Raw genomic sequence first — 71487 nt, forward strand, 5'->3', positions numbered from 1 at the left:
CAAACGAAACCCTGAAATGTCTAATCTCTATCACTTGCCTTCAACTCTTTAAGGCCTGTAGTCCACCATTGAGACTAGGGAAACTGCAACATTGGAACAACTTATAGTGGGGTCCATAGCCCCAGAAAATTCAAAATGCTTAAGAGCCCTTGAAATCAAGGGGAGAAGTTTAGTCACTGCTAAATTAAGCCTCCTTATGCTCTCCATAATTCTCTTTCTTTCCCTTTTTAAAAAAATAAAAATGGCGACTGTGGCATTGGTGCTTTCCACCATTCACAGCCACCAGCTGAAGGTCAATCGTTTAGATGGAAAATATTAGGAAATCAGTAGCATCTATGTTTAATTTCCAACAGGACAAATGCTGAAGATAGAGACAAACCATTGACCCCTCTAATGTAGAATTAAGAACATAAGAAGACCTCTCTGTCTCTTTCTGTTCCAGAGGTATCGTAAGAAGTACTGGAAGGCACATAGACACCTGCAGATCCCTGTCCTAAGGCATCGACTTGGTCTTTGCAGAAATCATGATGCTAGATCAATCTTTGATCTGATCTAGTAGGGATCTTCTGAGGTTCTTATGTGCTTTAAGTCCAGTGCTTTTAGGTCCCTCTCAAATAATATTTAAAGGGGTTGTTGTGGAAAAGAAGATGAGCACGTCCCAAATATGAAAGCAGCAGCAATGATAGTAAGAAGAAGCTGTAGCCATTTTCATGGTGAGTGTGTCCCAGATACAAAGGCAGCAATAAGAATACAAGCGTCCAATTTAATTGTGAGCACTGCATGGAAAGTGCAATGGATAGTGGCACAACTCATTTGGAAAACTAAGAGAATTTTTTTGGCCAAAAAAAAAGGAAGTAGCACAACTCAAGGGACACCCCTCTCCTTGACACTAAAGCTGACATATACAGTAAGGCTACCAGTGGTTGCTAGCCACGAGGGCTCCACTGACGGAGGCAATAGGCCTCTGAAAACCACAGGAGGAGAGAGTACAGTGGTACCTCAGGTTATAGATGCTTCAGGTTACAGACTCCGCTAAGCCAGAAATAGTACCTTGGGTTAAGAACATTGCTTCAGGATGAGAACAGAAATCGGGCGGTGGTGGCGTGGCAACAGCGGGAGGCCCCATTAGCTAAAGTGGTACCTTAGGTTAAGAACAGTTTCAGGTTAAGAATGGACCCCCAGAACGAATTAAGTTCTTAACCCGAGGTACCACTGTATACCTGAAAGAGCATCTTCACCCCCATTGTTTTGCCTGGACACTGAGGTCCAGTGCCAAGGGCCTTCTGGCAGTTCCCTCCCTGTGAGAAGTGAGGTTACAGGGAACCAGGCAGAGGGCTTTCTTGGTAGTGGTGCCTGCCCTGTGGAACACCCTCCCATCAGACGCCAAGGAAATAAACAACTACCTGGCTTTTAGAAGACATCTGAAGGCAGCACTGTTTAGAGAAGTTTTTAATGTTTGATGTTCTATCGTGTTTTTAATATTCTGTTGGGAGCCGCCCAGAGTGACTGGGGAAACCCAGTCAGATGGGCCGGGTATAAGTATTTAGTTAGTTAGTTAGTTAGTTAGTTAGTTAGTTAGTTAGTTAGCTAGCTAGCTAGCTAGCTAGTTAGTTAGTTAGTTAGTTAGTTAGTTAGTGCCATTGAGCTCATGTCCTTCTTGTGAACATCCCACAGGCATCTAGCTGGCCACTGTGAGAACAGAATACTGGACAAGATGGGCCTTTGGCCTGTTCTTGTGCTCTGGGAGGAAGCACATTACAACAACCATTTCAGTCAGCCTCTTCTAGATTTCCAGCGTTTCGACTGACAGCGGATCCTCAGACGGAACCCCTTCGACAGAAACCTTTCTGAAAGTGCAGAATTCTAACCACACAGCCTAAGCTGTCGACAAGTCACCTGCTTTGCAGTGCTCCACCTGGAAAGCTAGACAACGCAGAAGACAATGTCGCAATGCGTCTCAGCGGCAAACAAAGAAGATTGGGCAAGCCAAAGAGGGTGGGGTTGTACAGTAGATGCTTTGGGTGGATTTAGAAGAGCCAACTTCCCTATGTCCTGTGGTTTTAGAGAGTGAAAGGAAAGATGGGATGGGGACAAAGCGAAATGACATCAGTGGAAATGTCAACAACGAGGAGGAGGGGAGGAAAGACATGCCTTTAATGTTTCCTCGTAATCATTTTGGAGTTGTGACATTTGACCATCCAGAGCCATTCACATACAAAAAGCAGGCGAATGCCATAAAGTGAGTCACCTGGATTTTTACAACAAGCCACACTGGTCAGGCATATATAAGCTTGCCCATTTGGGCTCCAAAATGTGATACAGCAAAGGCTTCTTTTGGTGCAGGCAACCTTTCAGCAACCTCCACTATGAGGCGTGTGGTGCTCCTGTGGGCTGTGATGCTGCTGCCTTGCAGCTCCACCTTTCCAGTTCAGAATCCGGCATTGAAAATCAAGGATCTGAAATTCATTGAGGTATGTAGCTATTGCAGCATTAACAGATAATGCCATAGAACGATAGAGCAAGGGCCCTGCTGCTGTTATGTGGAGTAGGGAGATGAGCAAATCTGTCAATTCAGGTTTCTCATTTTTCCAATCTTAAATCTAGTTCTCCACATTTCCACATAAGTTTGCAAATTTTCAAGTCTTCACGGAGATTCATCAGCATGTTATTGCTTATTTCTCCTAATGTATACATTAAAAATAATAATACAGTGGTACCTCGGGTTACATACGCTTCAGGTTACAGACGCTTCAGGTTACAGACTCCGCTAACCCAGAAATAGTACCTCGGGTTAAGAACTTTGCTTCAGGATGAGAACAGAAATCGTGCTCCGGCGGTGCGACGGCAGCGGGAGGCCCCATTAGCTAAAGTGGTGCTCCAAGTTAAGAGCAGTTTCAGGTTAAGAACGGACCTTTGGAATGAATTAAGTACTTAACCCGAGGTACCACTGTAATAGTATTGCATACTAGACATGAATTTGTAAAGAATTTTTTCCTAATATTATGTCTTTTTGCATAGCCTTTTTACTAATATATACATTTTTGTATTTGACTGAAGAACTGCATTGCAAATTTCAGAGAATATCAAATTGTATCTTCTCTCTCCCCCCCCCCCAATCTAATCTATAACATTTATATCCCACCTTTTTCTCCAAAGAGCTCAAAGTGGCATACATTGTTCTCCCCCTCCTCATTTACCCCCCACAACAACCCTGTGAGGTAGGTGAGGCTGAGAGGCAGCAACTAGCCCAAGGTCACCCAGTTATCTACATGGCCGAGATTTGAACCCTAGCCTCCCATATCTTAGTCCACCCTTTCTAACCACTACACCACACTGGCTCTCATAGTTGGGTTTTGGGTCGCATATTGTTTGGGAAACTGTGAATTAGGTAGGTTCACCTTTAAATGCAAAGTGAATTGAATTTCTCCTCCATCCCTAATTTTGAGGAACGTTTTCATTACTGGACTTCTTTCCATGGCTTCTGTACACAGAATGCAACGAATGGTTTCTCTCTGTTCTGTGCTTTTTTCGAAAATCACTGCAGCTGCTGTATTCTTTTTTTAAGCAATAGATGGAGGAGGGTGATTGGAATGTAGATTAGACTTAAAAATAAATGCCAGCGAGAGAACTGGCATGTTCAGAGGATAAACAATGAGCAAGCAATGAGCCAGAATGGGAAGAAGTTGAGAAAATGCTGTTTCCCTGCTTACCATAGGCATCTAGCTGGCCACTGTGAGACCAGGCTCTTCACATGTTCTTAAAGATCCAAACTAAATGGTCCCTTTTTTATTCCAGGCTTACCTGAACAGGTTTTTCCCAGCTGTGAAAAAAGTATTGAAGCATACCCTGGAAGAACAAATCAGACAAATGCAGGAATTCTTTCACTTGAAGGTAACAGGAAAGATTGACACAGAGACTGTGCAGGTAATGGATCAGCCCAGATGTGGCGTGCCAGATGTCTTGGAGTATCGTACTTTCGGAACTGAGAGATGGAATAAAAACTTACTGACTTACAGGTTAGCTGAGCTTCACCTTTCTGAAAAATGCAAAAAATAAATAAATTGGCTAAGTACTAATATCGTATTTTCCTCCACTGCTCAAAGGATTAATAACTACACCCCCGATATGACTCGAAGCAAGGTAGACGCGGCCATAGCAAAGGCATTTAAGGTGTGGAGCGATGTGACCCCCCTGCAGTTCAGGAAAACAACAGGACCTGCTGATATTGAAATTTCTTTTGCATATAATGGTAAGGCTGCCTTGGCTGATGTGTTTTGTTCATGTCTATGTCTCATACCTCTTCAGAGAACCTGATATTTATTTATTTTACAGGGGGAAATGCAATTTAAAAAATATCCCCAACCGTTAAAAACTTGCTCAAGCCTTTGAAACTGTGTGTGTGTGTGTGTGTGTGTGTGTGTATGTATTGGGGAAATACCTGAAATTTGGTATGAAGGACCTTCAGAGGAAGGTGTTTCGTAGCTAAGTAGCCGCCGTCAGCTTTGCCTTTATATACGTTCACACTATTTATCTTTCATTTAATTTCATGTCACTTTTAGTTCATATAACACCTTTCTGCATTACTATACACAAGGCACTAGATTCAGGTAGGTAGCCGTGTTGGTCTGACACAGTCAAAATATATTTTAAAAATTTAAAAAATTGTGCAGTAGCATCTTAGAGACCAACTAAGTTTGTTCTTGGTATAAGCTTTCGTGTGTATGCACACTTCTTCAGTGTATAGCACTGTGTATAGCACTGCCAAGAAGCCTCTGCAGATTGCAGTGACCATGATGGATAGGAGGCAATGCCTTGTTTATGCAGTGTTCACCTTTTAAAGCCTTTTATGGGACAAAGAATCATGCCCTAAAGGAGCATGGTGTCAGTCTCCAAACAATCTCCAAGGACAGCCCCATCCTGGGATCGTTGCAGGAATCTGTCCTCAAGATGGTTGAAGCCACTCCCCCATGATGCAATCCTACAGCGCTGGGGCGGGGGTGCATGAACAAAGAAGAGCCACATGGGCAGGGTCAATTGTATAGCCATTCACACCTGTTTGATGCCCTATAGCTACACTACCAGTGCCGGATTTACATATAAGCTAAACAAGCTATAGCTTAGGGCCCCATTCTCTTGGGGGCCCCAAAAAAAATTAAAGGGGAAAAACTGGATGTACATTTCCAAAATACAGTGGTACCTCTGGTTGCAGATGGGATCCATTCCGGAGGTCCGGTCAGATCCCGAGGTTTCTGCAACCTGAGGACCACTTCTGCGCATGCACAGTAGGGCGGTTCATTAAAAACTTGGGGGGGGATGCCTGCTCCAAAGGTCTTGTCTTACTACAATCGGGATTGTATAGCTATATCTGAAAATTTCATGCATACCTTGACCCTGCTCCACTGAATTGAAATTTCAGCCTTCCCGATATAGGAAAACGGCCAAGTAAACAGCTATTTTCATGGAGCAGGGTCAAGATATTAACCGATATGCATGAAATTTCAGATATAGCTATATAATTCCTAGATAAGACCTTTGGAGCAGGCATTTTCCCAACAAAAGTTTTTTATGAACCGCCCTAATGTGCAGACTGCTTCTGCACAAGCGGTAAAATACTTCCAGGCTTGCCGCACGCGCATCCCGAAGTTTATATAACCAGAGGGTTACGTAAATGGAGGTTTGACTGTATAAGATAAAAAACAAATAAAATAAAACCTACATACAGCAACAGTGTTTTGTGTTGTGTAGGCTCCTGTGATGTACATACTTTGTTATGTGCAAATGGCTTTAGAAAAGGTAAAGGTAAAGGTACCCCTGCCCATACGGGCCAGTCTTGCCAGACTCTAGGGTTGTGCACTCATCTCACTCTATAGGCCGGGAGCCAGCGCTGTCCGCAGGCACTTCCGGGTCACGTGGCCAGCGCGACAAGCTGCATCTGGCGAGCCAGCGCAGCACACGGAACGCCGTTTACCTTCCCGCTGGTAAGCGGTACCTATTTATCTACTTGCACTTTGACGTGCTTTCGAACTGCTAGGTTGGCAGGCGCTGGGACCGAATGACGGGAGCGCACCCCGCCGCAGGAATTCGAACTGCCAACCATGCGATCGGCAAGTCCTAGGCGCTGAGGTTTTACCCACAGCGCCACCCGCGTCCCATAGATACCTATTAGGTCCATACATTACCATATAGCATATATTCAACACAAAAAAAACCAGCGACGATTTGCTGTTGACAAAATATAAGCTGGACTTATAAAGCTTCAGCAGCTTAGTGCCTCATCAAACCTAAATCCGGCCCTGTACACTACCATTCACCTGTGCTACCTAACTAGCAGATCCTGGGGCACTCCAAAGCTTGTTGCATCTAAACTCCACCCGTGACAACTGCCCCCAAACGCTGGACCTGCCAGCCACAATTCTTCTCTGTACTGAGTTGCACCAGACTCATTCATACCAATTTCCCGACTGCAGGATGAGGTCGTATGTTACCATCTGCTGACATTCACAGTGGAAGCAGCCATGTGATTCTTTCTCCCCACACTTCTCCTCTGTCAACACTACTGGAGTGACATAGGACAAGGGCATGGGGAAGTGGCTGCCGTGATGTTGATACAGCATGACTAAGCTTTCTAAATTATCTGAGAGTGTCAACAAGCTTGTGGATAGGGATGATCCAGTAGACACCGTGTACTTGGACTTTCGAAAAGCTTTTGCCGAAACCTCCGACAAGCATAGCAGTCGTGGAATAAAAGGGCACATCCTCTTCTAAATCAGTAATTGGTGCAGGGGCAGGAAGTAGAGGCTAAGACTAAATGGACAGTGGTTGGATGTATAAAAAAAATGGATCCCAGGATCTGGACAGGACAGGTGTTTTCAAACTTGTTCATAAATGACTTAGAGGTAGGGTTAAGCTATAAGGCAGCCAGGGTTACTGATGTATCCAAATTATACAGGGTGATATTAAGAACAAAAATGGAGTACAAAGAACTGCAGGGTTATGGCAGGTGGCCATTTTGGAAAACGGCTTCTATAGATTTATGCCAATCTTCACATGATGTCTACCCTTCCCTTCCCCCCATTATATATGATCCAAGTTTAAATTGCCATCAGTAACAACTTTTCTATGGAAATCTATTAGAAAGGCAAGTCTATAGTAGGAGCTAGCTGATTTTACCCATGCTTAGTTGCTTAATGGGCATGATAAACTGTGACTATGTGGACTATTGTTCCATTTCATTTAAAAAATAATAATAATCCTGTAAATTCCAACTGGACGAGCTGTGCTTTTAACATCTATAACTCCACAAGCAAATAAGCCACACACAGCAATTCCAAAAACCAAAAGACTTTTTTGAGATTGGGTGTAGTAAGTCTAAGTTGTTGTTGCTGCTGCTGCTGCTGCTGTTGCTGTTGTTCTTTTTACTGTTTCTTAACTGCAATTTAATGTAATGGCTCTGAGCAGCATACCTAAGCATTATTAAAATACAGTATAAATAATAATAATAATACAATTACATTATAAAACTCATCATGGCAGGGCAACTGAACATAAATAGCGCAGACAGATCTTGAAGTTACAACAAACTCGGAAGTTGCCATAGTTGAATGAGTCTGAGCTAAGGAATAAGGCTGAGAATTCAGAGCCAGGAAGAGTTTGTTGGGGGAGGCTGTCCTTGCAACCTGTGTACTTCAAGACTAATGGATGAGACTGAACTGCTGGTAATACATCGTTTTCCCTTTCCAACTCAGAGCATGGTGACAACATCCCTTTCGATGGGAGGAGCGGAGTTCTGGCTCACGCTTTTGCCCCTGGGCCAGGCCTTGGTGGAGATGCCCACTTCGATGAGGCCGAACGCTGGTCAGAAACCAACAGAGGTAAATATATATATATATTCAAAATGTGTGAGCCTGGTCCCGTTGGGGCATCAATGTGTTGTGCGCAAATACGACCCCTCAAAAACAACAACTCTGCAAAGTTTTATATACAATTCATGCATAGAATTCGCTGTCACGCGCAGGTAACAGCACCTATAGGTAAATGGGCCCTTAACCATTAGGTCCAGTCATGACCGACTCTGGGGTTGCGGCATTCATCTCACTTTATTGGCAGAGAGAGCCGGTGTACAGCTTTCAGGTCATGTGGCCAGCACCACTAAGCCGCTTCTGGCGAACCAGAGCAGCGTACAGAAACGCCGTTTACCTTCCTGCCAGAGCGATACCTATTTATCTACTTGCACTTTGACGTGCTTTTGAACTGCTAGGTTGGCAGGAGCAGGGACCGAGCAACGGGAGCTCACCCCATCGCGGGGATTTGAACCGCCGACCTTCTGATCAGCAAGTCCTAGGCTCTGTGGTTTAACCCATAGCGCCACCCGCATCCCTAGAACAGCACCTAATATAGACAGCTAAAGGAGAACTGGGCAAATTCATGGAGGATCAGTCTATCAATGGCTTCTAGACATGATTCAGAAATCACTGGATAGCAGTTGGTAGGGAGCAACAGGAAAAGGGGGTTTTATTGACTACACTCCCTATCTGTATGCTTTCCAGAAGCACTTGCTAGCAACTGTAGGGAGCAGGATGAGCCCAGGGGTCATCTAGTCCCACCCCCGCAATGCAGGAATCACATCTAAAGAATCCCTGACAGCAACTTTTACACACGTGGGTCTCCTTCAGTAGCACTGTGCTTATAAAATGCTCTGTGGAATGTCACCAGCTCCCTACATGCCATACATTTAAAGTACATCCCTTCCCCATTCCCCAAAACTCCTGAGAATTGCAGTAGGTTCAGAGTGCTGGGAATTGTAGCTCTGTGAAGGGTAAACTACAGCTTCCAAGATTCTTTTGTGGGGAGGCTGCTTTAAATGTATGGTGTGTGCACAGCCTTAGTCCGGGGGAATGCTGCCTCTCCCAGCATAAGATGCCCAAGGCAGTTGCCTCACTTTGACTAATGATAGGACCGGCCCTGCTAATACGCACTGCTCATCTGAGTTGTTTTCTGTGTTTTAGAAGTCAACCTGTTCCTTGTGGCTGCACATGAATTTGGCCATTCTTTGGGGCTGGCTCATTCGAATGTCCGTGGCGCTTTGATGTATCCTACCTATTCCTATGTGAACCCAATTAACTTCCGTCTCTCAGAGGACGACAGGGACGGAATCCAGAGTTTATACGGTAAATTCACTGTCTAAAGTTCCTTCCCTATGTTAAATTAGTTATAACGAAGTCTGCAATTAGTGTGGTTTCATACAGAAATTGAAGCCTGATATATATAGATATATATATGAATTAATTATGTGACATTTTAAAAATGCAACTATTGATGAGCACAGGAACTGCTCAAGAAATGGAAGGATCGGACAGGAAGAAGTCAAAGCTCAAGTTGCGCAAAGGTATATGTGATGAAGAAATTTTATTTGGTTGTTATAAAGGAAAAAAGAAAGAAATTAATAAATATTATATTTAAAAAGAAAGAAATGGAAGGATCACAAACACACGTGTTGAATGTATGCTAAAAGCAGCTATTTCAGGAACAGGCTTTGCTTAGGAAGTTCATGACTTGTTCTTACTCACTCTAGCAGTAAAATGAATTAAGAACCTGGGACGGGGAAAAAACCAATCTCCCCGAGTTCAGAAATACTCAAACGAAATCTACGTTTTGTGAAATGATACCTGGAGGGCTCAAAATTCATTTATAGCCAGTTTTTCCAGCTGAACACACTGGTGATTAGGCTTGGATTTTATTTCATTCAAATGTGGGTCTGTGCAGCAATCGGAGGTGCTACCAAAATGATAAAGGAACAATAACATCGACATAACAATCGATATCCATGCAAATTGCACATGTGAACAGCAGCACAGGAACCCTTCCTGCAAATTTCAAATTACATAAAACGCATAGCAGTTCATTTGACTAATGGCTTGGTGGAACAAAAACCTTCCAGGAGAAATGGACTTGGAACCTAGTAAAGAAGACCAAACACTGGTCAGTAACGGATTGTATGGTGGGGCAGCTGTGCTCGCCTGACCTCCCGACGGGTTAGTCACTGCTGCTTACCAGGAAGGAGGGAGCTGGGCAAGGCGGTAGGCAGGTCAGCGCAGCGCAAACACACCAGCAATGCTCTTGCACTGCACCAAACTTTCTGCAACCTTTCCCTTTCTTTCCCAATAAGCCGTAGCAACTCAGCTGTTGGGAGGTCAGGTCAGTGACACCACCCCAATATGCTGTCCACTGTGTTTATATCGCCCATTCCCAGTTAGCAATCTCACAGGTCTGTCCTGGACTAACTGAAATTTCTGGACGGCTTTTAAAGGCAGCCTGCACCCTATACAGGCTTCTTGGAGGAGAAGGACAGGATATAAATTCTATTGTTATTGTTTGTTTGTTTGTCTGTTTGTTTGTTTGTCCAAAGTTGCTCTAAGAAAGTCCTGCTGCAAGAGGGCTAGGACTGGGGGAGAAATGCTCTTGCAAAAGAAGTAAGGGTCTGCAATCTTATACCCACTCAGCTGAGAGCAAGCCCCACTGAACTCACTGAGATTTCCTTTTGTTTTTTTTTTTTTAAATAATATTTATTGAAGTTTCCAAAATACAGAAAGAGAAGAAAAGAAATTATGAAGATACATTCAGAACCTTATTTTCAAACATCCACTTTCTGGGACTCCCCCCTTCCCCCACCCCTACCGTATTCCCCTTTCATATTGTTGTTTCCACAAGTTCTGTTTCTGATTTAAAGCACAATTTATATACCCCATTGTTCAAATTTAAATTTATACAAACCTTATGCAACACCCTTGATAAAAAAAAGCAAAAGATCTCTCCCCATAGCCCGCCCCCTTTTCTTTCCACAATGTCCCCCTTTTTTCCCATTAAAGTAAAAGCACACAGAATAAAAGTATAAAAAAAATAAGAAATATATTAGAAAAAAGAAAACCAATCTCAGAAACCTCATCAGGAGGGCTTTAAACTGACTAATGTGGGGGAGGGAGACAGTGCTCCTGAAGGTAGGAGTCTATCAATTGATGAAGATGATCATCCAAATGTCATAGACCGAATGGAGCAAACAGCACGCAGACCTAGTGGTGGGAGGAAAAAATCCTTAAATAAGAGACACGGGGGAATGATTAATGGACTTCAATGTCTGTACACTAATGCGCAAAGTATGGGAAATAAACAAGATGAGCTTGAGCTCTTGGTACAGCAAACTAAATATGACATAATAGGAATCACTGAAACCTGGTGGGATAAGTCCCACGATTGGAATGTAATAATGGAGGGATACAATCTATTTCAGAGAAACAGACCAGACAAGAAAGGAGGAGGAGTGGCGTTATATGTCAGGGATGTGTATACCTGTGAAGAGATCCAAGATTTAGAACCTCAAAGCCAAAGTGAGAGCATTTGGGTCAAAATTAAGGGAGAGAAGAATAACAGTGACCTCATTGTGGGAGTTTACTATAGATCCCCAAGCCAAACGGAGGACATAGATGATGCCTTCCTGGAACAGATGGCCAAGCATGCAAAAGGAAGGGAGATAGTAGTAATGGGGGACTTCAATTACCCGGATATTTGTTGGATGTCAAACTCAGCCAAGAGCATAAGGTCAAACAGATTCCTCACTGGCCTTGCAGACAACTTCATTGTCCAGAAAGTGGGAGAAGCAACAAGAGGAACAGCCATTTTAGATCTGGTCCTAACCAATGTTGATGACCTGGTTAGTGGGGTAGAAGTGGAAGGATCATTAGGCGCGAGTGATCATGCTCTTCTGAAGTTTACTATACAGCGGAAAGGAGCAGCCAAGCATACTAGGACTCAATTTCTCGACTTTAAGAAAGCCGACTTCATAAAACTTAGGGAAGTGCTTGGTGAGATACCATGGACAGTAATACTAAAAGGAAAGGGAGTTCATGATGGCTGGGAGTTTGTTAAGAGGGAGATAGTAAAAGCACAACTTCAGGCAATACCAATGAGACGGAAACATGGAAGGTGCCTAAAGAAGCCAGGGTGGCTATCTAAAGAACTTTTAACTGAGTTAAGATTAAAAAAGGATGTGTACAAAAAATGGAAAAGGGGGGAAACCACCAAAGAGGAATTCAAACAAATAGCCAGCACGTGTAGACACAAAGTCAGAAAAGCTAAAGCACAGAATGAACTCAGGCTTGCTAGAGAGGTTAAAAGCAACAAAAAAGGCTTTTATGGGTATGTTCGTAGCAAAAGGAAGAACAAAGAAACAGTGGGGTCACTCAGAGGAGAAGATGGTGAAATGCAAACAGGGGACACAGAAAGGGCTGAACTCCTCAATGCCTTCTTTGCCTCAGTCTTCTCCGATAAAGAAAACAATGCCCGACCTGAAGAATTTGGAGCAAATGATTCAGCAGAGGAAACACAGCCCAGAATAACTAAGGAGATAGTACAAGAATACTTGGCTAGTCTAGATGTATTCAAGTCTCCAGGGCCAGATGAACTGCATCCAAGAGTATTAAAAGAACTGGCAGATGTGATTTCAGAACCACTGGCAGTCATCTTTGAGAATTCCTGGAGAACAGGCGAAGTCCCGGCAGACTGGAGGAGGGCAAATGTTGTCCCTATTTTCAAAAAGGGGAAAAGAGAGGACCCAAATAATTACCGCCCAGTCAGTCTGACATCAATACCAGGGAAGATTCTGGAGCAGATCATTAAGCAAACAGTCTGTGAGCACCTAGAAAGGAATGCTGTGATCACCAATAGTCAGCATGGATTTCTGAAAAATAAGTCATGTCAGACTAACCTGATCTCGTTTTTTGACAGAATTACAAGCCTGGTAGATGAAGGGAACGCAGTGGATGTAGCCTACCTTGATTTCAGCAAGGCATTTGACAAGGTGCCCCATGATATTCTTGTAAAGAAGCTGGTAGAATGCGGTCTTGACTATGCTACCACTCAGTGGATTTGTAACTGGCTGACTGACCGAACCCAAAGGGTGCTCATCAATGGTTCCTCTTCATCCTGGAGAAGAGTGACTAGTGGGGTGCCACAGGGTTCTGTCTTGGGCCCGGTCTTATTCAACATCTTTATCAACGACTTGGATGATGGACTCAAGGGCATCCTGATCAAATTTGCAGATGACACCAAACTGGGAGGGGTGGCTAACACCCCAGAGGACAGGATCACACTTCAAAACGACCTTAACAGATTAGAGAACTGGGCCAAAACAAACAAGATGAATTTTAACAGGGAGAAATGTAAAGTATTGCACTTGGGCAAAAAAAATGAGAGGCACAAATACAAGATGGGTGACACCTGGCTTGAGAGCACTACATGTGAAAAGGATCTAGGAGTCTTGGTTGACCACAAACTTGACATGAGCCAACAGTGTGACGCGGCAGCTAAAAAAGCCAATGCAATTCTGGGCTGCATCAATAGGAGTATAGCATCTAGATCAAGGGAAGTAATAGTGCCACTGTATTCTGCTCTGGTCAGACCTCACCTGGAGTACTGTGTCCAGTTCTGGGCACCACAGTTCAAGAAGGACATTGACAAACTGGAACATGTCCAGAGGAGGGCAACCAAAATGGTCAAAGGCCTGGAAACGATGCCTTATGAGGAACGGCTAAGGGAGCTGGGCATGTTTAGCCTGGAGAAGAGGAGGTTAAGGGGTGATATGATAGCCATGTTCAAATATATAAAAGGATGTCACATAGAGGAGGGAGAAAGGTTGTTTTCTGCTGCTCCAGAGAAGCGGACACGGAGCAATGGATCCAAACTACAAGAAAGAAGATTCCACCTAAACATTAGGAAGAACTTCCTGACAGTAAGAGCTGTTCGACAGTGGAATTTGCTGCCAAGGAGTGTGGTGGAGTCTCCTTCTTTGGAGGTCTTTAAGCAGAGGCTTGACAACCATATGTCAGGAATGCTCTGATGGTGTTTCCTGCTTGGCAGGGGGTTGGACTCGATGGCCCTTGTGGTCTCTTCCAACTCTATGATTCTATGATTCTATGATTCTAATTCAGAAAATAGTTGCAAGCCTTTGGATTCTAATTCTCCCTCCCCTTCCCCGGTTTAATTTCCCTTATCCTCCAATCTATGTTTCCAGCCTGGAAGTCTTAAGTCCATCAATCCCATTTTTCCCCCAACTCCTTGCAGAATTATTTCCCATTTTTAGGATTACTTTTTAAAAATTAATTCCTAAATCTTTAAAAATGTCAAATTATAAAATTCCCCCCATTGTTCTTTCAAGGTTATAGTCCAGCTTCCTCTTGTTCCGCTGCTAAAACTTTCTTATTCAGAAGTTTAGTAACTCTACATGGGTTGTTGTTATTCAGGAACAAAAACTTGCGTTCAGTCCCTTCCTTCTTCAGTAAAGTATTCTGTTGTCTCCTTTTAGTCTAAACACCCTGTAGACGAGATTCAGTTTCAGTTTTGCAGCTTTCCCAGGAGATAACCAGTTCTGTGAAATTCCGAAGTGTTGTATTTTTCCCGGCTTACGCCCATCTTTGTAATGTCCCGAAGCTCCTCTAGGGGGGTTGTTGTAACTTTGTTTCCAAAAATCCGATTGTTCTCCGTATTTTCGCCATTTTGTATTCAAGTCTTAACAAATTATATCAAGTTGTAACAAATTTGACCAGCAAGGTCCTTGTAATAAAATCCTCTTTAAAATTCCGACTTTGACAGCTACTTTGACAGCTGTCAAAATCACCGGCTCTTTTCACCAGGCTCACTCCTCAATCGCCCCGGTTCCCAGGGAGGGGGGTGCATTTTCCTTCTCCTTCAATTCTTCCTCCAGCACAATTCTTGTACTTTCCCATCATGGAATTCTTGATTTTAGCAAAGATACCGTTCTTTTTGGGCCTTGGCTTCCCAATCCTTGTTTTAAAATGTCTACAATAGGGAGGGGGACTGACTTCCTTTTTAGATCCCCCCCCGCTCGTCTCAAATCCAAAAAATTTTTCTTCTTTTAAACCCGATTTCCAATTTACTCACGGGTTGTTGTTAAAAGTCCAAATTCTCAATGGAAGAAGTCAGCGCTCTCCGCCGGATGGCATGCGGCTTCGCTCGGCAGGGGTGGCAGAGGACTCAAAGCACCACGCTTCTCCCCGGCACCCGATCCGTAGCCTTTAAAAAGGCTCCTTCACGAGTCGGGAGGGCGCTAGCGGTGCTAGCCGAGTCTCCAAGTCCACGGCCCCCGTGGCCGTGGTTTCTAAGGGTCCCCGCATCGCCGGTGCGGTAAAACCCAGCCCCTGCCGAGCCGGCTCCCTCCGGAGCTCGGAGGGAGTCCGCCATTCGGCGATGGCGCCAACCCGGAAGTCGAGATTTCCTTTTGAACACTGAGTAAGATTACATCAATCGTCTTACATTTGAGATTACCTTTTTTTATTCTATAATCTTTATTGAAAAATACCGTAAAAAGCGCAAAATTGCAAGTGCACAGCGTAAGATAAGACACAGAAAAGAAGAAACAAGAAATAGTACCCATGTAGAAAACATAACAGGGGGGAAAAGATATTGTGTATTTTTATGAATACCCTATTAGGTAAAAGTCTGGTTAACTACAATACCAATTTCCTCCCTTTTTTGTAATGTACACAATGTATGCATTTGAGAGTATCTTGTCCATTGTGATCTATATGGATTTTTAAAAATACCTCTTTCTAAATTTCTATTTAATTTCGTTTATATTGCTTCCACACAGGGAAAAGAAAATGAATCCCCTGACAACAAGTTCCAGAAGAAACAAAATGTCCATATTTTGCTCTTACGTTTCTTTTTTTAAATTGTTATTTTAATGAAGCAAAACTGCAGAATGGGGAAGTGTGAAATCTTTTTTTTTTAATCACTTAAGCTTTGTAAGTTAAGTATGTAAATTGCTTACAGCAGACAGAATATATATGCAAATTTGCAGACCTTTTTCTACCCTAATTTGAAGGATAAGTTCTAAGGGAATTGGTTCCTGCCTCTGATTACCCTAAAAGGCCAATGACTTCTGCTAGACTTAATCCAACCGATTAACTAAATTGTACTCAGAGTAGACTTGTTGACATGAATGTGCCTAAGTTACTCACGCCCGACAATTTCAGTAGGTCTGCGTTGAGTAGACAACTATAGAGAACTTCATATTTACAGTGTCTTGTGATTCTGGCATCGACATCCTTGCTCTTTTAATAAATTAAGGAAATTGGTGGAAATGATGCAAATGTGAATGTTATATGATCCTTTCAACAAATTTAATCTCTAGTAACTCTAAAAAGAGAATGCGCAAGTGAAATTTTGCTGTTATGTTTCAAAGGAGTGGCTAAGGAACTGTCGGTTAATGTATTACACTTTTGGGATCGGAAAAAAAAAGCTTCAAATAAAGCAGTTTAATTTATAAAAAATGTCTGTAAGCATTTTTAAGGGTTAGTTTGTTATCTGGCACAGGAGCTGGATGTTTGGGGAACAGGAAACTGCCTTATACTGAGGTAGACCATTAGTCTACCTAGGTCAGTATTGTCTACACTGAATGCCAGCAGCTCTCCAGGATTTCAGCCTGACCCAAAAATGCTAGGAATTGAACCTGAGATCTTCTGCATGCAAAACAGGTGCACTGCCACTGAACTACAGTCCTTCCTTCATACATAGGTAAAGGTAAAGGGACCCCTGACCATTAGATCCAGTCGTGACCGACTCTGGGGTTGCGGCGCTCATCTCGCTTTATTGGCCGATGGAGCCAGCGTACAGCTTCCGGGTCATGTGGCCAGCAGGACTAAGCCGCTTCTGGTGAACCAGAGCAGCCCACGAAAATGCCGTTAACCTTCCCGCTGGAGCAGTACCTATTTATCTATTTGTACTGGCGTGCTTTCAAACTGTTAGGTTGGCAGGAGCAGGGACCGAGCAATGGGATCCCCCCATCACGGGGATTCGAACCTCCGACCTTCTGATCGGCAAGTCCTAGGCTCTGTGGTTTAACCCACAGCGCTACCCGCGTCCCTTTCCTTCATACATACACACAGTCCAAACTAGGACATGCCTACTGCCAGGAGCGAGCCAGCAATAAATCACACTGTGTAAGTCAAGTTAACTCTTTATTAGAAGACACAAAGACAGCTCAGGATTGCCAGGCCTAAAGAGCACAGCAACTCTTCTCGGTGGGTCTTGCCGCATAAGGCTGTTGTAGAGACTGAAGGTCCCCGACTTCCCACAGCTAAGTGGCCTCCTCTCCCTCCCATGCAATCTGAGACTATGCCAGTGCAACTGTCTTTGGTCTTCTCGCTTCATGCCTCTCCTGGCCCTGGGAGAAAGGGGGAAGAGGAGCTTGTCGCAGCAGGAGGGGAAGGTTCCCTGGCTTCTTCACCAGCCTGGCTCATCTCTGCCTCGTGGTCTCCCTCCTCAGCTGCTTCCACTTCAGGCTCCCCTTGCTCACTAAGCTGTGTTACCTCTTTAGCTCCTGAGACCTCCTCCTCCCAGCCTGCTCCCTCTAACCACTCACAGTTGTCCCACCACCAATCCCAGGCTCTGAGCCTTCTTCCCTGAGGGATCCTTTGCATACAGCTGGTCCCTGCAGCAGAAGGTATTAGAATGCTGAACAAAACGGAGGAGGAGGAGGAGGAGGCATTTGGATTTGATATCCCGCTTTATCACTACCCTAAGGAGTCTCAAAGAGGCTAACATTCTCCTTTCCCTTCCTCCTCTCACAACAAACACTCTGTGAGGTGAGTGGGGCTGAGAGACTTCAAGGAAGTGTGACTGGCCCAAGGTCACCCAGCAGCTGCATGTGGAGGAGCGGGGAAGCGAACCCGGTTCACCAGACTACGAGACTACCACTCTTAACCACTACACCACACTGGCTCTCAATGAGTGCATTCAATTCTGTAATAAACTATAGTTCCCAAGATTTTTCTGGGTAAGTCATGACTTTGGGAGTTTGTTTTGTTTTTATGATACAATGCACATATATACACATGCATGTATTGCTATATATATACTTGCAGACCTTCAGATGACAAGCAACTAACAGGTCTGAATAACAACAGCAGCAGCATCAACAGAAAATGCCCAGCAAATTTCCCCATTGTTCCCACATCCTGCCTCGTACATCCCCAGCTTCCACTACAAATGTCTCAGTCATCTGGAAGGACTGGTGTGATGCCTTCCAGTACTGACAAACAGAAAATACCAGGAAATTAGTAGATCCACATAGAGCTTTAGGATTTAAGCATTTGGCAGCAGGTCTCTCCCTCTATTTGTCAAGCTGCTGCACTGTACTGCTTTGTGCAGGATGGGAAACTGTTACATAAGGCGTACTATCTTATAGGACAATGCATGTCTGTGCATCGTGGGATTTCACAGGCCAGTACTGTGATGCAATGGAGGAGTTCAGATAACCGCAGGCTAGATGGCCCTGCTTCTCTTTATGTCTGCTTTCTGTCTTACCGGGAACCAGGAACAATACAATTCTAGGTAGGAGCCATGCTTTATGTTTTCAAAAATGGAAACCAGCCATTAGGGATGAGTGAATCTGTCCATTTCAGTTTCCTTCAGTTTCTCATTTTTCAACTCTTACAGTTCTGCTATATTTCAACATCAGTTTGTGATTTATTTTCATTAATATATGCACTTTTATGCATGCTTTACTTTGGTATATACATTTTATGCACACCTTACTTGGCTGAATTGCAAAACCTGGAGAAGTGCAAATTTCAGAGGCGTGAATTTCCCATCAGCTGTGTTTCGATTCACGTATTATTTCAGAAGGTATGAATTAGATAGAGCTTCCTTTAAATGAGAACTAGATCAATGACCCTCGGAATCCCTTCCAGCTCTATAATTCTATGAAATGTTTCCCACATCCCTATCATTATTCTTCCACCGCAGAATCCCAGATGCAACCTGCCACCTGCCACCTGCATTGTCTCCCAGTACATTTCTGGGCACAATTCAAAGTGTTGGTGCTGACCTTTAAAGCCCTAAATGGCCTGGGCCCAGTATACCTGAAGGAGTGTCTCCACCCCCATCATTCTGCCTGGATGCTGAGGTCCAGCTCCGAGGGCCTTCTGGCAGTTCCCTCATTACGAGAAGCCAAGTTACAGGGAACCAGGCAGAGGGCCTTCTCGGTAGTGGCACCCGCCCTGTGGAACGCCCTCCCGTCAGATGTCAAGGAAATAAACAACTATCTGACATTTAGAAGACATCTGAAGGCAGCCCTGTTTAGGGAAGTTTTTAATGTTTGATGTTTTATCATGTTTTTAATATTCTGTTGGGACCCGCCCAGAGTGACTGGGGAAACACAGCCAGATGGGAGGGGTATGAATATATTATTATTATTATTATTATTATTATTATTATTATTATTAGTCTGAGTATGAGTCTGTAATTTTCATCTTCAGACTGAGTCTAAACGCAAATCTCACGCCTTCAAAATGCAGCCTTATTTATTTTTACCCCCGTCCTCCTCCCACCCCCTAAACTCTTCCTTCCTGAAACACCTTGCCTGATGAAGCATTCTGGAGGACTCGAAAGCTTGCATGCTCAATTTTGGTCCTGAGAAAGGTACTGCTCACTTTGTAAAGATTTGTATAATGGCATTATATTCTCAGTTTTATTTTCAAGTCCTTTCCTAATGATCCTAAGGATGGAATTTGCATTTGTCATTGCTGCTGCACACTCAGTCAACATCTTCATTGAGCTATCTACTATAACCCCCAGCTCCACTTCCTTTACCTGCCTGAGAACTGTAGTTTATTAGGGTGTTTAACAATCAATTGCTTTTCCCAGGGAACTCTGGGAAACTGTAGCTCTCCGAGGGGAATAGCGATCTCCTAACAACTCCCAGCACCCTTAACAAACCGCAGTTCCCAGGATACTTTGGGGAAAGTGATATGATACTGCTTTAAGTGTACAGTGCGGATGGAGCCTTAAATAGTTGTCCAGAACTGCAAGCCATAGGGGGGAAAACTGCCCTCCTGGATATAGAAAAACAGCAATCTACTATGTTTTGCCTAGATAGAGATTTCTTAGTCTCAGTCTGCCATCTGATGGACAACGCAGTCCTTGTCTCATAAGCATTTTACCTAGATTCTCAAGCTTTTGTTTTCTTCAATGACAGCCTGAAAATTGCGAACCATGTATTAGACCTTTTTGGTTCTACAAACCAAAGTGCATAATTCATATTTTAATTCCTGACATCTTCCATTTTTAATGTAATGAATCTCCCTGCTTTGGGTGAGCAAAGTTCTGCAAAATTTGTTGTCCGAATCAATCAACCAAATGCAGATATACTCAGCTGCTCCACAACCTTTCTATGGACCACCTAAGTGGGCTTTTTCTCACCAAATACAACAGTGGCCCACATCTGTTAAGAATTTCTGAGACACCAGACATAACTACTTTAAGGACCTCCTTTTCTGCCAGAACATTATCCCTCATTTCTTGTATTAAGACCGTTATGTTCATAAATAGTATGTGTTGTCTGTTAAACCTTGACTATTGGATTCAGCCTTCACACAGATGATGATAACAAAACTGACTCATTTTCAAGGTCATATACAGCTCAGTGGCCTTGTTCTAAAACACAGCCCTGAAGCAGGGACCTTCTAATTCAAAGAACAAACAAACAAGGAAGAATCTGGAGTTCAGCTGAACTTAGGGGTTGGGAAGAAATTTAACTCACTTTGCATTTAAAGGTAAACTTATTTAATTTACACTTTCTAAAACTATATTCTTGTTGTATGTTCCCCCCCCCCCCACTAATATATGCATTTATATGCACACTTTTCTCCAGTATATCATTTTTGTACACATTACATGGAGGGAGAATTGCACCGTAAAAACTGTCTGTCTGTTCCACAAGAACCAAGTGGGATGGAATGTTATGCTTGGAATCTATCCCTAGAATGAAAAAAGATAAAAACGCTATTGCACTAGGTGGCAGCAAAGCTGGCGTTTACATCAAATCCGATTACTTACATGACTAAAACATTTCGTTTACCCGAAGGCCATTTCATACAAATCAGCAGAATTCATGGGCAAAGGTTCTCCCTGGATGAACAAGTTCAGAATTCGGGTTGGGGGTTCTCTGCTTTTAATTGTGTTGTTGTATATCTTCTTATGAAGACAGGAGTGCCTGGCGTGCTCTGGTCCATGGGGTCACGAAGAGTCGGACACGACTAAATGACTAAACGACAACAACACAATATCTTCTTATTGTGATACTTTAAACATCCTGGGATAAATACTATGAAGGAAGGTATATAAATGCCACAGATAAGTAAATCAAGGCACATTTTCCTTGCACCACTGCCTCAGGGGGAAAAACCTGAGAATACTATCTGTGCAAAGAAACTTGGTGTACCAAAATGAAATTAGGCTTGTCACTTCAGACACACACACACTGCACTTAAGTAACAGGAAATACAGAAGACATACAACAAAAGCAAAGAGGACATCTAGACATTCAGTCCTTGAGCCTGAGGTTCCCCACCACTGCCCTACAGGGGCGATAGCTGTAAAATGGGTGTGTGTGATTAAAAAATGAAAAGTGAGCCTTCTGTTGCAGGTGGTAGTGGTCTGCTTGAGTTTATTAATCACATCTTACATTCAGCCTCTGCCTGAGGTGGGGAGGGGGTGGCACTGTGAGAGGGCCAGCAGCAACAACAACAACAACTTTGCGATGAGTCCCCACCACCTTTTTTCCAGAAAAAAAAAGCATTGTGAGAATCATTGTATTTTCTCAGGTCTTTCAGTCTTTAAAAAATGCCGTATTATTATTATTACTATTGAATTACCTTCTGTACCACTATCTCAAGCTGATTTGCACGAGATAATTAAAAACAGCTAAAACACAAAAACACAAAAACAGCAAACCCATATAAAACAAGACTAATACCCTAATATATGGAACCTTCTTGTAAAGACCTAGTTTCCAGGGGGGGAAGCCTGCCAGAACAAAAATGTCTTCAGTTGTTTCCAGAAAGTGATGCCTGTTGCATCTTGACAGGTATTCCAGAGATCAGGGACAGCCACACGAAAAGCCCTGCTCCAAGTTACTGTGGAGAGGACCCCCTGAAGATCTTTGGAACTTACAGGAAAAACTGTAACACAGCTTGCAGCAATCTACTGGGTGTAGGAGACAAAACAGTCTTTCAAGTAACCTGGTCCTTAGCTCTATAGGGCTGTATATGTTAGTACAAACACCTTGGGCTTGGCCCAGGAACAGGTTGGCAGCCAGGGCAAACCCCACAGGGTGTTACGTTCTGAAAGTAGTTCCCCCTCCCCACAAGCAAGCTAGCAGCCACATTCGGCACCAACCCTCTGCCCTTGCCGGTTTTACTTCGCTTTTGCGGCTGTGTTTATAGTTCTAGATTTTTAACGTTCTGCTTGCAACCTTTTATGGTTCTGCAATTGACTGTAAACCACCCGGCGAACTTTTTGTCCTTGGGCAGTGCACAAATATTGTCAGTAAATCAATAGCTGCTCAGCCCCGCTCCCTCCCTTCAGAGGACCTGCCAACTCCCAGAAAAAGCAAGACTGCTTCCATCACGGGCTGCGTGAGGTCCAGCTGCTCAGCTCCAAGATTTTGGCAGGGGCAGGGATGAAACTTAGCAAAGCAGATGCTCAGCACACAAAAAGGTCCTGGTTCAATACCTAGTGATTCCAGGTAATGGCAGAAGAGACCCATGCTGGAAACAGTGGAGAGCAGGCGCCGGTCAGGGTTAAAAATAGTAAGCTAGATAGACCAATGGACTGGCTCAGTCTAAGGCAGCTTCCTACATTCCTATAGGATGCTGTCTGGCATGAGAACTTGAAGTATCTTGCAGATGAAGATGATGGAGTTTATGGAGCTGGCTGATCTCACCGGAAGAATCCGCAACCAGAAAGAAGAGGAACATCAAGAAGACTGGAAGAAATTTAAAGACTATTTGAATATTGTAATATTAAAGATATGGAACCACTTGAAAGAAACAATTAGGCCTAGGATTAAACTGGAATTAAATTTATAAATAAGAAAATGTATGATAAGGAAAGTTATGTAATATGATTAGGACTGTGATATGGTCTTTTGAAACACTGATATTGGAAACTGCTACATATAATTACTAAGAAATTCGGATGGAAGAGATTCGAGGAAGTCAAATACTATGTTTATGAAGATGTATGGTACTTAATTTTAATTAATTAAGTGGTAATATGCTGTATGTATCTTTTTTCTTTTTCTCTTTCTCTTTTATTCTTTGTTTGTTTTTATTATTGTTAATCTTTTTTTTTTTACTATGTTTATCTACTGAAAATAATAAATATTATTTGGGGGGGAGAGAACTTGAAGTATCTTGGCTCTCTATTCACACCACGCAATGCAATTTCTGCCCATTTTACATTGTGCGTGCGATTTTCAAGACTCTTTGAAAACTGCTTTGGCAGCCCCTTAGGACTACAAAGTGAAACACAAGTATTTTAAATGCTCCTATGTTGAACTCCTTGCCCCAAAGTTTTAGGTATCATCCCCTCTATTTGTGTCTTGCTGGCATTTGGAGACATTTCAACTTTTTTAAAAAAAATATTTTATTAATGCATAAAACACATACATATACATTTACACAATACACGTGCACAACACACTACCTTATCTTCATAACATAAAACATACCTACATTACTCTATATAATACCTACCTATACTATACATATCAACATACTTGCACACCTACCCCACACAAACACGGGAAAATATCTGTCGTTGCTGAACTTCATGAACTGATTAGTAATAGTACTACTCTATTCTGCCTTGGTAAGACCACACCTGGAATATGGTGTCCAGTTCTGGGTGCCACAATTTAAGAAGGATTTTGACGAACTGGAATGTGTGCAGAGGAGGAAAAAAGGAAGATATACATTTTTGTAACACAGAAATCAATAAATGTGAAGGGAGAAGAAACGCCATGGTGCATCTGCAGCAGCAAAACTGGGCGCCTTCATCTGCCCCAGTTGCAATAAAATATGTCTCTCCCGTATTGGTCTCTACAGCCACAGCAGGCGCTGTAACTTCACCCCAAAGGAGCACTCCTCCACTGTCTCCTGAGACAGACAAATGCCAATGAATGAGTGCACATGTGGGCATTAGGCTACTCTGGGCAAGTGTGGCTGAGGCCAGGACCTACTGAGCCCTCAACTTACTTCTAGGGTGCCCCCCCTGGCCTTTATATACAGAGGGCAGTGCTCTATTGAAAGAAATGTCTGAGGTCAACAACACCTCGGAGCACAATCATGGGAGGGGTTTTCCCTGCTCTCTCCACCGCTGCTTTTGGAAGCCTTGCGAGTTGCTGCAGGAGAGGGACTGGGAGCAACATCATGAGTGGGGTGTTTCCAGGGTTCGAAATTAGCAGGGCGCCAGACGCATTTTGCGCCTCGAGATTCTCCATTTGCAAGCACCTCAAAAAGCCTGGCGCCGTTTTTTGCGCCTGGCTGACACTCAAGGATTACTGAAACGTATGTGCTTTGAAGCCTCAGGGTATAAGCTAAGGATAGACAATATGTGAAAGAGTTTAACAATAAAGAGTGCTTTGAAAACCCAAGTATGGTGCCAATATTTTTACTGCAAACACCAAATTAAACATGTATCAACAATTTCTGCTAAAAGTGTGATATTAACAATGAAGCTCAGCATCAAAAAAACTGGTCCCATCTGGTCCCATCATGGCAACTGGTCCCATCACCTCCTGGGAAATAGAAGGGGAAGAAATGGAGGCAGTGAGAGATTTTACTTTCTTGGGCTCCATGATCACTGCAGATGGTGACAGCAGCCACAAAATTAAAAGACGCCTGCTTCTTGGGAGAAAAGCAATGACAAACCTAGACAGTATCTTATAAACCAGAGACATCACCTTGCCAACAAAGGTCCGTATAGTAAAAGCTATGATTTTCCCAGTACTGATGTATGGAAGTGAAAGCTGGACCATAAAGAAGGCTGATCGCCGAAGAATTGATGCTTTTGAATTATGGTGCTGGAGGAGACTCTTGAGAGTCCCATGGACTGCAAGAAGATCAAACCTATCCATTCTTAAGGAAATCAGCCCTGAGTGCTCACTGGAAGGACAGATCATGAAGCTGAGGCTCCAATACTTTGGCCACCTCATGAGAAGAGAAGACTCCCTGGAAAAGACCCTGATGTTCAGAAAGGTGGAGGGCACAAGGAGAAGGGGACGACAGAGGACGAGATGGCTGGACAGTGTTCTCGAAGCTACTGACATGAGTTTGACCAAACTGTGGTCAAAGCTACTAAGATGAGTTTGACCAAACTGTGGGAGGCAGTGAAAGACAGGAGGGCCTGGTGTGCTCTGGTCCATGGGGTCACGAAGAGTCGGACACAACTAAACAACAACAAAAAACAATGTTTCGCTTCTGTGAATTGTGTATTAATTCATGCTCATCAAAATAATAAATCAAAGGTGTTGCCGACCACCCCACCGCAGTGGCAACTAGACATTCTGTTTTGGCACCCATAACTCATTTGGCTCCTAGCTTTTCTATCCCAGTTTCTAACACTGGCTGTTTCTAGGACCAAGGTGATACCGTCCAGCTGTTTTGCTGTTACCAGGAGGTGCAATGTTGTGAGTGTAATCTTGCTGTATTTATAGTACCGAAATGTTTTCTTGCATGTTGCTATTTTCCACTATCAAGTTCCTGTTTTATTATGTTATTACGAAACTCCTCTTGTAACCGTTGGTTTTGAGGCGTATTCCTTTTTTCCTTTGCTGTAAACGGCTTAGAGCATGTTCCTTTTTGTGGACTGGTGACATGCAAATACTATAATCATGACGTTGATGATGTCGGCCCTCTCATTTCATGGGCCTTCAGCAGATGCGATGGTACCCACTGCTAGGCCTGGCCGAAGGTGTATTGCAATAGCACTACCACCAAACAGATACAGGGGTCAAAAAAAAAAAAACAAGAACAAGAAATGAGTCCCCAAACCCTTGTTTGGGTTAAAGATGGGCCTGAAAAGTATAATGACTATGGGTCTATTTCAAGTAGTCCACATCCAGTTTAAAGATTTTATTTTCAAGAAACTGTAGAGAGGCCATCTTTGTTGCAAGTCCATGCAATGTCTTTCGTTTTGTAGCTGTGTGATTTGTGCTCATCCTGTATTGTGATGGCCATTGGCTATAAACAATAAAATTGATGGATTGATGGACTGATACAAGACCTGCTCCCTGCCTTGCTAGCCTGTTTCCACCAGGCCTGGGAGGGCCCTGACTGACTCCAGCTACAAAAATGCTGCAGAAGCGAGCGGTCATCCTTGTTGTGAGGCCTGCAGGATTTGCTACAGAGGATGCTTACAGACTCTTGGGGGTGGGATGTTGTTTAAGGGTTTAAAGTTTGGGGTCAATGTTTAATTTTCAAGGAGCTTACTTTCTGCTGCTCTTGGTATTAAATTTTTGCAAAAAAAAATATTTAGTGCCAGGCTTTTTTTTATGTTGGGCTTGTTTCATTTTATCGTATACTTCTTGATACGCTTTTCTCTATTGCTTAGGACCACTTGTGATATTTCTGTAATGATGAGAAAAGGTGGGTTAGCAGCTTATACAATGGCATGGAGAAAGTGGAAAGAGAGTGCCTGGGGAAACCCAGCCAGATGGGTGGGGCGCTGTGGGTTAAAACACAGACCCTAGGACTTGCTGATCAGAAGGTTGGCGGTTCGAATCCCCACAATGGGGTGAGCTCCCGTTGCTCAATCCCTGCTCCTGCCAACCTAGCAGTTCGAAAGCACGTCAAAGTGCAAGTAGATAAATAGGTACCACTCCAGCGGGAAGGTAAACAGCGTTTCCGTGCGCTGCTCTGTTTCACCAGAAGTGGCTTAGTCATGCTGGCCCCATAACCCGGAAGCTGTACGCTTGGCCAGTAAAGCGAGATGAGCGCCGCAACCCCAGAGTCGGCCACGACTTGCCAAACGGCCAGGGGCCCCTTTACCTTTTATATTATTATTATTATTCTCCCTCCCTCATAATGCTAGAACTCATGGGCAGGCAACGAAGCCGAATGATGGAAGATTTAGGACACCCAGCCATTATTTTATTATTATTCCACCACCACCGGTCACAGGGATTCATAGTTTTCCTCCCACACTTTTGACCCTGTTGCTCTTCATCAACAATAGCCGCTGTTCCTTAATGCACAACTTTTGCAACCACCGCCTCCTTCCTTCCTGCCTTCCCTCAGCCCGCAGAGCGCGAGAATCTTCGCAGAACTGCAGAGTTGGAAGGGACCCCAAGGGTCATCCAGCCCAACCCGCTGCGACGCTGGAAACTCAGCTAAAGCATCCGTGGCAGATGGCCACCCAACCTCTGCTTTAAAAACCTCCAAGGAAGGAGAGTCCACAACCTCCCGAGGGTTGCGCGTTCGATCCCCACGTCGGACGAAAGATGCCTGCATCGCGGGGTGAGGGGGGCTGGACTAGATGACCCTCGAGGCCCCGCCCAAATGCTACGATTCCCTCCCGCTTGCTCGCGCTGGGCGCTGCAAGTGGCCAGGCTCTCCCTTTCCAGGCGGGGCGCGCCGGAGACAAAAGGCCAATGGCGCGCCACTCCGGGCTCCCCGCCCAGGCCCGCATCCGCCGCCCAGCCTCCTTCTAGCCCGTCACGTGGGAAGAGAGCCCCGCGGCTCCTCGCAGCAACAGGGGCAGGAGCAGAGCCGCGTGGGGTCGGAGAGCAGCGCCTGCGATCGCCTCCTGCTCGTCGACCTTGTGCTCCTCGCTCTCCCTTCCCTCTCCACGAGGCCGCCATGAAGAAGCTGCTGGTGGCCGCGCTGCTGCTCGTCTGCTTTGCTGCCCTGTCGGGTAAGTCGCCTTTTTTCTTCTTCTGCGAGGGCGGGGAAGACCCCCCGCCGCGAGCGAGAGAAAAAGGGAAAGTTGTCTTTGCTCCTCTCCACGGATCAGGTCCCCTCCCACGCCCTCTGCTTTTCGGAAAGGGATGCGTCCGAAGGAGGTTTGCTCATTTCCCTCTCTGTTGCAAGCGGGAACTTGCACGGATTTTTGTAATGTTTCCCCCCCGCCCCTCCCGCCGCAGAGTCGGCTCAGCTCAAGAAGTGGGGTCGCCAGTTTTTAAAAGCCCCGCTTCCTTAAAGTTATTTGGAGACCTCGGGGTATCTCTCGTGTGTGTGTTTGTGTGTTGTGCGCGCCGTCGAGGTTGCACGGCCGGCCGCAGAAAAGGAAGTGCACGTGGTTTATTTTATTTTTTGCACGGAGAAGGTCCCCGGTTCAGTTCCAGCGCAGTTCCAAACCAAATCTCAGCTTAAAAAACAAAACAAAAACGGAGGGAATAGCAGGTCTGGACGGTCCCCAAATCCCTGGCTGTCATAATAGACAGTGCCAGAACAGACGGAGCAATGGGTCTTAGACGCTGTTTCATGTTTTCAGAGCAGATAGAACTGGGACGCCTTTCTTCCATCCCGGTCCGACATCCTTTATTGCACGGCAAAGGGACCTTCGTGTAAACGCAGCCAGAAATTGACCTACCACCATGCAAGCAGTTTGCTTCTTGTTGGAAAATAGGTTTAGGGAGGATTGAGGTCACTGACGTTTGTGTCCGTCTGTGTGGCTTTATTGCAATTCCCTGAGTGACAAACAGCGTGGTCTTGTTGCTACCAAAAAAAAGAGGGTCGTTTCATTTCTAGTCCTTTAGAGGCTCTTGGGGGATGAAGTGTAAACTGCAAGCACTTCCCAATCTGTGCGAAATCATAGCAAAGGCCAGAACATGTAAACAAAAGACTGACATGCTGAGGCAAAACATTGGCTTGGAAGTAAACCCTTCCAAGTAAGGCTGCAGATATTAAGACGGGTTTGCTAAGATAAGAATCTCACCAATCAAAACTCTGTTCTCTCATTTATTTGCCAACAAAGGGCAAGTGTTGCTTTCTAGAGCATCTTTTGCCCACCTGGTCCCCTCCAGATGTTTTTAACTACAACTTCCATCAGGCTCCTCTAGCACAGCCTGGCTGATGAAAGCTGTGATTGAAAACATCTGGACTGAAGGGCACCAGGTTGCCGAAGGCTAGAATAGCTTGACCTACTAAATCTTAATGACAAGGTCTACTTTTAGGGGCAATAATTAATATTAGCATTATTTATGTAGAAAGCTCTACTTTTGCTTTTAGTCAACCATGGCTTCCTGCTTCATCCATGATTAACACCAGCCATGATTAGTTTAAAGCAGGCATAGGCAAACTCGGCCCTCCAGATGTTTTGGGACTACAACTCCCATCATCCCTGACCACTGGTCCTGTTAGCTAGGGATGATGGGAGTTGTAGTCCGAAAACATCTGGAGGGCCGCGTTTGCCTATGCCTGGTTTAAAGAATCCAGCTTCATAAGCTATGATTTAAAATGGTCTTGTTTTGAAACCGACTGCTGTTAATTGTTAAACCAACTTTAAACCATAGATTGCACAGCTTGCTTTCTTTAATGAGCCATAGGTATTGTTAACCATGGCTCCTGGTTTGGGCAAAACCAAAAGTTAATTTTTCCAAGTCCTTCTCCCAGATGCAGAAGAGGGTGGAGGGGGGTACCACACCTTGAGTTTGCTGCAGATCATGCATGTTGCAGTGTACCATGGTTTAAATTTAGCGTGACATGCTATGGATCTGTGTTGCACTCTCACTTGCATTGGAGGAAGAAGGCAAAGGTCCACTGCCTTCGTGTCTTTAGGGGAACTTGGAGGAACAGCAGTTGGTGCTCAGCACCCCAGTCGGTGACCCCACACAGTCAGGGGGCATGTGCACCACTCCTGTAAAACCTGTCAGACTGGTGGTGCTAACAAGTCTGAGTATCCACAAGGATACTGGATCATTTGGTCCCCAGATTAGTGCCTGGAGTGTAGAAGGGCCCCAGAGAAAATAGAAGTTTGTTGATGTATAAAAAACCGTTTAGCGGCTGCTCCTCATATATCTGGCCGGTATACAAGAGAGATTGTTGGCATCCATCTGTCGAGAGAGAGAGAGAGAGAGAGAGAGAGAGAGAGAGAGTGGAATGCGCCTCTGGAGGTGAAGTCAAACCGCTGCATTAGCAGCACCAAAGTGACTTTTCTGGAGCACAAGCCTGGGCAGTGTGCATGGAGTTTCTGGGCTGCCCAGATGGCAAGACCCCCTCTTGGCCTCACTGATGTGGTCCAAAGGAAAGCAGAGCAATACCTTCGGTACCCGCTTGGCTGGAGGAGTTGCCGGAAGGAGGCATACAAGGCACCCGCCAACCATCTTAGGGACTCTACTCCAGATTTGCGTAGGGTTTACTCCTTGGCCTTTTCTTCTCCCGAAGATACCTCGCAAGGCAGCAGAGCTTGAGGATCAGAGTTTCCCTTCTCCTAGATGGGCTACCTTCCCAGGTTGATGAGCCCCATCTGCCCCTCACTTCCCTCTACAGCAAGTGCATAAACCACCTTCTTGGGGCCACTATTGGTCTTGTCAGCTCAATTCGCCAGAGCCTGTCTTTGCATGCAGGAGAAGTCCCTCACCGAGGGTTTGAGAGCAGTCGGCTACCCCTCACCTGGTTTAGCCCGCCAGTCAAAGCCGTTCCCGGGGTGTGTCCACTGTCTCATGCTGACAGCTTCTGTGAGCCACAGGTGAGAGCTGAATGCAGGGTAGGGGACCAAGGGTGGGCAAGCTACTCCAGAAGGAGCATGACATGCCCCCCACCACAGGTACTCCTCCTCCCCTAAAACCCTTCAAAAGAGATACAATTAAACCATTAGAAGCAATGCAGGATATGCATAAATATGGCTGGCTCCTCTTGAAAGTTTAAGCCATGGGTAGGCAAACTAAGGGCCGGGGGCTGGATCCGGCCCAATCGCCTTCTAAATCCGGCCCGCAATCCAGGAATCAGCATGTTTTCACATGAGTAGAATGTGTGCTATTATTTAAAATGCATCTCTGGGTTATTTGTGGGACATAGGAATTCATTCATTATTATTTTTTCAAAATATGGTCCGGCCCCCCACAAGGTCTGAGGGACAGTGGACCGGCCCCCTCCTGAAAAAGTTTGCTGACCCCTGGTTTAAGCTGCTGAATTGGCCTGTTGACATAAAAAAAAAGTCTTTAAGAGATGCCTGAAAACCAAAATGTAGGGTACCTGCCAGATGTGTGCTGCAAGAGTGTTCCACAGCATGGGACCAGTGGCACTAAACGCTCAACTTCTGGTTGAAGCCAAATGGATTTCTGAAACACTGGGGGCAACTGACGTAGTTCCTCTGGATGATTTCAGTGAACTTGCTGCTATATAAGACTCAGATGAATCAGCCCCACACAGATAGAGCTGATGGAACAGCTGGCCTGACCTTGGAAAAGACCTAGGTAGAAAACATTGGCTAAGAAGATAGTTCAAGATTACATTATCTCTTTCTGGGTTGTAAATCAGTCTTCCTTGACCCTTGAGAAGCCTGAAGGGAACTGTGCTAAATTTAATGTGCTGTGAAATACCTAGCAGCTGAGGGCCGTAGAGCACAGTTGCTCTGAAATAGATGTAGCATCTCAGGCAGCTTTTGAAATTTGCCAGGCGCATTTTGCATATTGGCCATTTGCAACCAAGTGAAGATAGCTGAGTGTCAGGATAGTGCCTGGCGTCTCTACCATCTGGAGGTACGTGCCTCCTTGAATCTGGAGTAGCAACACATCCTGTAGAATTCTAACAGTGATAGTTTATCTGCACAATCGGAATTAATTACAGGAACCAAAAAGTCCTATTGAAAAATACAACTTCCGAGCCGTCTGGCCCCAAAATGGCAACTAGGCATTCTGTTTTGGCAACAGCAAACCTGGTTGAAGGAGCCATTTGGCGCCTAGTTTTTATATCTGAATTTCTAACACTGACTCAGGATTCATTTGTGAAAGGGGGGGGGGGACTTGCTAGTAATAAACATAACTTGCCTTCCTGTATCTGAAAAGAATTTATGACCCTTTGAGCTCATCTCAAGGCCCAGACTGAAGTGGGCTGTAAACAGCCATTGCAAGCCTAGGTGATGTCTAGTGGAACTCATCTCACTGGGGACAATGTGGCCTGTTGTATCTTCTCCACCCCCAAAATTAGCAGATAATAATGTGAGCCTTATATGCAGGCAAGTGCAGAACATCGTGACACAAGGTAAACGAGGTGAAGTAGACAGAACGAAAAGGATGTGCATCAGCCATTTTATGTGGTTGCATTTCCTGTAACATCTACCAGAAAAGTCAAGTAGCTTTGAAAAGGTTTGGGGATTTGCAGGTTTTTGACAAGAGGTAAACAGACAATTTAAACACAGCTTGCAAGTTTTTGTTAGAACTTTTAAAAACCACAATGATGCATCCAATGTTATGCTTGGCTCCTGATATACTTCCCTCTGTCTTTCTACTCCTTTTCCACCCTCCCCGTGTATTTTAGTTTACTGTTCCAACAATCTTTCTCAAGCTTGTGCGCCAGAGAGCAGCATCTGTATAGGAACCAACAGATCCATCAGTATGGCTATTCTTACATATTGTGAAACAGTGTCATCCATGGACCAGAGCTGGTCCGCAAATGTCTTCACTACAGGTTGGGTGGGATTCTTCAAGAACCAAATTTGGTACTGGTTCCTGGCTCATTGGGTGGGGGAAATCCCACTCCAGCACATCAGATAGCTTGAGAAGCACTGATAAAAATCATACTTTCACCACTTCATTGAACTGCAGAAACATTGTTAGTAGGGCTGAGCCAAAAGGGGGATATCTCGTGATTTTTTTTGTCAGTGTAAGAAAGGCATCCCTTTGGGTAACTCCCCAAATTGCTGCAAAGGAAAACGGAAAAGTTTGCCTCTTTAGGAAGCACGGCTCTCACTCTGCATGGGTATCCTTGACTGGTAGGGGAGAATAATGATCCCTGATTGAGTAGGATCTCTCATGCAGCCAGTGCCGGAAGTATTAATAGTGCTCTGAACTGGTTTTGTCTGTGCTCAGAAACAACAGCAGGTAGCCAAATCGAATTGGGTAGCATTGCGAGGTGGTCTTGCTCACCACATAGGCATAGAAAGCGTTAGAATAGCAGTAGGGGAAACAATTGCAGCAAACAGCCTTAGGAGGAAATGGAAGATTTACACTGCAGATTATTTTGGAAAACATTGTTCATTGCATTTTTAAACCCCTCTTAAAACCAGTTTTCCAAAAACACTACGGTGGAAACTTGGTTTTTGAATGTAATCTGTTCCGGAAGACCGTTCGACCTGCGAAACGTTCGAAAACCGAGGAGCAATGGGCGGTCGGCAAACTATTGAGAGAAAAAAGAAAAATTTGCAGTGGAAGCCGTTTGACTTCCAGGGCGCATTCGAAAACAGAAGCAATTACTTCCGGGTTTTCGGCAGTTGGCTTCCGAAACGTTCGGCTTCTGAGATGCTTAAAAACTGAGGTTCCACTGTATTTTGAAATTAAGCTTTGCCCCCTCTTTGCTTTAAATCAGGCATAGGCAAACTCAGCCCTCCAGATATTTTGGGACTACAACTCCCATCATCCCTAGCTAACAGTACCAGTGGTCAGGGATGATGGGAATTGTAGTCCCAAAACATCTGGAGGGCCGAGTTTGCCTATGCCTGCTTTAAACCTTGCAGCTTCTCCCAAGGTGATTTTGCAGCGATAGGGTGAGTGGCACCTGCTTAACTTGTCTCTGGGCCACCCTACAGTCATTTCACAGGTGTCCCAGGTACCTAGGTAAAGTTTTCTTTAAGAGAAAAAAAATGCACATTATACCTTAGAAGGAGGGCTAAAAGCCAGGAGAGCAATTTTAATTTTGGAGATTCCTGAGTGGGGGGGAGCAAGGGGGAAAGTGATGGGGTGGGGGAGAGATTTTCTGCATGCCATGAGTATTACCAAAAATGCCTAGAGAATCTTAGAGGTATTTGAAAAGGGTGGGTTAGATATGGAGCATAACAGCCTGCAATTGCACTGTGCCCTGCGGCATAAGTTGGACCCTTGATCCCTCGCCACATCTCCAAAATATAGACACAGACATCATGAGGGCAAGACATGCACCTTATTCTGTTGTTATGGAAACAAGACTGCCCCAGATTCCTAGTGTCAACAGACACTTCAAAACTTAAAAACGAGGGCAGGCTTCTTGTACCTTTAACAGGTGGAGAAAAGCAACAGGTGTAATTTCTGTGTTTGGGAAAGTACTGGTTGAATGAATCATCAGAATTATTAACAACACTGAACCTCTTCTCGAGAAAGCCAGCATTCCTAATTTCTGTTTACTTTTTTTTATTTTGTGTTGTCATAAACATACAAATAGATACTAATATACATGCACTTATAAAATTCACAGATAATATGAAACTGGTCACAGTTCTAACTTTATCATTTAAGAATTGGCATAAATAAACACATCACTATAAGCAAATCACTTTTATAACTTAGGCTGCAACCCTTTATAACAGGGGTCAGCAAACTTTTTCAGCAGGGGGCCGGTCCACTGTCCTCAGACCTTGTGAGGGGCCGGACTATATTTTGAAGAGAAAAAATGAATGAATACCTATGCCCCACAAATAACCCAGAGGTGCATTTTAAATAAAAGCACACATTCTACTCATGTAAAAACACATTGATTTCTGGACCGCCGGCAGGCCGGATTGAGAAGGCAATTGGGCCAGATCCAGGCCCCGGGCCTTAGTTTGCCTACCCATGCTTTATAATTTATAGTATCATCCCATTCTCATGTATATGATGGCACCCATCTGTCTCGGGAGACAATGGCGGAGTGTGCCTTTGGGGGTAAAGTCAAACTATTGGAGAGTTTAGTGCCTGTTGTGGCTGTAGAGACCAATGCAGGAGAGACATGTTTTGTTACAGCCGGGGGAAGATGAAGGTGTCCAGTTGTGCTGCTGCAGATGCACCATGGTGTTTCATCTCTTTGCGTTCCTCCCGGCAGTCATTTGTCCTCTGGTGACTGCTATACACACACAACTTGACTATGTGTCTCCAAGCACTGAAGTTTTCTGCAAGGGGTTGTCACATGGCAGAGCTGATGTCGCCAGCCTTTGTGTCATGTTTGCAGACACCTTTGCAACACAGTTGGTTTGGCAATGGCACTGGTGCCTGAAGCCAGATCCCCATAGAGCATGTATATGTGTGTGTCTACACACACACACACACACACACACACACACACACATATGTTGGAAGCATAGATTTTGGCAAAATTCCTTAAAAATAGCTCAGCACCCTTTGTGTGCAGATTTTCACTTTCTGAAATATGGCGACTGCTGTGGGTTAAACCACAGAGCCTAGGACTTGCCGATCAGAAGGTCGGCTGTTCGAATCCCCGCGATGGGGTGAGCTCCCGATGCTCGGTCCCTGCTCCTGCCAACCTAGCAGTATGAAAGCACGTCAAAGTGCAAGTAGATAAATAGGGACTGCTCCAGCGGGAAGGTAAGCGGCGTTTCCGTGTGCTGCTCTGGTTCGCCAGAAGCGGCTGAGTCATGCTGGCCACGTGACCTGGAAGCTGTACGCCGGCTCCCTCGGCCAGTAAAGCGAGATGAGCGCCGCAACCCCAGAGTCGTCCGCGACTGGACTTAACTGTCAGGGGTCCCTTTACCTTTAACATATGCACATCTACACACATGATTACAGTGGTACCTTGGGTTATAGACGCTTCAGGTTACAGACTCCGCTAACCCAGAAATAGTACCTTGGGTTAAGAACTTTGTTTCAGGATGAGAACAGAAATTGGCAGCAGCGCAGCGGCAGTGGGAGGCCCCATTAACTAAAGTGGTACCTCAGGTTAAGAACAGTTTCAGGTTAAGAACAGACCTCCAGAACGAATTAAGTTGTTAACCTGAGGTACCACTGTACATGTCTCATTTTTTTAATCTTGGCAGTGAGAAGGCAGTTTTCTGCTTCATATACCATACAAAAGGTGATCAGGTTTTCTCATTTCGCTGTTTTCTATCCCCCTCACCTCCCCGAACCCTCTATTCTTTATTTTTACCAACTTCTTTGGGGAAAACAGCATGTTCCCCTCTCCTGGCATAGGGAAGAGGCTGTTGCTTTTCCAGCGGCCCAGCCAGCATAGGAATCTGTGTTTAGCAGAGTGCTGGTTCCTAACTGCAGTATTTTGCCCTCTCTCCTTATGAATGCTCTGCATATAGCCTTTATCTAATCTGCATCTCTTCATTTTTTCCGCTTAGTCGTTTTTGGGGAGCAGGGCATGACAATCCGCTTACCGCACACCTAGTGTGGGTTGCAGAAGCTCTTAGCAAGCAGTCCAGGAGAACAGACTGCCTACGTTCAGATCTGCATGCTGCTGTGTTTATCCCAAAGTTGATCTCTGGAGGTTGCCCAGTCACCCCTTCCTTGCCCTCTGTTCCTAAAAGCGTTGGGAGAGAGATACTAGGGGTGAAAATGTCTATGTGCTCTGCCCTTCCCCTCGTGTTCCTGGCTTTAGGGAGGATATTGTGGTTTGTTCAAGCAACGTTTCCAGTGGCAACCAAACAGGGAAACATTGGTTTAAGTTGCGGGTGGGGAACAGGTAGACCTCTTGCAGAGGTGGCTGGAGTCCTATCAGCACCAGCCAACACAGCCAGTAGTCAAGGAAGATGGGAGTTGTGGTCCAGAACAACATCTGGAGGGCCGCAGGTTCCCCATCCCCAACAAGGGTAAGAAATCTAAATCTGATCCGTTTCCTGAGTCGGATGTCACTGAAAACTGCTCAGCAAACCACAATATCTTCTCAAAGGAAAGTGTGGGGCCAGTGGTTAATGGCGAGAAAGCACAAAGACGCAAAGCTTTTTTCCGATAAAGGATGATAAATGATGTGGTGTCTGAACTGGGCCACACTCAGCGTAGCCCCAGATAGATCCCACCGGGGTCAATGGGGTCTTCTCGCAATTAAGTTTGTGTAAGATTGCATTGCTCTGGTGAAAGGTCCATCAAACAGGATAGTCATCGAGCGTACATTTCCAAAGAAACTCCTCTTCGTGGGCAAGACAGATCCCATCACATGATAACTTGATTGTCACAAGACATTACATATGACACAGTGGACATTCTGCTTCAGTGTGTGTACAAAATCTCAGACAGAGCGTTAAGACCTAGGCTGGAGGCACAGAGATGTGGTCAGTTCATAGTGTTAACATTGCCAAATCCAAGCTCCTGGAAATTGTCATGAATATCCCAAGCTTTATGAGAATTTCACCATAGTACTTGTAGTTGCAAGATTCTTGTGTTTAACGTGGTGTTGAGCAAGATCAGGGCCAAGGATCTGGATACAGCTGGCAACCTAGATATGATGATGATGATGATGATGATGATGATGATGATGATAAAATTTTATTACTTATACCCCCCCCCCAAATCTGGCCGGACGTCCCCAGCCACTCTGGGCGGCTCCTGTTGGCATTCCATTCCCCCGTTGTGCAGACGTGTGGGATTGTTTTAATTACATGTCTGTGTTTTACAACCCAGCACTGATTGTCGGAGTCTTGTGAACGGAAGTTCCGTTCTGTATTGCTTTTGTTTCCTCCTCCTCTCTGAGAGCAAGAAGGAGAGGAGCCATGTTTTCCTTTGTCCTGATTTGTGTATATAAATAAACTAGCTTAGTGCTCACACCTCAGGCCTGGCTTCTGCTGATGTTGTTTCTCTGCTAACTTGTGCTCAGTGTCTCTGGACATGAGTTGCAGAATCTCATCGGGGAAGAAGAATGATGGATTTCAGGAGCGGCACGCAGACCAGAGAGACAGGCTGGCCGTTACCCCAACAGCTCCCAACAGAATATCAAAAACACGATAAAACATCAACCATTAAGAACTTCCCTAAACAGGGCTGCCTTCAGATGTCTTCTAAAAGTCAGATAGTTGTTTATTTCCTTGACATCTGATGGGAGGGCGTTCCACAGGGTGGGCGCCACTACCAAGAAGGCCCTCTGCCTGGTTCCATGTAAGCTCACTTCTCACAGGGAGGGAACTGCCAAAAGGCCCTTGGAGCTGGACCTCAGTGTCCAGGCAGAACGATGGGGGTGGAAACGCTCCTTCAGGTATACTGGGCCGAGGCCATTTAGGGCTTTAAAGGTCAGCACCAACACTTTGAATCCTAGCTTCCCCCACCTCTGGCAGGCAACTTTGATAGGTGGATGGGTTCTGCCCACCTCTCAGACATGGGGCATTGAAGGGTAAAATAATGCAAATGTATTTATCACTATGTTATGTGTGTTTCTTTCAGTGACTGCTGCAGGACCGAACGTGACCTCCGCAGCTCCCCATTCAAGTTCAGTAACAAGTAGGTCTCTACTTAATCTTTTTTTCCCCCTTCTGCTTTACTAAGATGAAAGCACTTGCATATGTGGCCCCCAAATCCAAGGCAAATGATTTGCTTATCCAAACGGCTTGTGGCAGGGGGGGTTGCCTCTCTGTTCTGAGAAATTGCATAACTGGCATTGGGAAAGAAGGATAGTGTTGAAGATGTCAAGGATATCCTTGTTGGAGTTGCTGCTCAGGAATGACTGATATACTTTTAACACATTGTGCAGGTCAGATTTATTATTATTATTATTATTATTATTTGACTGAGAGTCTTCAGGTTGCAATTCAAATAAAGCACCCTTGCAAGCAATTCCATTTAGGGGGCAACCCTATGGCAAGAGCCTGGGGAGGCAGATATCTGGCTCACGGGGCTACAATTCCCAGAGTTTCCTCTGAGATTGATCATTAAACCACTCTGGGAATCGCAGCTCGGGGGATGGGGGTCTCTTAACAACTCTCAGTGCCCCTCACAAACTACATCTCCCAGAACCCTTTGGAGGAAGCCATGATGGTTTAAAGTGCATGCCTGAAATAATGGTGTGTTGTTATATTCTGGAGTGACATCCGCAGTTGTATTTTAAGCTGTATTTATTTATTTATTTATCCTATCCTATCCTGTCGTATCCTGCCTTCCAAAGGAGCCCAAGGCGGCAAACCAAAAGCATAATAAAATAAGGCAATTAAAAATATAAACATTAAGAACATTGAAAACGATCTAATGATATGCATTCCTGTATCTAAAGCCCAAATACATACAAGTTAAGAGCAACTGAGTTCCCTATGTGCCCAGCACCCAATGAAATCCACACATGGCACTCCAACGACCTTATTGTTATTCAGAAGAACTTTTTAAAAGTTATTTTCTTTCTCACCCCACCCCCATGAATCACAGAGTTAGAAGTGACTATGAGGATCATCTAGTCCAACCCCCTGTCATGCAGGAAAATTTCTCCCAGTGGGGGACTCAAATCCATGACCCTGATCTAAAGTTGTAGGCTTGATTGGTTGGTTCGTTTTTAATTATTCTGCTGACTTTTGAGAAACGTTTATTTTGGAGTTGTTGGTTCCAAACGTCTAGCTCCAGTTTCTGTGTTTGGACCTAGAACAAAGGTACCGGGGGCCCAAAAAACGAAAAGGGGGGGAGGGGACCCCCCAACTCATAACAACAACCCAGCTTTTGAATGTTTCATCATAGATTAATTACCTGCTTTGGAGAAACCACAGCTGGGCATGTTGCCATGTGCGAGTTAAGGCAAGATGTGGCGCAAGTCATCCTTCCTATGCCTTTCACTGGCAAAAAGCAAAAGTCACCTTTTATTTGTGAAACACTTTCTTTTCTATATTCTATTATTTGTCCTCCCTCCTTTTTGAATTCTCTGATGCTACTTTTGTCTTCGGTGTTGTTGCTTAAGTCCGGTTTTGATTAATTTTGCTGCTCTTGTAAACCTTGATGTTTTATTATGTGACTGGGGTTCAGGCGTTGTATTTGCAAAACGAGCTTGGCAATTGAAAAGTATTGAGCTTAATTTTACCCACAGCCCCATTCCTGAAGGCTGTGTGTGTGTGTGTGTGTGTGTGTGTGCACGCGCGTGCGCACAGGCTAAATGTTGATATTTTTATCTCAGAACTTTGCGCATGTTCCAAGAGGGAACAAAGAGACAGCCTTAACCTGTGAAGGAACCTCTGTGCAACTGGGGATGCTTGACTCTGCAAATTCCCTAATTGTACAAACAGAGCCTACACACAAGCACTCTGTACATGCTTAGGCTCTTTTACGAGTTTCTCTGAATGTGTTACGAGGGCTGAATGGATAACTTCACCAGACTCAAGGCAGATAGAAGCCTTCTCATCATGGAGCTGGGTGTTCAGGTCTCCAGATGGAGGGGTGGGTTTAAACTGCATTTCTGGCACATCTGTTTTGGAAACCCAGTGTGGGGTAGTGGTTCAGATGTCAGACTAGGACCTGGGAGACCCGGGTTCAAATCCGGATTCAGCCATGAAGTTCATTGGACGACTTTCGGCCACTCAGTGCCTCTCAGCCTAACTAACCTCACAGGGTTGTTTGGGGAGTTAACTGATCAAGGGAAAGAACAATGTATACCACCTTTGTGCTCTTTGGAGAAAAGCTGGGATATAAATAAAATAAAGCAAAGTAGTGAGGGAGGGGCAGAAATTGTGGTTCCACTTCCTTCCCTATGCACAATCACAAACATTCCCTGTGATAGGTGGAGAGCATCGATGAGCCTATCTGTGAAATGTTCTCACACCTGTTTGAGGTGCTTCAAGCACTGACCCGTTGTATTGACAAAGCATTGTGACTCGTTGCGGGTTTAACACAAGCATTGAAAGTGCTGCGTGAAATAAAGCACGTATTGACCCCCCCAAAAGAGAGCACATTTCGATGTTTAGTGAAGGCCATCCTTTTTCTGGAGGGTTTGACTTTCCATGTCTGCCCCATGTATCTGATGTGTTCCTATATTTCACTCATGCTTCGCAAAGGAACGCCACTTCCTAATTGCTGCAAGGTGAGTACATCAGTGAAAGAGCCCAATGGCTAGCAAGCCTTAATTAACACTCTCTTTTGCATTGGGGGGGGTGTCATTAAGCGCACTCTTGTACAACGGGAGAGATGGATGGGATGAGACTTGTTTGAGGATGTGTGCAGTTTCACTTGAGAAACCTCAGCTTGCAGGGTGCTGAAGTACTTCCTTTTTAAAGGTTTGCTGCAAAATGCCTCAGAGCAGTTTCTGCAACAGGCCTGTTCGCTTCTCATTTGAAAACAGGCCTTTGCCCCTCACTAAAACGTGGCTACAGTGGTAGCTCGGGTTACAGGCGCTTCAGGTTACAGACTCCGCTAACCCAGAAATAGTACCTCAGGTTAAGAACTTTGCTTCAGGATGAGAAGAGAAATTGTGCAGCGGCGGGAGGCCCCATTAGCTAAAGTGGTGCTTCAGGTTAAGAACAGTTTCAGGTTAAGAACGGACCTCCAGAACAAATTAAGTTCTTAACCAGAGGTACCACTGTACTGAACTCTGGTCGGCTTGGCATGCAATAATTTGTTCAGGCTTGTGTTGTTAGGCACCAAAGAAAGTCCCTTGTGTTGCAAAACAGAACACGCTGAACAACAGCAAGCAACACATCGGCTAATAAGATACTGACAATATTTTTATAACGCTAAAATTCACAAACAGAAGACATATAATATGTGCATGGAGTCACAAACGAATAAGAATCAAATAAACGTTCCATGAACAGGAATGGTCGGAGGGGTAACTCACTGTCAAAGATCACTGAAATGGAGGCAGAATGCCTTTCCACAGTCAGTATCCTACAAATGTGAGATGATGGGTGCTCCAAACGTTGCAATAGGGTGCTCCGAGCACAGCAGCAGACAGTACAGTTCTTCCAGGATCATGAACTGTTTCAATGGTAAATCATCATCACCTAGCAATAATATGAAATGCAAACCTTTGCATTTCATAATATGAAATGAAAACCAGTGAAAGAAATGTCAGGCCTTCATGTTAACCAATAATAAATACATACCAAATTAATTGTCCCCAAAGGTACATTAAATGGCCATGGATCAGCTACCACTAAAAAGTGTAGTAAGCTGATGCTGTTGGCAAAACCCAAGTGGCATTAAAATGGCTCTCAACAGGTGCGGTGAATCACATAGAATTAAGGAAATTTAAAGGTACATTATCTGAAATATAGCAAAGAACATACAAACAGAAGCCATCTTGACAGAAAACTTAACCAAAACAATTAAAATCTAATTCAGTATTTGTGGTGTTAGGCATCAGGGGTCATGAGCCCTGAACAAACCCGGTGGTCACACGCCAGGGGGGCAACAAATGTTTTGTTTTGTTTTTCATTTGTACAATAGGCTAGTCCTAACGGTCAGATAGAGCCTTGAGTTCCATGTCTGAGGTTCCCCACCTCTGATGTAAATAATAGAAAAAATTAAGAAATTTGAGGGCCGGCAAAAGATACTTGGAAATTCCTGAGAATCCACTGAATTTTCTCAGTAGCCTCCCAAAATGTGGATAATTACCAGGAATCAATCAACATTCACCAAGGCTCTGCTTTTTAGTGTAACAGGCAGCGCATACCTTTGTTCAAGCTGCTGTGCTATTTTCTACCTGCTATTCAAAACACATCACTAAGGAATGCATACTTGATGTGAATTTGATTCCCTGCTCTTGGAGCGTTGATGCAATCCATCTTCTTCCCGTTGATGAAAATCCAGCTGCAGCGGAAAGGGATGGGGGAGGTGTTTGTGGGTCTCCTTCCCAAAGGCTCAGCTTGGCTCCCCAAGGTTAAAACAAGGGAACGGAATGCCGTTTCACAAGTTCTGGTTGACATCTGATGCTTTATCTTCATTGAGTCCTTGCTAAGTGGTAATCAACAGTTTGATATGCAAACGCCGTGGGGGGGTGAGATTGGGGAAGGTCAAAATGTGGAGTGCAGTCTCTAAATACACAACATGAGTATTATGGTGGATCAGTCTATTGGATCCCATCAGCTCCAGCCAGCACAATTGTTCTGTATTCAAATGGTGTGCGTGCATTGTGTCATGTGACCAGTTTTGCAGCTCCGCTCCCCCCAGTATTTTATTCAAGTTGGCCCCCCTGTAGGGCGGTAGGCAAATTGAAAAAATAATAATAAATTCCTGCAGAATATTAAAAAAATGAATTATTGCTTAAATCGAGTCCCATGCAGTCTCTTTTTAACATTGGCTACTAGGTAGTCATAAAACTACTGTTTTGCCAGAAGTCTAATTTATGCTGGAAATATGAAAAAATGGAAGGAACATTGTTCCACATCTGGTGGAAGTGTGAAAAAACCAAGACCTACTGGGGTATGATTCATGAAGAACTCAAAAAAAATGTTTAAAACATACAGTGGTACCTCGGGTTAAGAACTTAATTCGTTCTGGAGGTCCGTTCTTAAGCTGAAACTGTTCTTAGCCTGAGGTACCACTTTAGCTAATGGAGACTGCCGCACCGCCGCCACGTGATTTCTGTTCTCATCCTGAAGCAAAGTTCTTAACCCGAGGTACTATTTCTGGGTTAGCGGAGTCTGTAACCTGAAGCATCTATAACCCGAGGTACCACTGTACTTACAAAAGAAACCAGAGGCATATCTATTAGGTTTATTGGGAAAAGACATACCACAGAAAAAGAAAGGAATTTTCTTACATGCTACAGTCACCACCAGGATACTATATGCCAGTAAATGGAAGAGCGAAGTAATACCCACAAAAGAAGACTGGCTGTACAAATTAAGTCAATTTATAGAAATGGCAAAGCTAACTGCATACATAAGACAGACAAACAAAAAACTCAGACTAGAATGGCAGTGTTTCGAAGAATACATGGACAAACACCGTTCAAGAAAGAATATGTTGATGTGCTTAGATTAAAGGAGTAAAGTAGAAATTATTAATTAGGAATGTCATAATGAGATCAAAATTTAAAATTTAAAAAATGCAATGATAGTATTGAATGTGTACGATAAGGAAGTTGAGATGTTGTGGAGGGAGGTCAAAGGGAGTGGTGGTGAGAAGATAAGGGGGTGGGAAGGATTTATGTATATATAAATAGTAGCCTTATTTTTGTATGTCTTTGCACCGACAGGGTGCATTTCTTTTTCTGTATTACTAAAATTTAATAATAATAATAAAACTTAGAAAAAAGAAAAAAAACCTACTGTTTTGCCATGTCCGCAGCTGTTCTTAAACAGAGCACTACCACTCCTGCCCACAATGTGACGAATGCAATGACCCCGACTGCTCCTGCCACCACAGTTGGCACCAACATAAGCACCAGTGCCCACCCTGAAAATAAAACAAGCGCAAAGCCCACCACAGTGAAACCTGTGTCTCCTAATGTGACCACAGCGACTTCCAAGGCTATTTTGCCTTCTGCTTCTGCGACAGGTATGTGTTGATCTGCAGCTACGGTCTAGTAGGAAAGGAAAAGATCCTGAAAACTAGTAGCCCTCAGTAGACTTATCCTCCATGGAATTATTCCATCATAATAGTAATATTTTTATTATGTGTACCCCGCCCACCTGACTGGGTTACCCCAGCCGCTCTGAGTGGCTTCCAGCATATATAAAAACACGATAAAACATCAAACATTAAAAACTTCCCTAAACAGGGCTGCCTTCAAATGTCTTCTAAAACTCAGATGGTTGTTTATTTCCTTGACATCTGATGGCCACAGGGTGGGTGCCACTACCGAGAAGACCTTCTGCCAGGTTCCCTGTAACCTCACTTCTCGCAGTGAGGGAACCGCCAGAAGGCCCTCGGAGCTGGACCTCAGTGTCCAGGTTGAACGATGAGGGTGGAGACGCTCTTTCAGGTACGCAGGGTCAAGTTGAGAGTTGGTTGTGAGAAATAAGGTACAAAGGTTCATTCTGGCAGTCTTCTGAGGAGCTCATCAGTTTTAAGCCCCTCAGAAAAAGGGAGGTGGAAAAAAGATAAAGATGAGATTAAAAGCAGGGGTGAAGACATGTCATAAAGCTCTTGGGACTGTAGCCAGTCAGCGGTGTGATTTGACTGCAGTAAAAGAAGTCATGCTAACCGATAGACTTCATTCTGTGCTTGTCAGACATTGTCATGGGTACTGTAATTGGTTCTGGATGCCACACTTTAAGAATGATACAGGCAAATCTGAACAGGCTTATAGGAAGGCAGTGAAGATGCTATATAAAAGTGGTCTTAGGAGGGGGGTTCAAGGGACACGGGTGGCGCTGTGGTCTAAACCACAGAGCCTAGGGCTTGACGATCAGAAGGTCGGCAGTTTGAATCCCTGCGACAGGGTGAGCTCCCACTGTTCGGTCCCAGCTCCTGCCAACCCAGCAGTTTGAAAGCACGTCAAAGTGCAAGTAGATAAATAGGTACCACTCCGGTGGGAAGGTAAACGGCATTTCCATGTGCTGCCCTGGTTCTCCAGAAGCGGCTTAGTCATGCTGGCCACATGACCCGGAAGCTGTCTGCGGACAAACGCCGGCTCCCTCGGAGAGTAAAGCGAGATGAGCGCCACAACCCCCGAGTCTTCCGCGACTGGACTTAACTGTCAGGGGTCCCTTTACCTTTACTTTATGAGGGGGGTTGAAGGAGCAGCATGTTTAGACTAAGAAGATGAGGACCAGGGTGGAGTGGGGGACATGATAGCACCCTCTAAATACCTGAAGTACTATCACACCAAAGAGGACCAAGACTTGTTCTCCGTTTCTCCAAAGGGCAGGACTATCTCTTAAAAGGAGGGTATTTTGGTTGAGATTCCCAGAATAGTTCAACAAACAATCTCTCTTCACAGGGAATTATGGGAATTGTTGCTATGTAAGGGGTCTCCCTAACAACTCCCAGCATGCTTCACAAACTACACTTCCCAGAGTCCTTTGGGGGAAGCCATGACGGTGTGAAGTAGTGCCCTGGTGCCATGACTATCGCCCAGCATTCTGGGGCATAAAACTGGGGAATGCACCCTGTATAATAAGCATGTCGGCTGGTTGTCTGTCTTCTTTCAGTCACTCCCAAAGGTGCAGCGGCTCAAGTCTCATCCTCGGGGTTCAGCGCAGGCAGCTTCATCGGCGGCATCGTCTTGACGCTGGGGCTTCTTGCGGTTGGCTACGTCGGATGCAGGACGTACCACGCGAAACGGGGCGTCCAGTACCGAACCATGTATGTAGCAGTTGGTGGAGTGTTTCATTGCTGACCTAGATTATGTTGGTTTTAATTTTTGTATTGCATTGTAAGTCACTTTTAGTTTACTTTTTTGTGACTAATAAGTTCCAACAAAACAAGCAAACTTAAGAGGCCTCAGGTTCGAACCCTGGCCACCTCCATGTATGAAACCTTGGGGAGTCATTGCCCACAAACTGATCTAAATGGATCTAAATTGTCTGGCACAGTGCAAGGCAACACTCGGCATTCATAGCCTGTGAGCATCCAAAGCATAAGGTGTATTCGGTGCTGCTCCTACTCAGAGTAGACCCACTGGAGTTAATGGGTAGGACTTAAGGTCCATTAAGGTCCGTGGGTCTACTCTGAATTGTAGTTAGTTGAACACAGCCCATTGTGTGTGCCCTGGCAGTGCTGTCCTAGAATCCTCCTGCGACATTTTTGCAGAACTCCTGGGCCTCAAAAATGGCATTATACTGCCCCTGACTGCAGATTCACCCTCCCGGCGTCCCCTTGGGCTGGGCTCACAATCTTCGCACATTTAATGCAGTGCAGGAACAAGTGCTCTAGTGACCCAAATGCCTGCCTGTGTTTTCATCCATGCTGCAGTTTTTGTCCCTGTTCTAGGCAAGACCAGCACGAACGCCACATTCCTTTGTGCTCCTGTCTAACCATGAAAGCCCTTTTTTTGTTTGCTTGCTGGCTTGCTTCGTTTCATTTCGTTTGATGGCTTCCTTTGATTTTTCTCGGCATCGGGAGAGGCCAGGCTCTCTGTGACATCCCCTCTTTTGAACTCCCTCAGCCACCTTGCTGCCCTCTTAGCTTCTGCTGCTTATCAGCGATAAACTTCCGTCCCTCCCTGCTGTTCGTAAAAAAACCCCACCTTACGAATGTGCACGTAGCCCCGTCTTGCTTCAGAATTGCTTCTTGCGTTAGCCCCTGAGCAAAGCTAAACTCAGCAGTGCTGTTGGACTCTGAACATTTAGCAGTGTGTTGAGTGTGTTGGTGAGCTCTTTAGATTGGATGTGGGGAACTTTCGGCCCTCCAGATTTCTTGCATAAGTTCTTGGAGGCCAGACTGGTGACTGGGAGCAGCCGCCAGGACCATATAACACAGGTCCTAAAGGATCTGCACTGGCTCCCAGTATGTTTCCAAGCACAATTCAAAGTGTTGGTGCTGACCTTTAAAGCCCTAAACGGCCTCGGCCCAGTATGCCTGATGGAGCGTCTTCACCCCCATCATTCTGCCCAGACACTGAGGTCCAGCTCCGAGGGTCTTCTCAGTAGTGGCACCCACCCTGTAGGACCTGATGACATCTGCCATCAGATGTCAATGAGATAGAAAACTATTTGACCTGTTCAGGGAAGTTTTTAAGGGTTGATGTTTCATGGTGTTTTTGATATTTTGTTGGAAGCCGCCCAGAATGGCCGGGGTAACCCAACAACAACAACAACAACAACAACAACAACAACAACAATAATAATAATAATAATAATAATAATAATAATAATAATAATAATATAGCCATGGTGGCTATACTCAGCCTCTCTGGTCAAAGGCTGCATACTTCTGAATACCACTTTGGTGGAAACCACACAAAAGAGTACTTCTGCACTCGTGTCCTGCTGGCAGGTTTGCCCATACATTTGGTTGGCCACTGAGAACAGGATGCCATAGAATCATAAGAGGTGGAAGGGACCCAAGGGTCATCTATGACAGGCTTCCTCAAACTTAGCCCTCCAGATGTTTTGAGACTACAATTTCCATCATCCCTGACCACAGGTCCTGCTAGCTAGGGATCATGGGAATTGTAGGCCAAAAACATCTGGAGGGCTGAGTTTGAGGAAGCCTGATCTATGACATACTAGATGGACCAACAAGTTCATCTTACGCCCAGGTGTTTCTGAACTACAACTCCCATCAGCCTTAGCAAGCATAATAATAATAATAATTTATTATTTGTACCCCGCCCATCTGGCTGGGTCTCCCCAGCCACTCTGGGCAGCTTCCAACAAAGATGAAAAATACATTAAAATGTCACACATTAAAAACTTCCCTGAACAGGGCTGCCTTCAGATGTCTTCTAAATGTTAGGTAGTTGTTTATCTCTTTGACATCTGATGGGAGGGCGTTCCACAGGGCGGGCGCCACTACCGAGAAGGCCCTCTGCCTGGTTATCTGTAGCTTTGCTTCTCGCAATGAGGGAACCACCAGAAGGCCCTCGGCACTGGACCTCAGCGTCTGAGCAGAACGATGGGTGTGGAGACGCTCCTTCAGGTATACTGCCAGGGATGATGGGAAGTTCAGCAACATCTGGAGGGCCAACGATTCCCCACACCTTTAGATGCTTAGGTGTGTTATTCCACTTGCTTCAAAATGTGCAAAGCCATGTCCTGGGTGCACCTCCTCCTCGTTCTTCTGGGGGGAGAATTGGAGCTTTGCTCCAAAGTCAACTATCTTTGGGACAAAGGAAGAAGAATTGGCATGCCGGACATTGCCATTCCTTCTCAGCGAGCGCAGCCTGTTTTATCTTTGCATTTGTTTATTTGCAGTTCCGGACTCCCATTTATGCATGGAGTGCTCAGCCCACGGCTGGCTTAGCCTTCAGTGGTCGGGGGGGGGGGTCCATCTAATCTCGACCATCCAGAGGTTTCCTTGCACTTCGCTTTGATGTGCTGTAGTTATCAAGCTGTGTTTTGCCAGTTCATTCATGCACATTTGTACGCCTAACTAAGTTAGTTCTTGGTATGAGCTTTCGTGTGCATGCACACGAAAGCTCATACCAAGAACTAACTTAGTTGGTCTTTAAGGTGCTACTGGAAAGAAAAAAAATTTTTTTGTTTTGACTATGGCAGACCAACACGGCTACCTATCTGTAATTTGTACGCCTGTGTGCAAGATCTTTCCGACATGCTTGCGCATGTATATATCATTGACATGTTTTCCTTGTTAACGTAGCTGGCTCTGTCATCCACTCCCCCCCCCCCATTTTTTTTAAATTAATGCTTAAAAATCCCTCATGTGTCCGCTACTTCTGCCCCCATATTAAGTAGGAAAATGCCAATTATGAAGGATTGGGGAGGGTATGTGGACAGAGGGAAGAACCATGCATGGCAGTATTTATTTATTGAATTTATATCGCGACCTTCCTCTCTAAGGAGCCCAGGGCATCAGACAGACAAAATATTGGGGGAAAAAACAAAGCAAAAACATTCTAAAAGAAGTTATAAACATTCTTCCATCCACTTGCCAGGGACGGTGTTTTTCTGCTGCCAAATGCCTGGGTAAACTGGAATTCAAATTCCTCCTGAAGGTTAATAATGATGTAGACAGACTCACCTTGCTAGGGAGCTCATTCCACAGGCAGGGAGCTACCACTAAAAAGGCCCTGTCATGGGTTGGCACCAACCAGGGAGACGTTGGTGGGGGCACCATGAACAAGGCTGCACACAGTACTGTGTCACAGGGGGCCTATTTTGCTGCTCTCCCCTTCCCCACCCAATTTTGTAAGAGAAGGAACCCATGAATTGGGTTCAATCTCTGCTGGTAGTCTCTTCCCTTCCTACAAGCTTGAGCATCACTGATCGGTCAGTGACTTCCTGCTTTTTCACTTCACAGTGCAGCGTTATCTCTAGCTGTCTTGGCTTGAGAAACATGAGCAGCTGCCTTATACCAGATCACATAATTAGTCAATCTAATGGGAAACCTCTGGGATTCCCTGCTACTGGATCTTTTTAAGTGAAAATGCTAGAGAATAAGGCTTGGGTCCAACTGTACAGTGCACACTGCTGAACAGTGGTCACTCCCCATGGGCTGTGACTCAAACCCATAAGGTGGCCTTCCCCAAGGGGGTTCCCTCCAGATGTTTTGGACTACATCCGCTGAGGCTGATGGGTGTTCTAGGCTGAAACATCTGGCAAGCACTGCATTGAGAAAGACTGTCATAAAAAAACTTCACTGCTTAGATGTCACAGATACCCTAGGTAACTTGAGTTTATTTATGACATTTTTAGTCACAGTGTAAGCAACTTGCACTGAAACCAGTTAAAAACAATGGAAAACATTCCAACCAATGAAGAGTAGCAGATGTAACTGATGGACTATTCTGAAATGTCAGAAACTCGCTGGAAGAATCGGAAAACAGGAAGAAACAACTTTTAATAAAGAACGGGGGGATTGTGTAAACTGTTTGGAAAATTATTATGTACAAAGTCATTAGCTGGATCATCTAAAAACTCATAGTTAAAACGATTGACTAAGAAATAGTGAGAGAATAAATGAAAATTGGACTATTGAAAAGATGCAGTAAGAAAATTACAACCCAAGGAACCACGAAAGTCGGGGGAGGCAAGCCAAATGGGATATTTGTATTGGATGTTTGTTTGAAAAATTGAAAAAAATAAAAAATATTTTTTTACAAAATAAAAAAATGAAAAACAAAAGCCAGAACACCACAAGTAAGCCATATACTAAGAAGGTCTGCTACACACAATATATGGAGTGATGCTTCCTCAGTGTAAATTTAATACTTAATGTTGTCTTCTTTTTTCCAGTGACGAACATGATGCCATAATTTAAAGCCTTCGCTCAGAAGACAAAGATGAAACCCCACTCTTGTTCCTGCTTTTAGAAGCAATCTCTTCCCCCTACGGAAAACAAGTCTTAAACTGTCCAGAGCCTACACTGGGTGCTTAATTGCTTTTTTGGGGGGGGGTGTACCTTTCTGTATAATTATGGGGGACCCAGATTCCGCAAGGATGCTGGATATTTCAAAGTGCCTTCACTGAAGAGTTCTGAGGACCGTCTACACAATTGGTCCCTACTTGGGGACTGAAGACATGAGCTTAGTTAAAAGTTGCGACTTCTTAGCCATTACACGCTGAAAATCAGGGGATTTGGGCTCCACAACAGAACACAATGCTGTGAACATGCTTATGTCTACCACTCTTAAAGTTACGTTGTCCTTTTGTTCAGCAAATAAACCAAGCTTCTGTTTTCAAGATGGCAGGTGAATCCAAAAGCAACCTTTTTCACGTTGCTCTTCCTCGATTTGTGGAATGAGGTTGTTTGGGCAGGGAGAAAAATATTTTTATTAATGATCTGACATTGCATGTGCCTTGAATTTTTGAGGAAAATATTTTTCTACTTTTAGCATATACAAGGGTGTCTGAAAGGGTTTTTGCATTTGGGCAGGAGAATTGTTTGCTTTCTTTCATTTACCTTGTGTGTGTTTTTTTATAATGATGCATTGTCTGTGTGCTAGTCCCCGCTGGGTTGGAGGTGTATAATTCCAGTTAATTTTCAGCGCAACCTTGCACCACAAAAGCAAAGACGTGTTTGGCAAGGTACACCGGAATAATTGCTCCGCTGGTTCCGTGTGTGGTGAAATCTTATCAGGTTCAGTACTGTGTGTCATATGAATTGGCTGTGTGGGACAGTGGAATACATGTTGCCGGCCTGCCTGATATATAAAAGTCCTTGACTAGTTCATTGCTTAAATTCAGGCTTGTGTCTGTTAAGCATCGTTGAGAAGAAAGGCAGATTCGTAAGAAAGCTTCCACTGGAGATTATTTAAACTTGAATACATTCTGGGGGTGTTTTTTAAAGGACGAATCACTGTTTTGAGAGAAGCTTTGCGTGGCGTACACAATATATATTTCTTTTCCTGCTCTTGCCTCTGTTCTTTTTTTTATTTCATAGCGTAACATTTGCCAGATGCAAAAGAGGGGAGTGCAGGCTTGTCCATGAGCTGTAATTCCTCTTCCAAGGAACTAGTTTGCATTGTCACGCTAAGCCACAGTTTGTTTTAAACCGTGGCTTCATCGCAGGCCCCAGCAGCTACCATAAATAAGCCATAGTATGGCTTGTGTTGCACAAACAAGGACTGTGCTTCATAGGAAGCTGTTTCAGACCTGTGGTGCCTTAAGCTCAGAGTTGTCTTGCAATGACTGGCTCTCCAGAGTTTCGGCAGGGGACGTTCCCAGCTCTTCCTGCAGATGCCAGTCATAGGACCTTCTAGTTTTGCACAGTGACAGTATCGTAGCCAATGAGGTTAATCCGAGGCGCGATTATTGCTGATTGGACCTGGGACTATCTGTGTGCAAAGCAAGATGCTGTGCCACTGAACTGTCGCCCCGCCCTAAAACCACAAGCCGTGAAAGGGAAGGGGGGAAAGCCAATATTTGTTCTGGGTTTATTTCTAGCTTTTCACTCACGTTGTGTTTGGAACAATCGGAGCACGATCTGGGTTTGCATGACATGTCCAGCCATGTTGTGGCTTAGTTGTGCCACATGCTGCACCCTCAGGAACAAGCAGAAGTTGTTTGGAAAGCACATTGACGCTTAATCCATTGTTTGTAACCAACTATGGCTCAGCATGGAGTGCAAACCAACGTAATTTCAACTCTCTAAAAAGAGCTGTTCTCTGTCTCCAGCCTTGCTTGCTGCTGAGAAAAATTATGCACTGTTCACACTGAGAGAAGGGAAGCCTAAACTCCTTACATTTGTTGTTGTTGGGGGGGGACATCTCCTCCTCCTAGTTAGGACACAAAACTTTCTCCCAAGCTCCTGAATGTAGCCAGCAGACTTTCTCTTGCCCTCATGACTCCGACATCAGGTGCACATAAGGCTTTTTCTACTTCCCTCCCTTTTTTCATGGTTGCAACTGTACAGATTCTGGGATGCGGGTAGCGCTGTGGGTTAAACCACAGAGCCTAGGACTTGCTGATCAGAAGGTCGGCGGTTCGAATCCTCGCGACGGGGTGAGCTCCCGTTGCTCGGTCCCAGCTCCTGTCAACCTAGCAGTTTGAAAGCACATCCAAGTGCAAGTAGATAAATAGGTACCGCTCCAGCGGGAAGGTAAATGGCATTTCCGTGCACTGCTCTGGTTCGCCAGAAGCAGCTTAATCATGCTGGCCACATGACCCGGAAGCTGTACGCCAGCTCTCTCGGCCAGTAAAGCGTGATGAGCGCCGCAACCCCAGAGTCGGCCACGACTGGACCTAATGGTCAGGGGTCCCTTTACCTTTCTAACTGTACAGATTGCAGTGGAGTTCATACCTAAGTTGTTTTGAAATCTCTCTTTTTTAAAAACAAACAAACACAAAAAGTAATTAGCCAATGCACTTGTTTGTTTGCTTGCTGTTAATGTGCCCACTGTTTTGATGGTCTCTGATTGCATATCGAAAGTTCCCTGAAGTTGGTGGGGGGCAATTGATGCATCTGTTTCATCTCAGAAAAGAACAAACTAGCTTTTCACCACATCTGCAGTGGAAGATTATTGAAACTACTGCAATGTTCCAAGATATAAGAAGCAAAAGAAAGCATCATGGGGCTGGTTAATGGCTAAAGACTGTCAAGCAATGCTATACTTACCATGGGCGAGTCTGTGAATTTTCTTAACAAACACTTCCCAAGGGAAGCAGCTGGCACTATATATAGAAGCATTGTGTAATGGTGATTGTTGTGAATGCATCCAGTCTCCATGTACCCATAGGATGTTCCTAACAACCACTGCTAAGGGATGGGTATTCATGATTGACAAATATCCCTCCAGGAAGCATATCTCAATACTGCAAGTGGGGGTGCCTTTGAGTTACTTAGAAAATCCTTTGCTCTATTTAGCAGTTTTAAACCAGTTCAACAGACATTGCTTCTTCCTGAAGAATCTTGGCAACTAGGAAGTACATCTCCCATTCCCAATCCCCATATTGCACTTCCTATATTTTGGAAGTGGTGTGAAGCTGGTATCTGTTTGTCAACAGGCTTCTGGGAGGTTTTTTTTTTTTTGTAATCCTCTTCCCCACCCCCCTTTCCATCAAAAAAAGTTTAATATTTAATATGCAAGAGTGCTTACTGTTAAAATGATGGAGTCTGTTCATTGAACAAGAAGATCGGGGATTGGGTGTCCATCTATTTTGAAAAAGATGAAACAATTAGATAGATGAAGCTCCAACCCGCCATTCCCCCCCCCCCCCGATGTGACAAGGATTCAAATTGTTCTGAGTAATTGTAATCAACATTCTTTTTTCTACCAAACAGTTGCCAGCTTTATTCCAGAGGTTTTCAACATTTTTGAATCCACAGCTCCCTTGAACAACTACATTCTTTCTGCATCTCCCCTGGGGAGAAATGCTCTCCGAGCCTTAGAAGCCCAATTGTGTCCCCCCTTGCCTGCAGAGCTGACAGCCTCTCACCCTTTTCCAAACACCCTCCCTTGTGGATTGTTCCTTCAGCCTCCTCTCCCCTCTCCTTGGGAGTCCTCTAAGCTGCCACAGCTACCGCCCCTGCTCTCTGAGCTGCCCTCCCCCCAAAGAGAGGTGCCTCCTCACACTGCCCCACGGGGCCTGGGAAGCACCCCCTAGCCAGCCCTAGAGACACCATTTGCCTGGGGAGCTTGTAGCCAGGGCTGCTGCAACAAACAGCTGTGCAAGCCTTTGGGAGGCAGAGTCGCAAGAGGGCATCCGAGGAGGGAGGGAAGGGAAGGGAAGGGAAGGGAAGGGAGACACACTGTTTGAAAACCACTGCTTTATTCAATTAAACTTGAGGGCCTTTATTCAACATTTTGCAACAGCTGGTAAGAAATACTCAGTTTCTGTATTTGACGGTTTCTTCTTGTCACCTACCTGCAGTATATATTTGATTTATCTCATTTTTTTTCTGCTGCCCTTCGCTCACAGAAATAAAGGTTAATGAAAACTTTTGTTTGCAATCTGAATGCTTTAAGGGATCTTGGAAGTTACTCCCAAGCCTACATTCTCAGCATGTTTGCATTCCTGTCTGTGGTGTAGTGGTTAAGAGCGGTGGATTCATAATCTGGTGAACCGGGTTTGCTTCCCTGCTCCTCCACATGCAGCTGCTGGGTGACCTTGGGCTAGTCACACTTCTCTGAAGTCTCTCAGCCTCACTCACCTCACAGAGTGTTTGTTGTGGGGGGAGAAAGGAAAAGGAGAATATTAGCCGCTTTGAGACTCTTTAGGGTAGTGATAAAGCGGGATATCAAATACAAACTCTTCTTCTTCTTCTTCTTCTTCACAACGTCTATGCTGGCTTGGTCCTATCCACAGAATGGAAGATGGTAAAATCCCCAAGGTGCTCTACAGGAGCTGACTTTAGGCACCAGGAGCGTTGACTGACCAACTTTGTTACAAAGATGTCTCCAAACGTCTCATGAAGGCTGGCAGCATCAACCCTGCCCTGTGGGAATCCCTTGCAGACGACCACAGTGCCTGGAGACAGGTTGCTCCATCCAACAGTGTGACTTCATCCCCAAAGGTGCATTCCTCCATTGTATCCTGAGACAGGCCGATGCCAACAACAGCACATTTATTCCTCAATAGAGTGGGGGGGGGTGTATAATCATTCTATAGTGCTCAGATGAGACAGAGGTCCCCATAGCACTGAGGAGCGTATGATCCAGTGGAGAATCTGTGTTCTAGGTGTTGCTGAACTCACGCTGCCATCATTCTTGACCTTTAGCCATGTTAGCTGGGACTGATGGGAACTGGAGCTGAACCAAACCTGAAGGACAACAGGTTTCTCCACCCCGATCTTGTGTGAGGCCTGATTCTCATATTGCTAATTATGCAGAGCCACTATGGGTCACCTTGGTGCATCTCAGTGCTCCCTCGTGTGGCAAATGTACTGCGGCCAGGTAAAGTACAGAGTTTCACAAGTGTGACCTGCAATGACACGTTACAACATGGATTGCCCCTGCTCAGGGTTTCGGCCAAGCCTTTTCCCTTCCACTTTTGGCTGTCATCAAGTAAGCATTCTATGTTCACAGAGCATGCTCAGTCTTCACTGGTCTAGGCTTGGCAGTCCCCACCCCGCCCCAATGTTCTTTGGTCTTCTGCAAGGGCCATGCCAACTCAGCTCATTCTATGCAGAGAGCCCCAATACCTCAAGGACCTCCTCTCCGTACATGAACCAACCCTACTCTTCCATCCTTGGAAGCCAGACCTTTCTTGGGTGCAGGAGGAAAGGAAGAAGTCAGGAAGTTCTGGAAAAACTTGGGAAGTTGCCATATACCAAGGCAGACCAAGGGACCATCTAGCTCAGGGGTAGCCAACATTGAGAACCTCCAGATATTTTGGACTACATCTTCCATCATCCCTGACTATTGGCCATGTTGCATTGGGCTGATGGGAGTTGTAGTCCAAAGCATCAGGAGAGCACCACATGGCCAACCCCTGAACTAACTTATTAATATCCGCACTGCTGGGCAGTGGCTTTCTGGGTTTTGAAGCCATTTCAAACCCTGTCTGGTGGTGGAATCTGGGTCCTCACTGCACAGCACGACCATCACTGAGCTAAAGCCCATCCCTTATTCACATGAATTAAAGAGCAGCTGAGAAATGATCACTCAGGATGAGGTTTCTTAGTGGCCTAATCTTTCCTGCCCTTTAACATAAACAGGAGGTTTTATGATGCTGACTTTCTGAAACCTTCCCCAGCCATTCAGCCTTCGCTTAGGAAACTGGTGTTTATCTTTGCCTTTTGTCTGCCTGGGTCTGTTCAAAACTGTTGTGCACAAAAATTATATATAAAGGTCACAGGGAGTTCAGTCCTGTACAGCAGTTAAGCATTCCTATTTTTGCAGCAGTTCCTCAAGCAGGGCTGTCAGAAATGGTTTGTTTTATTTTCAAAGCTTTGACACTTTATTTTCAAAGCTTTCAACATCCGTGTGAGTGGGAAGGAAATTCACTTTGTTACAGTTACGACGAACGTTTCTATAGCTAAATATGTTATGCATTCTAGCTATAAGGGACTAAAGTCATCCAAGCACTGATTATATATCCACATACCAACTCTTGAAACACCCAAGAGGCTTCTAATTCCTGCATTCCCTCCCACTCCAGCCCGTTCCCTGCCAAAAGGCTGAACATTCTGCTCAAACTCAAAAGGCTGAGACTGGGAAGTGATGTATTTGGGTGGCATGCATATCTGTGGTATGATAAGGTCAAAGCACATAAAGCATTTAAAAACCATATTGTCAGGAAAGCATTGTTTAATGTCTGGACAAGATATAAGGACCTAGTTGAAAACAAAACCCCAAGGTGGTTCTCACCGATGGAAGCGAAGGCTCAGAAAAAGCTCAATATGGAGGCCAAATGGCCAAAATATTGGGAAATTCTGGAACAAGAGGGAGATAAATTGAAATTGCAGAGCTTTGAAAAACTAAAAAACAAAGTGCAAGATTGGCTTCATTATTATCAAATAATGGAGGCATACAATTTGGACAAGAAAATTGGCTTCCAGGTGGAAAAATCAAAATTGGAAACAGAACTGTTAGATCACAAAACTAAGACTCTGTCAAGGATGTATAACTTGCTGTTGAAATGGAATACTCAGGATGAAACGGTGAAATCTGCTATGATTAAATGGGCACAAGATGTTGGACATAATATTATGATGGCTGACTGGGAACAGTTATGGACCACAGGTATGATGTTCACGGCATGTAATGCCTTAAGAGAGAATATTATGAAAATGATATACAGGTGGTATATGACACCAGTCAAGCTTGTGAAAATTTATCATTTGCCCGATAATAAATGTTGGAAATGTAAAGAAACTGAAGGTACATTCTTTCACCTTTGGTGGACATGCCCAAGGATTAAGGCTTTCTGGGAGATGATCTATAATGAAATGAAAAAGGTATTTAAATATACCTTTCTGAAGAAACCAGAGGCCTTTCTCCTGGGCATGGTCGGCCAATTGGTGCCAAAGAAGGATAGAACTTTCTTTATATATGCCACAACAGCAGCAAGAATACTTATTGCAAAGTATTGGAAGACACAAGATCTACCCACCCTGGAAGAATGGCAGATGAAGGTGATGGACTATATGGAACTGGCGGAAATGACTGGCAGAATCCGAGACCAGGGAGAAGAGTCGGTGGAAGAAGATTGGAAGAAATTTAAAGACTATTTACAAAAATACTGCAAAATTAATGAATGTTAGATTGATGTCGGAATGAATTTTTGTGGTTTTAGCAGTAATGTTATAAAGGAGTATGTAAAAGTGGGTTGTTAACAGGTGAGAATGTAAAGTTACAATATATTAGGATAAATGATTAAGATAAAAACAAAGATGGAAAGAATTTGCTGAATTAACTAACTGAACTGGAATACACAAAAAAGGGAGGTGTGAGGAGGTCAAGGAAACAAGTACATGAAAGATAAGATATGGAAAAATTGATTTGTTTTTAATTGCTTTAATTTTTCAGTATTTTGTATTTTTTGTTTTATTATTTTTTTATTTTTGTAATTCTTCGAAATTTTAATAAAGATTATTTTTTAAAAAAAAGAGAGACTGGGAAGTGTTGCAAATTCATGTTTATAAATGTGCATATTTTAAATCCTGCACATGTGGGGGAAACTTGCCCCTTGTATGGATAGTGCCATAAAGTTTAGCCACTAGGTGGTGCTGGACATAGCTGTCTGCTGGGTGGAAGTCAGCAAACGTTTTCAACAGGGGGCCAGTCCACCATCCCTCAGACCTCGTAGGGGGCCGGACTATATTTTGGGGGGGAAATGAACGAATTCCTATGCCCCACAAATAACCCAGAGATGCATTTTAAATAAAAGCACACATTCTACTCATGTAAAAACACCAGGCAGGCCCCACAAATAACCCAGAGATGCATTTTAAATAAAAGGACACATTCTACACATGTAAAAACACGCTGATTTCTGGACCGTCCGCAGGCCGGATTTAGAAAGTGATTGGGCCGCATCCGGCCCCCAGGCCTTAGTTTGCTAACCTATGCTCTTGTGTTTATTCTGTCCTTGATGGAGAAAAGCCAATGCAGACTGCACAAAGAAAACACAAACACAGATTATATTCCATTGAGATCAGACATGGAATATTAGATAGAAATTAACCAGGAACGAATAATCACCAAATGCACAGGCAGTACCTGAAAACCAAGTTCATCTAGGGCAGTTTTCCAAGACAGTGATGTTATTACTCAGGTTGTCACTTGCTCTCTCTGAGTTACACAGAAGCCTTCAAGATTTGGAGCTGAATGGCTGAATAAACTGAACTAATGTGATTCATTTAATTGTCGATGATCTCAATTAAAAGGCTGTGTGTGCGTGTGTGTGTGTGTGTGCGTGTGTGTGTGTTTATAGTGCCAGCATATATCAGGGAAGTGGAACCACAGGGCAGGGGCAGGGGCAGGGGCAAATGTTTTGCCCTCTTTTGCACCTTTTACATGTTTTTGTCTGGCTAGAATGTGATGCATCTCGCCTGTCTACACAGAGCAAGGTGGAGGTTGAGAAACCACTGACATTTGCACGGTTGGAGTATAGGTAAAAGTGACATCCATTGCTTCACCCACTTCCATCTCTTCCACCAGTGGCATGAAGCATTTGAAATGCTTCCCATGAGCTAATGCAGACCCTGGGATGAAAAGCAGCTCAAAACATTTGTATTTAGAAACATCAAAATAGTTTTTCCTTTTAATATATTTAAGCTTCTAGCATCACAAAATCCTCATATAATATGAAGACTTTGCAAAAAGAAACATCTTAGGGTAGATTCTGCTAGGCGATGAACCAGTTTAACAAGAACACACACCCTGTTAATATGCAACATGGGCTGTAGGTGCATATATTCCTCTTAGTTTCTCTGTGGCTCTAATGCAATCACAGCTAATAGGGATGCAAATATTATTGCCACGTATGCAGAAAAGTATGTTTGCTTACGTTTTGACACAGCCAATAAGAACGATGAAGGCAACAAGTTTTTTTTCTGAGGCTTAAAATTGAGATCATAGAGGGACACACACATACATGCAACAGCTGTTAAAGTTAAAAAGTTGTTGTAACAACCTCTTTTGACTGGAAATAGTGGAGGGAAAGGAGCCACCAAATAGATTTGGTCTCATAGTAGCAGAACAAACTCCCTCTGCTGCAACCAAGTATAATGGCAGGCAGCTAAAAGATGACAATATAGATGCATCTGGTGCTCCCAAAACAAGTCTAGGAGTGTCCAAACACTTTAAATTACTGTTTCCAAACACACACACACCCCACACACCAATTTGTCACATGGAGCATGCGCTAAACTGGAACCGCATAGGGTGCGATAAGGGGAAGCAGCTGCAGCAGTAGCAGAAGAACAAACACGGAATTATTTCGTTTCTGACACCCTGATGCAGCACCTCATTTAATTTTTTTAAATTTTCCACAGGATCTAGCAATGTTAGGTGCTTAAGAAACATTTTAAGAAGTTCAGCAAAAAGTTCAGAGTTAGAATCATTTGTTGCCTTCAAAGTTGTCCTTACGCACTGCTAGCTACTTGGCGCGTGTCCTTTAGGTTTTGACCAGCCTGCACCAGAAGCCTCAGCAACTATCACACACAACGATGCCAGTGTTTATACGTATGAGCAAGAGCCCAATGTAGCATACATGACATTATACTTAAATTCCTTTGGATCCGTTCCAATTTTTCACTCACATTGCACATGGAGTGCTATTGGACTCATGTCCTGTTTGTGGGCTTCCCATAGGCATCTCGCTGCCCACTGTCAAGAGCACAATTATTGGAGTAGCTGATCATTTACTCTGATCCAGCAAGACTTAAAATATATCTCTCATATATCTCACACACAAATCTCTCACATCTTCCCAGGAGACAGAAGAGGGTTTAATTGATGCAGTACGTGGTCATGACTGCTTACATCTGAATCCTGCTTTTCCAAATGATCTGACAGCATGCATCAAGGGTGGCTAACATTTGTCCCTCCAGATGCTGTTTGACTGCAATTTCCATCACTACTGCCTTCTTGGTAGTGGCACCCACTCACCAGGTGTCAAAAAGACAAGACAACTGCACAACTTTCTGAAGGCAGCCCCTTATTGACAAGGTTTTTAATGTCTCATGTTTGGCTGTTTTTAAGTTAAAAGCTACCCAGAGGAGCTGGATATAAATAATAATTATTACTATTATTATTCTTCACAATGTTGGCTGGGGCTGATGGGAGTTTTGAGTCCAGCAGCTGCAGAACCACAGGCTAGCTGGCCCTAGCGTATATTATGGTTATTACATCAAGATTATCCTCACCTAAGGGCCTGAAAGATGGGTCACTTGCTGTCTCAACGTAACAATGTTATAACTAGATGGGGATTCAAACTGGGCAAGCCAAATGCATTATTTACCACATTGGCTATCAATTCCCCCCCCCCGGGGGGGTGATGCTAGAAAAGCTATTGTTAAGTGGACTTTATGATCAAGGAGCACAATTCCAACAATATTGGAAAGTCTATATGGCATCTAGAAGGTAAATATCTGAAATCAAGAGAACACAAGGGTGAGAGCACTGTAGTGACTAGCTATTGTTTAAACACAAGTATTTGGGAGCTGCATCCTACTTAAGATTTTAAAAACACATGTATAGATCTATAATACGGACAGTGTCTAAAACAGTTTTTCCTTCCCTTTAGTGATGGTAATCGAGCAAGTCTGAAAATGAGGCTGAAAATAAATTCCAACAATGTTCCTTGAACAACTTTTAATATTAAGTTTATTTCACAAATAATTTTTTAACATTATCAGATCATGTATAAAGCAACGTAGCACAAGTCTTTTGCATTGCATCTTGGTGGTATATAGCTTGTCCTATGACCAACTCAAGCAATCCTGCATAGATGCTTCAATTATCAAACTTCTGCTCATAATTCAGTCAGTTATCAGGGATGGGGAACCTGCAAATTCCTGGGAGACATTAGACTCCAGCTCCCCCGTCACTCACAGTTAGCAGGGCCTACGGCTAAGGTTAATGGGAGCTGCACTAAAACAACATATGGTAAAGCTACAGGTTCCTCAAATGTGGTCTATATAAAATATATTTTAGACTAACCAGTTATACATGTCAGCAAGCTTCCCAATAGGTTAACAAATAATCAACAACTACTTTTGTGAACCACAAACTGTAACACACCCTGCATGGTTGCTCACCCCCATCTTTAGTAACATTTGGCTCCAAGGCACTAGAAAGCTAGACTGGATTAGCAATCCAGTCATTTGAGAAACAATAACTGACCCAAAAAAGTGCCCACTGGGCTGCAGTGTGAGGATCTTGCTGATCAAACTCATTTTATGCCCTTCATGAAAGAAATGTCCGCACTGTGCCCTTGATTGTCCCTCTGCATATAGGGCATTTTCTAAGGGAAGGGGCACATTCTTTACAGACAACTAAGTGGCCACATGGGATGAAGACAATGGACACTTCCTTGTCCATGCAAACTTTGCATGTTCTCTCTTCTTGCAATCGTCTCAGCTGTTCTTCCATGGGCAGGCCTGCAGGGGAGAAAACATATGTTATATATGTTCCAAATTGCTGTATTTTACAACACAAACAAATACCACTGTTTCCAAGTCTCTCCCCCTCCATCCCAAAAACTCCCTTTGTTTTCTTTTTCTGCATCCACCAATACATGTTGGAGTTATTCTAACTGACGAAGAGCCTTCAAAATCAGAGCTTTATAGTTTTCCTGAAGGTGTACCCATTCAGAAACTGCTCGCAAAAATGATTCAAAAAGCAAATGTGAAGGTGTGCTTCATGATGCTATTCTTGCAACAAATGTGAAGGCGGCATTTCCTACAGGGGAAAGACGTGGAGGCTCCAGATAACAAACTACCAGGGATGTGCAGAAGGCAAGTTTCCATTTCATTCTTGTTACAAGAAGAAAGGACTGGAATTTACTCAAAATCATGGCACCTGCCTAGACTTCTTAAACTGTGATTTCAAACTGCAGAAGTAGGAAAACTTTTATACAGTGGCACCTCGGTTTTCGAACGTCTCGGAAGTCAAATGTTTTGGCTTTTGAACGCCGAAAACCCAGAAGTAACTGCTTCAATTTGTGAACACTTTTCGGCAATATGTGCCATGTGGCTTCCATATTGAGTTTTCCAGATGTAAATGCATGCTTTGGTTTTCAAACATTTAGGAAGTTGAACTGTCTTCTGGAATAGATTACATTCGAAAACCGAGAAACCACTGTATATGGTGCTTCTCTATACCAAGTATCTGAAACTATTTAAAATGCGAGTTTTAAAATTTATTTTTATAAGCAATCCATATTATTTCAAATGGTGCCCAATGTTATTTTAGTGAATTCAGTTTTTACCTGAAACATCTTCTGTCGGAATATAAGGCATTTTCTTCTCCTCTAAAAAATAAAATAAAAAATAGTTCTGTTCAATAAACGTAAGACTTCCTGCAAGCAATAAGCTGCCATACTAATCGACAGGGTTCTATGGTTTCCGGCATACAATCCCTAAAGCAAGGCCAATGACCTCTATTACTGCTCTGAATTATAACATGCTAAGTCTGTCATCTCTCAGAGAAGTGGCAATTAGATGTTAACCAGCACATTCTTTTCTCAAACTCACCGAACAAGTCTTTGTATAATACAAAATCGCACTCTTGTAAACAGTTTCTGAATATGTTTGCAGCTGTGTTTCCTTTCACCAAGATGGTATCAATCAGTTCTCTCGCTTGCAGTGGTGTCTGGGTTTTTTGTTTAATAACATGGTATTCAATGTCAGTTATTACTTTGGATGTTAATAAACTTTCAAGGATAGGAAGCACACATGTCAAGCGCTGAAACAATGCATTTCGGTTCTTCCTGATTAAGGACAGATCTAAAATATAAATAATGAAAAATGATTATAGTTCAATTTGTTTAGCATTGGAAGATTTAAGGAGAAATTTTGAAATCACAAGAGGGTGGGGGAGAATGGAATTGAAAATAATTTATGCTTCTGAAACAAGTTTAGGTATGATAAAGAAAATGCAACATTTCAACATTCACAAAGCCTGCAGGTCTTCCTCCCCAGCCTTCCCTCACCTGAAAAATGAATGTCCCAAAAGGTCGGAAGAAAGTTGAATTATGCTTTAAGAACAATTTTCTTATGTGTTAACTTAGCATATAAAAAGAGTATACTGTCTGGTGTACTGATAAAATGGATTGGGAGTGAATGCGGACAAAGCATTTGCATTGTATCATATTTACATAGCTAGCCTATTCTGGACCAACTGAAGTTTCCAGGCCATTTTAAAAGGCAGCCCCACATTTAATAAATTGCAATAATCCAACTATGAGGTTACTAGAGCATGGATAACTGTAGCAAGGTTCTGTCCAAATAGGGCTGACACTGGCAAATCAGTGAAAGATGACAAAAGGCACACCAAGAGCACTTCAAGTTATGAGTCTGCTTCTTTAGGATTAGTACAATGCCATCCAGAGAAGACTGATCACTACCTAATTGGGTAAACCAGCCACCAAACAACAGTACCTCCAACTTGCCTGAACTGAATTTCATTTAGGCTCACAGGTAGAATAATAGTTTCCAAGTTATAGGAAGTAAAAGTCACAACTTTATTTTGCATTCACTTGACACACAGAGTCCAATGCCAGGTACCACAGTTTAAGAAGAATGTAGAAAAAATAATAATGAGATCGGAGTGCAACAAAGATGGCTAATGGTACTGGAAGTAGGTCGTATGCAGAAAAACTGATGGAACTGGATATACCGTATTTTTCCGGGTATTGGACGAAGTTTTTCGACTCAAAAACCACGTCCAAAGACTGGGGTCGTTCAATACACAGATAGTGCCATGGCCGGGGGGGGGGGGGGAGCGGTGCAGCACCAGCCATTCAGTTGGCAGGAGCACGGCTTCCAATGCCGCAGCGAGCGATCTGGGGGGTGTTTACTGCCCACAGCTGCATGAGGGGGGGAGAGAGAAGCTGCACACTGCCAGCCAGCTCTTTGACGGGAGCGCAAATTCACCCGATGCCGCTGCGCACGGGAAGCACTCCCTGGATCATTTCCCATGCACGGAGGTGTCGGGGGAGGTTGCACTCCTGCAAACTGGATGGCTGGAGGGAGTGCAAATTCACCTGATGCCGCTGTGCATGGGAAACAATCTAGGGAGTGTTTCCTGCCTGAAGCTGCATGGGGGGAGAGGCTCAACAACTTTGGGCCATCTCCCCTCACTTTCTTAAAATTTAGTCCCCCCAAATGGGGGGGTGTCCTTATACAAGGGGGCGTCTTATAGACAGAAAAGTACGGTATTTAGCCCAGAGGTTGATAGAGACAGTAACACAATTCAAATACCTGATGGACTGTCATCCAGCGACCCTAGATGACAGGACTAGATCTAATGAAAGCAATTTGATAATGAAATTCTTGAGGGCTGTCGGCTCTTCCCTTCTGGGAATCTTCCAAGTGGAAGCTGGGAAGCCATTTTTCAAGGATGATTATGAAGAGAATGAAGCAACATACCAGATTCTATCACTAGAGCTTTTTACATACCTGATGTCACTTCCTCTGCTTGCACCACCTTCTCTTCTTCATTCTTCTCATCTCCTGCAGCAATGAGGTCGGACACAAGATCATTTACAGATTTATAATTCTCTCCGGTTGTTAAGATTTTACTCTGAACAGTCTGCTTGACTAGTCTTTTGCTGAATCCCATCTCCAAGGCAGCTTCAACCACTGGGGTTTTCATCATGATTGCATCTTCTGAAGCATTCTCACCAGGTCCAAAATGAATAACTGCTCAGAGAAAAATTAATGGTATTGCTCATTAGATCCATATGGATTTTGAAGAATACGTTTTAAAATTAAATTAAAACAGAGAATAAGATCATGTTTACATCAGGTTCCATGTCCAACATTGAAAAAACCTTTGCTTTACTCTTATGCAAATTAACTTTTATATTAGGCTATACTAAAGGCATTTTCACACAAGAAGCTTACGGATGTGAACATATTAAACTGTCTTATACTAAGTCAGACCACGGATCCATTTAGATTAGCAGTGACTCAGAACAGAAATCCAAAATCTCAACGAAGGCTTTTCTGAATTGTACTATCAGGGACCTTTTTGACTAAACATACCAGGGGCTGAATCTGGAACTGTAGGCACACAAAGAATGTGCTCACCTACAAAGCAATGAGATCTCCCCTTCAGAAACATACAGACCCTATATCTTGCTGCAATAGGCAAGAACCAGCTAGCTTCTACTCCATAAGTAGAATCACTAATCAACTTACTAGATAGGTTGTAAGTTACAGCAGCTGATATAGGAACTATGCTTGACAGCAACACTAATTAATTCACTAGCTGTATTACTTTGGAAAAGCAGCTTTTTAAAGTCCAGAGCAAGCTATCAAAGATTTCTAGCCTCTATTATACAGTCTCCATAAGTGATCTTGGCTTTCTCCAACTTAGGTCAGATCAATTCACAGGATGATACCTAATGTGGATCATATTCAAGTCCATTGATTTCATTGGGTTTACCCTGAGTATAACTTATTTGGATCACCAATAGTAACTTCAAAGCTATCCACAATAATTTTTTGCACCACTAGGGGGCCCCTATGAAAATGTTGAGAGAGGTTTTGCTAGCAATCTCAATGAAGACCTTAAGAAGAAAACGACAGTCTTATCTGAGTGTGCTTTTTCAGGAACTGCGCATTGAGTTTGGATTTTTTTGAAGTGTTTGCCATTGTTGCTGAATGTTTTTTCAGTTTTTGTTATTTATTATACTTGCTGTAAGCTACTCTGAAGGTAAGGTCCAATTACTGGTGGAAGAGCACGAAAAATTATTCATTATGTTCTTGCCAAGTTGTGGCAAGATATGAACTGCATCAACATTCCACTTAGTAAGCAAGGCAATGCAAATGAGAATAAGACAAACAGAAGTCTCCTCATTTTGAGAGTACAATACCAAGTGACAACAAAGTTATTTTTGAGAATCCATATTCAAGTTGCTTTGTAAGACACAATACTTCTAGATAATTGATTAAAACCTGATATTGCTAAGTGTTTTTGGTATTCCCTATTTAACAAACAGTGCTTTCATATTCCAAGTGTCCATACCAACTTAAAATATCTTGTAAAAAATACTTACTTGGCTCAACATTTTCATCCACAGGTGTATCTGAGGTGGATAACAGCTACAAAACACAGAAAGAGTGTTTTAAAATGAATGTAATTTTTGTGTATCAAAACAGAAGCGAACACAAGAAGTTTGCCAAAATTTAAACCACTTAAACAGTCACCCTAAACATCTGCATGCACTCTGTCCTGAACACCACAGCAATGGTTTTGTCAGACACTTTGAGGGCCGACTGTTGCTGTCACAATACATTGTCAACTGCCAGAAGAAAGGGGAAGCCCTTATCATCATCACTGCTTGTAGCTCCTATATGCAATTTTGATTGTTAGCTGCCGTAAGCACAGTAACAGATCACATGTCAAGCAATTTGCTCAATTAGCCACTTAGTCACTCAAACTATCTTAGGAAACCATCACAGTTGCCGTGTGAAATTGACAAGTTTCTACTGAATCATAGAAAACTCAGATGCTCTCTAAAAGACCACATCCTTTGACCTTGACATTTAACCAACTTCACACCTTTATTTGTAGCCACTTTCAGCATGCCTAACACATGGTTGGCTTTTATGTGGCTAGCGGGAAGAGATTAAAATTAAAGGCTCTTCTAGAGAGCTTAGTTTGAAAGTGCCCAATTTAAAAATCTATGAGGTACAGTGGTACCTCGGGTTACAGATGCTTCAGGTTACAGACGCTTCAGGTTACAGACTCCGCTAACCCAGAAATAGTACCTCGGGTTAAGAACTTTGCTTCAGGATGAGAATAGAAATTGCGTGGCGGTGGGAGGCCCCATTAGCTAAAGTGGTGCTTCAGGTTAAGAACAGTTTCAGGTTAAGAAAGGACCTCCAGAACGAATTAAGTTCTTAACCCGAGGTACCACTGTAATACACAAGAATACTGTTGAAATCAAAGCAAAGTAGTTGTTTGAATACCTGTTCAAGAAGATGGGGGAATCTTACTTGAATCTGATGGACAAACTCTTGTCCTTTCATATGCTGCAGGTACTCACATCTAGAAGATAAAATGCAGTGTTTCAATTCTAATATACAGACTGTACATTGTTCCAGATACATGCAGACCGAAGTGCCTCAGATAAGCCATATGCATGCCCAGTTCTAAATGTTCACTTTTGAAGTGGAGTTTGTAATCTGACATGACAACTCCTCCAGATACATAACATATTAACAGAGAATCTGCTCCGTTTAAACCACGGTCGGTCAATCTATGACCGAAAGGTTACATGCAGCCCTCAATCTAATTTCATGTGGGTAGGGGAAAGTCTGGATGGAATAAGCAGGGGAAATATGGAGGGAGAAATGAGAAGGGTGCAGAGAAAGCCTTCTGAGAATGATCAGTTCAGTCCCCTGCAAAAACTATTTAGTCACTCCCTGGCAGCCCACTTGGCAGGGGAAAAAAAGAGAATAAAATATAGTCTGCTTACTGCTAGCATCTGCCCCCAACAGATTGCCCCAAGGAGAGTACAACTCTCAGCAGGAAAAAAACAATACTCCTCTTAAAATAGATCTCTTTGGGATACTAGTTTTGCCTTTCAGTTCCAAATATATTAAGATTAGGACCATAATTGCTACTATTTCAAAGAAGTTTAGATGTACCTTGGAAACCATTTAGCATGTTCTACCCATGGATCATCCCCAGACTCCCAACACCTGAGTCCACCATCACAGCAGAAACATTTAACATCATCATTGCGACCTGAAGAGGGGAGGGGAAAAACAGTTTATATAATATTTTTAAAGATACGTTCAGCAGTCACTGATTAAACAGTTAAAAAAAAATTAAATAGAATCCAAGTGACCAAAAATAGGCAGCTCACTTACCCACATAATAGAAGCCAGCATCTGCAAGCCGCGGTGGCTGAACTGGAACTGCAGCTGGCCAGCTTTTGAAAGTGTTGAGGCGCATTACGTAGGTCTGCATGCTCATATTGGAGACTGTGAAACTGGTCTGGTCACACATTTGTTCCACTAAAGGGCAGTTTGGAAAGTGCCTCCGATGTTCCGACATGGCATTATCCTTAGGCTCCCAGTTACTCAGTTGACCACCACAGGCAAAACAAGCCACCTTGTCCGCAGGCCCAATGTAATAAAATCCAGCTTTTGCCAAAGAAGATGGTGACAGAAATGTCAGTGGCCATGACTCAAAAGTGTGCAGTCTGTCTTCCTCTGCACTCATTGCATGATTGACTGTTTTAGATCTCAAATGGGACAAGTCTTCAACTGCCCTGGATGTGACTGGATCATGAGGAAAGCTTGAAAAGCTTCCACTGAAATAGCCAACTTGATCCATATTTGCTGCTGGTGTCGGGGAATGTGAAGAAGAAAGGCCAAAGGCAGTTGGAGGTGAAAAGGCAGAATTAAATGATGAACCGAGATTGTTCAATGGAGTCAAACTCTTCACAAAGTTGCAGCTAGGGTAGAGTTGCTTATGCTTGTCCAGAGCCTTGTCACCTTTTTTCCAGTTATCCAACATCAAGCCACAACTAAAACATTTTACTTTGTCTTTCACACCAGTGTAATAGAAACCAGCACGGGCGAGACTCCTTTCAGATACAGGTACATTCTGAGGGAAAGTTGAAAAGGTGGACATCCTGTAGAGTTCACATGACAGATCGTACGTCAGTTCACTTACATCACTGCTATTCCTCAGTTTGGATGGTAATGAATCATATATGTTCATGACGATGAAATAAGATAGGAGAATGGGACGAGTCTGAAGCCTGGGAGATAGTTTTGTGCAAATCTGATTAACTTCCAGGCCATAATAAAATAAAAACCTAAAAGCAAAACATTGCATGCAATTTCTTTATAAAGTATCTCTTTCATTCAGTACTTTCATCTTTCTGGCTAAACATAATTTGTTCTCTTTTTCAAAATGCACACTTCCTTAAAACACTGTAGTTCCTTCTTTCTTACAAGTGCTAATGTTCCCCTTCTCATTATGGCAGAAGGGAGAAAGCCTTAAAAATAAAGTGTGAAGAAGAAAACTAAATATTTAGCCCATAGCCTGTAAACTTGGACATGAGTCCCACCCAAATCTAAGGAAGTCCAAATAAATTAAGTTAGTATCAGGCTGCAGCATTAGTTTCCAAATCCTGTTACTATGTAGAAAATAAAAGTGCAGAAATGTAGGGTATTAAGGAAACGTGGAATCTGTAGGCATATGTATGACTTGCTTGTAGTTGGCTACATATGCTGAAAAGCCTTTTCCCCTTTAAAGTCAAATTAAACCAGGAATGCATGGGTTGTGCCCAACTAGGTTTTACTTAAAGGAGACCCACTGAAAGTAGTGGATGCAAATCTCCATTGATCTCAGTGGTGCTACTCTGAATATGACAAATATAGGATACCACCCTGTGTTTTGAAACTATGGTACATAAATACATCTGCTCCCTCTTAAGATTAGTTTAATTCTTGCCAAGAAGATACTCAAGGATTTCCCCTCAAATACATCAATGAAGTTTTGGAACTATTAAGCTAAGGGTGATCTCTGCAAACCACTATTGCTCTTGCCCTGGACACCAACAAGCTTTAATCAGCCCTGGAACATTTTCTTTCCTTATGTTGTTGCTGAAGTTTTATAGCATAATTTTAACCAGGTTGCTTTACTATTATTAGAAGTTTATTGTGTTTAACATAATTATATTGCTTAGGAGAGGAAAAATGGAACATCGGTAGGGCTGTATAGAAATTTAATAAATAATAATAATACTCATTAGCTAAAATATTTAGGCAAGTCATGTCTCTCCTTAATAAAAGCAAAAATAATTTTAGTATTTATGCACAAAACTATCTCCCAGACTTCAGACTCAAGTCCCTTTTAAGGGGCTTAGGCAGCCATATTGCAATATTGGGTCCACAAGGAGAAACAGTAAATGTAATGTGTGATAAACACAAGGTTACCAAGACCTGCATGAAGAGAAAAAGATATATGAGCTTCTTTAAAAAATTACAGTATACTGTGTGTGTACACAGTTGTAAAGCACTACAAATATTCAATGGCAATAAACTTCACTTCACAGTTATATTTTTAGCCAGAGTCTAATAACTTGTCTATGCCAACTGTTAGAATGGACTGGTGTTGAACTGAAGCCAATTTAGCCCACAAAGCATCCTTTGTGCCTATACTGAAAGACCATAAAGGAATCAGTGTTAACACCACTGATGTAGAGTTGAGCAGTTCAGGTTAGCTGCAAATCTCTCAGAATGGTGGCGAGGAGCAGGGATCAAGATTCCCTGCTAACTGTACACAAGAGAAGGCCATATATGAAGGCTCCCATAAGTTGATATTCACCTGCACATAGGAAGCACTCATATCTGCCAATGTGTAAGCTTTCTACGCAGGGATTTTTATGTGGAAAACAAGGCATCCTCTGAAAGCTCTGACACTGAGGTCAATGCTTCCTCTGAAAGCTTACTGACATTGAGGTCAACGCTTCCAATTGCGCAGTGTATTTAACTAATTCAAAAGTTGTTCTGGAATTGACTGCCGATTACTACAGGTATTATTATATCAAAATTATTTTGGTTCACAGTGCTTTGGTCACAAACAATCAATACTTTTCAGAATTCCATTATGCTTAACATGTGACTTTTTATACACAGACTTTCCATCTAGGAAAGTGCCTGTGCTGCATGATGTATCA

General features: G+C 43.7%; 3 protein-coding genes across 15 annotated transcripts in view; 2 read left to right on the top strand and 1 right to left on the bottom strand.

Moving 5' to 3' along the window:
• The first annotated feature begins 2219 nt into the window (after nt 1-2219).
• LOC310760920 (macrophage metalloelastase-like) lies at nt 2220-16340 on the top strand. Its single transcript, XM_083610164.1, has 6 exons — nt 2220-2471; nt 3796-4016; nt 4104-4249; nt 7746-7871; nt 9006-9167; nt 15659-16340. Exons 1-6 carry the CDS (start codon nt 2367-2369, stop codon nt 15670-15672), a joined length of 774 nt encoding a protein of 257 aa, XP_083466290.1. The 5' UTR covers nt 2220-2366; the 3' UTR covers nt 15673-16340.
• Nucleotides 16341-27398: 11058 nt separating this feature from the next.
• TMEM123 (transmembrane protein 123) lies at nt 27399-54608 on the top strand. Its single transcript, XM_083610143.1, has 6 exons — nt 27399-27768; nt 38132-38188; nt 43946-44155; nt 45754-45907; nt 50461-52183; nt 52239-54608. The coding sequence occupies exons 1-5, from the start codon at nt 27414-27416 to the stop codon at nt 50483-50485; spliced, it is 801 nt and encodes a 266-aa protein (XP_083466269.1). The 5' UTR covers nt 27399-27413; the 3' UTR covers nt 50486-52183; nt 52239-54608.
• Nucleotides 54609-61422: 6814 nt separating this feature from the next.
• The window catches only part of BIRC2 (baculoviral IAP repeat containing 2), a 13763-nt gene continuing 3698 nt past the window's right edge, over nt 61423-71487 (bottom strand). For 3 of the 13 annotated variants that reach the window (XM_083609902.1, XM_083609901.1, XM_083609895.1), the window contains exons 2-9: nt 68663-70750; nt 68438-68537; nt 67757-67835; nt 66841-66886; nt 65237-65479; nt 63311-63562; nt 63046-63087; nt 61423-62215 (exon numbers count right to left, since the gene is read on the bottom strand). In XM_083609902.1, the coding sequence (XP_083466028.1) occupies nt 62022-62215; nt 63046-63087; nt 63311-63562; nt 65237-65479; nt 66841-66886; nt 67757-67835; nt 68438-68537; nt 68663-69638 (1932 nt within the window). In that variant the 5' untranslated portion in view covers nt 69639-70750 and the 3' untranslated portion in view covers nt 61423-62021. The remainder of the gene's footprint in view (nt 62216-63045; nt 63088-63310; nt 63563-65236; nt 65480-66840; nt 66887-67756; nt 67836-68437; nt 68538-68662; nt 70751-71487) is intronic. The other 10 variants (XM_083609905.1, XM_083609906.1, XM_083609907.1 and 7 more) reach the window with 6 other exon arrangements.

This window comes from Podarcis filfolensis (assembly GCF_964270895.1).
Source record: "Podarcis filfolensis genome assembly, chromosome: 4".
NCBI lineage: Eukaryota > Metazoa > Chordata > Lepidosauria > Squamata > Lacertidae > Podarcis > Podarcis filfolensis.

Coding starts and splice junctions, on each gene's coding strand:
- LOC310760920 (XM_083610164.1), top strand. CDS start 2,367: ATGAGGCGTGTGGTGCTCCTGTGGGCTGTGATGCTGCTGCCTTGCAGC. Junction 4,250..7,745: donor AATTTCTTTTGCATATAATG/GTAAGGCTGCCT, acceptor TTTCCAACTCAG/AGCATGGTGACAACATCCCT. Junction 7,872..9,005: donor CTGGTCAGAAACCAACAGAG/GTAAATATATAT, acceptor TCTGTGTTTTAG/AAGTCAACCTGTTCCTTGTG.
- TMEM123 (XM_083610143.1), top strand. CDS start 27,414: ATGCTACGATTCCCTCCCGCTTGCTCGCGCTGGGCGCTGCAAGTGGCC. Junction 38,189..43,945: donor CCATTCAAGTTCAGTAACAA/GTAGGTCTCTAC, acceptor CCATGTCCGCAG/CTGTTCTTAAACAGAGCACT. Junction 44,156..45,753: donor GCCTTCTGCTTCTGCGACAG/GTATGTGTTGAT, acceptor GTCTTCTTTCAG/TCACTCCCAAAGGTGCAGCG.